Consider the following 72089-nt stretch of genomic DNA (forward strand, 5'->3'; position numbering starts at 1 on the left):
TTGCTGTCTTGAACAACTTCCAAAACACTTTCTATATCAGTAGGTCTCTTTTCCAAGTTCATTACCCCAGAAGAGGCAATAGGGACCCCCATAAGGATGAAATAAAGTGAACATCAGTCTCTTTTCTCCAATAAAGAGTATTAAATCATTCATTTTATGTTAACATTTTTTTATTTAAAGCCACCACCACTTCAAACTCTGTATCTAATTGTATATTATTAACCTAAAAGGTCACATCCTGTGTATTTGGATGGTCATATAATTGAACTTATCAGTGTGTTGTAAATAGGAAGCCAGGTTTGCCCTATTGGAGCAAAATATAAGCCACTCCATAGCATAGTTTTTATTGCTCTGGGATGTAACAACATATACTTTAACTGTCCTTCTTCAAGGACTGAGTTTTATGTATGAACTGAACCAAAATAACCTCACAACGTGGCTCCAGAAGCGTGTCTGTATAGCTCTACAGTCGCTGCACCGCCTCTAACACGCCTGTTCCTAGATCGTTACATGCTGTAGCTATTCAATTCAAATGGTTTATGGTTGGATTTACATATCTTCTTTTTGTAATAAATCATTTTCTGCCTGGCCTGACATTCTGGAAATATCACCTTTAGTGGAATCTTTCCGAACCTTTTCCATGGGTGCCCAGATGATATAGGCATCTGTAGTATTTCCTTTTAGCCCTTAAAGAGGACACAGGAATTCCACTTGTTCTCAAAGCAAGAATGGAAATTTTATTTCAATGTTTGGGGGTGGTGGTGTGTTTTCTTTGTTGACGAATACTGAGGACACTTGTGTTGGCAGCCGGGTTGTTATCGTACCATGCGCTCCTTTTACTTTTCCTGTTTTTTAAAGAAGGTTCTGTTTGGTCTGGTTCCACCTGTAAACATGTTTTACTCTGTTTAAGTTAAAAACACTTGTAGACCATTAATACAGCATAGTAGACATCATTCATCATCATTGTAGTGAGGATGGCGCTGGAACCAAGACAGATGGGAGGACTGCAGCAGCCTATGGACCACAAAATTATGAGAAATCCATCAATCCTGTTTTTTGGCTCAGAAACTCTTGACAGTATTCGTAACCCAGAGGTTATTTTTGGGGAAGAAGCATACCGTTTTTATTGGTATCATCATGTCCCTATAGAAGTCAATGTAGTATATGATGATGTCCACTCTCCTGTCAATGTCCATGACCTTTTTATTTTCCTGTAACTCGAATAGTAACCCCAGCAAGGGCACTATAAACTGTCTTTGAGACAGGTTTGAACAAAAAAAGGTCCTGTGTCTCATTCTCCCTCATGGGACAACATGTATGAACCCAGTTAAGTGGAAGGTGAGTGTAACGTTATTAAAATCTAGGGTTATTACAATCAATGAATTAGGATGCTGGGTCTGTACTCAGTTTTGTGTTCAGACTCAAAGTGATGATGTCACATGCTACTGCCGAGCTTGTCTTTGGTAGAATATAAACATGTGTAAAACCTCCCTCATAACAATAATATGGTCCGAGACCAAATGCTAGTAGTCCACTGTCTGATGGCAGATCTTCTCCTTCACCATAACATGTCTGGGCTCCATTATTCACAAGGAACATCAACATATCTGTGCTTGCTGCGCGAGTCCCTGTCAGCTCATACAGTAGAGATGCTTGAGCTCCTCAAAACACTTACTCAATACTTTGTCATATTCTGCAGCAAATGGGAGTGGCTACAGAATATGCTGCAATGACACACAAATAATATAACTATATAAATATTATGTTCAGGAAGGTTACCGCTTCTGTGTCCCAGGGATGAACATGCTTTAACTAACAAAAGACGTATAGATGCTGGCCGAAACTGGTAAGATAATATCTGTAGCAGTGCGAGTGCCACGGGGCCCCGACCGACAGGATGGAGAGGACACAGAGTTTTGTGCAGACCCTTTTATTTGCTCAGATCACCCAGATCACCGCCACACACGTGCAGAAGCACCTTCTCCCACAGCATCCACCAGCAGCTCCTCCGACCCCTTGCTGCTGTCCAGCTCCGCCTTATAAGGCAGGCGGGGTGGAGAGCGGCAGCCACTCAGGCGGATGGGACACAGGTGCGTGTGTCCCATCAACCTCTCCATCCTGCCACAATCATTATTAGCATAATCATTTGAAAGGCTACATGTTGAAATAAACCAGTGCTCCAACCAGAAGAAAGTCAGAGTGCAGCTTACAGCTGTTCAGTGATCCTAATTTTCAGAGGTGTGTCATCAAGCACCATCTGTGCTCGCTCCGTTCCTCTTCACACTCTACACTTCGGATTTCCACCACAACACGGACTCCTGCCATCTCCAGAAGTTCTCCGATGACTCCGCCGTCGCGGGACGTGTGTCCAGGGGGGACGATCTGGAGTACAGAGGGGTCATTGACGACTTCGTCACATTGTGCGAACGGAACCATCTGCACATCAACACCAGCAAGACAAAGGAGGTGGTGATCGACTTCGGCAGGAACCCTCTGCCTCTTGCACCGGTGAACATCCAGGGGCTGGACATTGAGACGGTGGAGGAGAACAAGTACCTGGGTGTTCACCTCAATAACAAACTGGACTGGTCTCACAACACCGACGCCCTGTACAAGAAGGGCCAGAGTCGACTCCACCTGCTGAGGAGACTGAGGTCCTTCGGCGTGTGCAGGGAGCTCTTAAGGACTTTTTATGACTCCGTCTGCTATCTTCTATGCAGTGGTCTGCTGGAGCTGCGGGAGCTCGGAGAGAGAGAGGAAGAGACTGAACTGACTGGTAAGGAGGGCTGGCTCGGTTCTTGGTTGTGCTCTGGACTCTGCCGAGGAGGTGGGTGAGAGGAGGATGCTGGTCAAGCTGAACTCCATCATGGACAACCCTCTCACCCCCTACATGACACTGTGCGAGCATCAGCAGCTCCTTCAGCCAAAGACTGCTCCACCTGCGCTGCAAGAAGGAACGCTACCGCAGGTCCTTCATCCCCACAGCCATCAGACTTTATAATAACCAACTGTAGCCACCCGAGTGCAATAACCTGTCTCTTTGAAAGTGCAATAACCTTTGCCCGCTAAATACCTCACGTATTTTTGCACATGTAAATATTATCCGTTTTTTTGTGTTTACTATTTTTTCTCTTGTATATTGCTCATTTTTCTACATTTTATATTGCTCTTTTTTTTATTATTTATTATTTAATTATTATTTATTTGGCTGCTGCACGATTTAATTTCTCCTCTGGGAGATCAATAAAGTCTTCCATTCTATTCATCTCCAGGCACCAGTAAAAGTTCAAGCTTGGGGGTGAATGGGTCTTCTAGATGAACAATGCGAGAGCATAGCTCTAAATGAGGTGAAAAGTGTCTTAAGGACAACAGAGTGGAGGTATTTGAGAAAATTTGTCCAATGAAAAAACGTGTGCAAATACTTGACTCAGCTGTACACGTCCTGACGGGAGGAATGAGCCAAAATTCCAGCAAAATATTGTGAGAAGTTTGTGGAGGGCTTCTCCAAATGATTGAGCCAAGTTCAACAGTTTAAAGGCAATTCTGCCAAATACTAATAAAGGGTATGCAAACGTCTGGCTCTCAAAACAAAACAAAAAAATCTTGATAAAAAATGATCTTCCTCATTATTCTGACTTTTTTCAATGAAAAAAAAAAACAGAATTAAGGATCCATACGAAACATAAACTACTTCCTCAACTTTGCTGGCAGACGTGGGGAAAATGAAGCCGATGTCTCTTTTTTTGTGGCAAAAAATCAGAGGAAACATCATGATGAGACATGATCTAATGTCACAAATGTCTTCCCCACTGGGAGTACTGAAAACAAGAGCCAGGTTCTGGAAAACTATTGTGTTTTCAGTTTCACTTAAAGGTTTATGTGGTTCTTTCAGCGGTTTCATTTATCACAATCATTTCTAAACATCAAGGCAAACAACATTCAATCTCTGCATCTGGTGTCTTGAAGTGGGACAAATTGCACACTTTAGTTTCCATCATATGTGATTAGGACGCAGTATTTACATTCGCCTTGCTCTGTCTATTCTCTGTGGGTCATTTTAGTACCTTGAGAAGAAATATGATTCAGTCCACTTTATTTGTTTGCAGTACAGAAGAGATTGATATTTAAAACCTTTATGTGGTATTTAGTTGATAATTTGTCAATATTTGGTAAGTTCTTGCCTCTATTGTGTACGTTCTTCACAAAGAATGTGATCTGTTTATTTTTCTGTTTACACCTCTAGGATGTTTTAGTTTTTTTCATTTTCTGCAGTTTGTAATCCCCTTCACTAACTGCTAAAATCACGCTGTTAAAAACAGACATTTGCTCATTTTGCTGCACCACAATCTTGTGTTTATCAGCTTAACAAAACAGAGGCGGTGGCCCTGTGTGTATAATATGCTCCAATTATACTGAAATAAATGGGCCTTCAGATTTATTCATTTTTTCCTTTACTGTAACTTTTACTTCCTTGCAGATAACATCAACCCAATATATTTCATTTTTTGTGTGGCGTAAACTTAATTTCAGTTGCTAATATACAATAATTTCTCATGTCAGGCTTGCAATGTGTTTCAAAAATAGCTGTTACAGGAACCCTTCAGAGCATTTTGTAATGTTGTCATTCCCTCTCTTCATAAAAACACTTTAAAGGTGTTCTGGCACTGAGGATGCCAGGCGATGACGTGCTTCACTTGTTATTGGCTACAAACCGGTCTTACTGTGTCCAGCAGCGCAGGAACACTGTTGTCTTTTGAATTTATAAATATCTACACATTTTCTAGTGTGGGCTGGTCAGGACATCAAATGGGCCAGTCCGTACAATGTTTTCTTCCTCAGTCATGTCATTGTAATGGGGAGTGTCGTTTTGTGTTGTGTTATTGTAAAATGCACATCTTTGTAAAGGATGTCTCAAAGGCAGCATGTGTTTCTCATAAGTCTCAAAGTACTCTTCCAGATTGATGTGGTCATCAAAGAAGTGTAAATAATCTTGGATAAAGACATCTATACTGTGTAACTTATACTATCGCAGACCTGCCTTTGGACTTGCACCTGTCTTAGGACAAGGCTAATGAGCTTGTGAAGTATTTGTATTTCTGTATTTCTCAAAGACTTGGGTCAGAACAACTGAACTTTCTTTGGTTCTTTCACCTCAAATGACTACCGTCACACCGGCACCCGTTTCGAATGATTACACATGATAAATTCCCCATTCAGTGGACTGATAGCATTCGAAACAGGTGACACCGGTGGGTTGTCTTTTTGTCCAGTCAGTTGTTCTCAGTCGTTGAGGGTATATTAAGAAATGAAATGAAGTTAAAATGATTAAATGTTCATTCAGCTGTCTAGAAAGACATAAAGATCAAAGTACATTTCAGAAGGGCTACATTTTTATTATTTTTTTTCCCATTGGCATTTTATATTATAGATTTTCTGAAGTAAGTCCTTGATGGTACATTTGCTGGGTTATTTTTGGACCTTTCAACCATGTCATGTCAACATCAGCTTTAGTAACATAACTTGGAGGCTGAGTAGTTTCATCGATAACAGACCGGGACAGACGCTTTACTTAAAAGCTCTCTCTCTCTCTCTCTCTCTCTCTCTCTCTCTCTCTCTCTCTCTCTCTCTCTCTCTCTCTCTCTCTCTCTCTCTCGCTTGGGAGGAAAGCCAGCCTCATCTTTTGGAAATCAATTTCCTTTAGGGACTGCTAAATTGCTATTCATATTATCTTGATGCTTAAGTGCAATGCAATCACTTGCTCTAATAAGTTCACAACCATAAAAAAAATAAATAAAAAATACAAAGTGAAAGCTGACTAAGTACGGGGAAGGACTTTTGTTTAAATGTGAATCAATAAGTTTTTTCTCAAATCATAATTACTCTTTTCTGCTTCAAAGAAAAGTCAGTGGGTTTCTTTTTATCTCTAAATGTAATCCTCTCCAATAATAACTGCTAAAACATAATGCTGCAAACCCCAACAAGTGGATATCTTAGTGGGAAAACAATAGATTTCTATTTTATTGATACATTCGGGTATGTGAAATTTGCCAGATTTATTAAACATTGCATTCCTATGTCAGTGTCGATGTATGTTACTGTTTTTTTTTATAAAAAAAAAAGTTATCTATTTGTTTCTATCGTCCAGTCTGTACTATGCCTTCTCATGAACAACCAAGAGTTTTGGTTTTTCAGTCATTTGTTGCTGAAAGTAGCTACTGGGAAATATCTAATTCTTCACCAACATCAGGATGTAAATAGAATAGCTACTACATATTTTATTGTGTAACACTGGAGGGCATTTAATGCTCCCTCGAACGCAGCTCCCTTTGTGACTCTCCCTCCGACAGCACCTGTCAGATCAGACACCTGTCTGGGCAGTGCATGCCCTCTCGTTGCATCGTGGGTTGCTGTGGATTGACTCTTCTATTTTGATCCAAAACAATGCAAGCCTTTATCTTGCTTTTACTTTGAAGGAGATCTATAATTATACTCAGATTTTTTTTTTTTCCAGTCAAACACCTGTTTCTATGCTTTGAACTTATAATTCAGTGACTTGGTCTTCCTGTCTGTGAAATCTAACACTTAACATGAAGATATAGAACAGTGTTTCCCAACCCTGGTCCTCGAGGCACCCCTATCCTGCATGTTTTAGATATTTCCCTTCATCATCACACCTGATTCTAATTAATGGTCCTAATTAGCTTGTCATCAAGGTCTTGACACTTCTGTTGATGACACAGCCACTTGTATCACGGTGTGCTGAAGCAGGGAAACATCTAAAACATGCAGGATAGGGGTGCCCCGAGGACCAGGGTTGGGAAACACTGATATAGAAGACTGTTTCTCTCTATAGTAGGTGCATAATACTGAATAGGAGAATAATCGTAAACTGGGTGTTTGACCAGTCTTTCCTTTGACAGTCCTTGTGTTCTCCTGGAAATGTCTTTTTTTATACTGAATCAGGTTGACTGTGAGTGATATCATCATCACGGCGGAGGTGTTGAGAGTCCTTGAGGTTTTATTCAGAACCAGAACAGATGTGTGCTTATTTTGGGGAAAAGACTTATGATCAGAACATTTTGGACTAATTGAAGGTTGGTGGTTTGTTTTTAGCGATTTCTCTGTCATTGAAACAGGTGTATTTTTGTCCAGTGACCCAACATTTCCCATGAGGTTTTCATCTTTCTGCATTTGCCACTAAGTGATATTTAAATTGAAATAACAGAGTTGTATTTAACTCCACTGTCCCTGGGCAATTATTTTTCTTTGAGGAATAATACTTCGATCAATGTAAATCTTTCTCCCAACAACAAAACAGTTCTGGTTATAGGTGAGTGATCACATGGGCCCACACATGTAGTTTACCTTTGAAAATGCCCCTTTGGGCAATGCTATGTGGGTAAGACAAAAGGGAAATTGAAGGTTGGGATTTCTGAACACAAAAGGTGGATAAAAAATATAGAGTTGAGCGATCTTGTATTGTCAGACATTTCATTTCAAATTAAACAGAGAGTTTCAGCTCATAGCTGCTGGATGTTTTGTTCATAGTGAGGATTCTTCACCAAAGAGAGACCATTGGACTAGAATATCTTTACCTAGAGGCTCTAAATGATGAGTTATTGTTTGGACATTTTTGTATAAATATATGGATTCAGTTATATAATTGTCATGGTAGGACTACATACAACTGAGACTGGTATGTTGGATTTAATTTCACTGGTTTCCAATGTGATCTCTGCAACAGTCTCTCTTTTGTGTAAGTTTTTTCATCTATACGATTTATTTATTTATTTTTCTTAGCATGAACTGCATTTTGCCATTTTTCATTGTTCTTTCTGATTTTCACCAGACTTTATTTGGCTTATTGGTTACATAACAAAATCTGCTGGTTTATACATTTATTGTATTTAATCTATTCAGATGCAAGTAATGTTCTTCCATCTCTGTGGTGCTGATTTTGTTTGCTTTCAAAACTCAACTACAATCTTTAAGTAGCATGCTAGTACACAAGCTTTGCTTGATGTCTCTTGAAGTTACGTCAATGACATTAATCCTGCCTCTAAAAACACAAAAGTAGTTTTGACATTTATGAAGCTGAAGCCCTCACAAATATGTAATACTTTGCAAAATGTTGGCACTCTGCTTCTTTGATCAAAGCTGGAGATGGAGAGGAGTGCCAGGACTTCTAAAGCTGATGGATGATGGATGGATAATCTTAAAACTCTCAGTTTGTTCTGACAGACTCATTTCAGTCGATTCACTCTCAGAAAATCTTAACAATGTCTCATCTATCTGCACTATGCGTCATTATTATTATTATTATTTTTTAATTTTGATCAGTTACCAAAAGCTTCTGTCAGTATTTCTGTATTTATTGATTGATGTGTTTGATTAACATTTTTGTGATATCAGATTCATCTTTACGTCTGCTTTACTCTGTGCAACGTTTGGGGGGTTAGAGTTTATCCCTCTCCCTGAGCTTATGTGGGTACATATTTCAGGTTCATTGGAAACATAAATGTCCGGTTGATTGGCAAGATGGAAGTTTTCCAGAGGAGTAAGTGAGCATATGTCTGATTATATGTTTATATTTGTCCCTGCCGTGGATAGGTGACCTGTCCAGGCTGTCATCCGGCCTCTTGCCCGGAGATAACTGGGATATACTTTAGCTTGAGTAAACAGCTCTCATCCTCGGACAGTGCAATGTTTTCCTGGGAAAACCTGCATACTGGCTATGGATATTATTTCATACATATTTTATTACTGCCACCTACCTGAACATTTTTGAACAACAATCACCATGACAACATCATTCTTCTACACTTGCTGCATCTTCCAGCAGGCTAGCAGTAGACCCATTGACATTTTTTTAAAAGGAGCTAAACTAGTACAGCAAAATGTTTGAGGTGTTTATTTGGTCTCAAAGGTCCCCAGATAGCAAATATCTGATGGTATCTGTGGGACATCGTCGCCCACAGTGCCTAATAGCTCCATTGCAAACATGCTGGTGGCAGACCCTCCGGGACATCCTCAGATGTTCTTTGACCAGCTTGATTGAGAGCACGAGCGTGACCTGCTCCATATAAAGCTTGTGGTGATACGGTGGACTGGTGTATATGACGGATTATACTGGACAGTTTCATATTGGTTGCAAAATTCCCCAAGCTCCCTGCCATTGTTTTGTTTGTTCATTATTTAAACTAATACGCTCTGAAAAGGTTATCAGCACCTTGTCTCCAGCAATCCTGGCCATGCAGCCGTTTCTGAAAAACAACTTGTACAACAAAGAATAAATGTGTTGACAATCTTTAAACTTGCAATAACTGTTCTCAACCCCTGCTGCCCTGATTCACTTGTTAGTGAATGTTGTCAACACGTTCCAACATAATCAATGATTGTGGGAAGCGCTTCAGGCCACATGATGAGTTCAGAGTGTCGCCCACTCTGCTTTCACCTTTGATTGGACTTTCCTCTGATTCCTGAGGACATGAAAGAAGTATTTTTTGCTGCCAAATGATCTGGTTGGATCATTTACAGTAGCTAGTCTCTAAGTGTGCCTGATGTGTGGTGCTGAGCAGGTGCTCAGTGGGCTTTTGGAGTTGATGGCTGTAACTGAAGATAATAGTCCTCCACCAGAGCAGTGAAATCAGAAAAAGAAACACTGTAAGTTAGACAGCAGCAAAACTAATGGGAGCTTCAGATTGGAGTGATACATTTATGTGATCACATCCACATAATCATCGCATGTAACTGCTATGTTGTGTTGAGTGACTTTTTTTTTCTAGAACAGCAGAGAGAAACATTTTGTTTTCTCAGATTGAGGTATACTTTTATCCTTCAGTCAGGAAGAAAGTGTTTTATATATATTATGTATATAATTGAAAAATTCTCAGAAAGCTCTGTTGCTTTCTCAGGATTTGAGAAGACATCCATCCATCCATCATCTTCTTTCTACACCTGCTTTATCCAATGCTGGGACATTGTGGGGGAATTGTGATTACTTCAGTTATTTACAGTAAATTCTACACATAACGTTAGCAAGGTTATAATAGCAATTTCACAAAGACTTAGCTGCGGCTGTGCTCGCGACCGGATGCTTTGCGTTTATGTGGCTAAACTTGAGCTGCTTCGGTGGTGAGCAAAGTCCTTTCCACAAAGAACACATATCACTCTACCTTTATCAATGGTGCTATTGGGGTGTTTTAGAAATGTAAATTCCCCATTCACTGAACCGACAACTATCACATGCTCCTCCATTTTCACCTCTCTACCAGTGTATGTTAAACACCCCAAACACAGTGACAGCCAATCAATGTCCACTTCATGTTCACTTTTCGCAAACAGAAAAAGTTAAATTAGAGAATAAAAAATAGATTAAGCAGATTAAGTGACTAAAAAACATGCGCTAAATATGTCTGTAATTAATTAATGACAATTAACATGCAAATTTTACACTCATGTCATAATATATATATATATATATATATATATATATATATATATATATATATATATATATATATATATATATATATATATATATATATATTCATACAGTACAAGCTGTTATTTATCAGAAGCAAACAAGAAAAGTGGATAATTTCTGGATTAGTGCATCTAATTCTAATCTGCAAGTATCTTCATTTATTAGTGTTATTAATTTCTGCCTCAACAGGTTCGTATATAGAGCATATTCCAAAAGCCAGGAAGCTACATTAACAGGCTCAAACTGAAGTCAAGAAGAATTTTAGTTTGGATATTTATATCCACAAATTAATTTAGTCTTTGTAGCAGTAAATCAGGCCTTGTCACCATGTGGAACAATGAAACCACCAGCCCTTTCTGATTGGACAATTACATTTGTAATTAAGTTGTTACTCTCCTGTCATTTTGAACTATAGTTCATAATTTGCACAACGGATTTCAGTCATATACTCTGGAAAGTTAAATGCCACATTTTGAATAATGGTTCTGATTTATATCTATGAACAGATGATAACAGAAGCTATTGTATTTTCTCAGTTTTATGTGCAAAGTCACTATGTTGAAATCTTTGAGCACAAAGACTTTTTTTGTCACACGTGCATTCACTCCAGAGGTCAAGTTATATTAAGTTATAAAGTTATTTCACAGTGTGATGAAGCTTAAAATGGTTGAATATTGGTTCAGGATGAATCTTAAATTTGATCATTTGATTACAAATCATCAAAAAATGTCACCACACATCCTATATGTGCACATATACATCCGTTGGTGCAGTTCTTTTTTCAGCTGACTTAATTCAAAATTCTTAATGTAACATCATCAAGAGCAAATAATGCGTTCACCATACATCACCATGGCGATATCGGGTCCAGTATTGGTACTATTTATCATTTAGAAACTATCTGTTGGAAACCAATACATCCATTCACTTTGTAAAACACATCTCTGCCGGTGAGCAGATTAGATTCAGCTGCCATGATAAATGTGTCAGAGTTATTGTTACCTCTCTTTCTGTTGGAACATCTGTTTGGCTCGCCTCTGAGTTAACATGCTATTCCCACTGAACCTGCCCTTTTGAACAGACCGCAGAATAAAAAGCAATGTTTGTTTTTTAATCACGCCAAAGGTTTCAAGTTGCACCTCGGACTGCATCCTGAAACGGCTGGATGTGTTAGCAATATTGTTTTTTTATGTTGTTCACTTTGTCTCCATCCCGTGATGTGGAAATGTCTGGAGTATGCTTGCACATGTGCATCAGTGCAGTACTGCAATGAATAAAGCAACAAGAGGTTAGCTAAATCAAAAGTTTCAGAAATGTTAAGTTGCTCTTAAGTTACCTTTTAGAGGGGATGTGCGGAGCAATTTCAAAAGAGAGAGTTTTTGTAAAGTTAAAGGTTATGATTGGGAGGCTGAATCAACTCCACTGCCCTATCTACAGGGTGGCTTGTTATTATATATGTATTATATTATCTTATTATTTTTCTTTAAATAGTCCCACAACTTCAAAGTACCCACTTCCAAGGAACAGTTAATCCACCCTTCTGTGAAACTGGGTGACGTAAATATGTGGAAGCTGAGCATTTCTACCCTGATCCTAGTCTGAGATGTCTCTGAATGTCCGGCAGATCTGTGCAGCTCCACGAATTACTGAATTATTTTGAGACTCAGGTAACTTCAGTGGAAATGCAAAGTTGTGGTAGAAGACGTGTTAAAATATTTTCATTGGCATCTGTCTGATAGGTGGATCACATCAACCTACAAAGAACAAATGCTTTATTACACCCAAAGTCAAACTTGTGTAGACTCGTAATAAAGTAAATTGCGGCTGTGCTTTCATGCTCTTTCATCCGCTCAATACAAGGGAGGTGACTTGTAGCAAGCCATTTGATTAATTATCTAGTTTTTATTGTTTAATCTATAACTCACAACAAATCTTAATAATTAAAAAATCTCCATGTACACAGAACAAAACACTGTGATTTATAAACCCATTTTGCTGCTGCTGGTGTTTCTTTGGTGATGTATGTTTCCGTGGGGGTGTGTGTGTGTATAACTCACTGTGTGTGTGTGCTTCTTCGCGTGAGCGAGAGTGAGAAAGCGAAAGAGACAACTACAACCCTTCCCATTCCACTCATCAGCTACTTACATGCACATTAAAAAGACACTGCAATGTGCAACTAGTCTATTTTGAGCAGAGCTGCTTTGTCCTCTGTTTTAATTATGGTCATTACAGGAAACAGTGCATACAAGCATTTGTGGTGCATTCTCGCTCTTTCAGCCAGATTTGCACAGTCTTCAGGAGGGTTATTTCCAGGCCTCGACAGACTATAAAAATCATCAGTCATATTCAGCTCCGTTGTACATGGTCTTGACAGCAAGAGCACCACAGATTTGCAGCACTACCTTATCACTGTCAGTCTGTAACTGCTTATAAAAATGAAGACTTGTCAGCATTAAAAATATGTTGAACATTTTTGCAGTTTGTACTTTCCCAAAATGAAGTATCTGTGTAGTTTCAGAGACTGAAAGCTTTAGAGCCTCTTTACAGTGGGTGGCATGTCTGTAATGTTAATACATCGCAGTTTAGATTTAGCAATGATGCTTGTGGGTTTACTGTCACTTAAATGTGTTATTCTTTATGGCTTGTTTTTTAGATAATAAATGAGTGTAGAATGCCAAAACATTATTTATATATTATCCATCCATCCATCACCTTGAGAGGCCCATACCTCCCTCTCCCGGCTACCATGTCCAGCTCCTCCAGGAGAACACCAGAACATTTTAGGCCAGCTGTTGTCTTCCTCATGACCTTCTCTGTTCCTTTCTCCTGGATGACTGAACTTCTCATTGGATCTCTAAGGGAGAGTCACCCTGCAGGGAAGCTAGTTACAGCTGTTCGTGTTTGAAATCTTATTCTTTACTTACAATGCACGACCATATGTGACGGTAGGAACAGATAGGGCTTTTCAACCAACTCAAAATCGGTGCTGGTGCTGGTGCTAGGCTGGTGGTAGAGTCAGTTTTTAAACAGGTTCCACAAAGAAGTTGCTTGTTTTTCAACTGGAGAGCACCGGAGCGCCAGGACCGTATGTCATTTTTTATGTCACATTAGGGGAAGCAGGAAATCCTTCCTGTTAAAGGGGGAGTTTTTCTTTTCTACAGCTGCCTGGTGCTTGCTTTTATCAAAGAAAAAATTTGATCCAATCTGCTGGTTTGCTAATTGAAGCAATAAATATTATTGTTATTTTATTGGCTTTGTATTAATTGTACTCATTTGGAATGATTTGATGCAGCTTTCATGCAACTAACGTAAACTAACTCTCTGAGGTTGTTAAAATGCCCCCCCCCCCCGGTTAGCATTGGTTAGCATTCTGACTGATGACTTTAATCGCTGTGAAACACATCTCACTGATGAGCAAAATACATAATTTGACTTATGTTCAGTATAGTCAACAACAGAAGAATAAAACATCGATAGAAAGTACAGTTCCCCTTACAACTCCTGTTGGTTTGTAACTTTCTGAGAGTCATTGTCTGCGGATATGATTAAAATATTATCACCTGAACTGACCTGATTCTGAATTGTAAGTCACTTTTCTGATTCATTTTATGAAACACATCAATAACAAGTCAAGTTCTGGAAAATGGCAAGTAGATATCACTGCAAAGTTGAGTTTCACTATTGTGAGGTTTCTGGTTTGAGCATGTTGGTGTTTCATAAAGCACCCTCCACACAGAGCCCTCAAGGACACAGTTGAATGCCTTATCCAGGCCCACCAATGCATGTGGACTAGTTGGGCTTACTCCCATGCCGCCCTCCAGGACACTAACAAGGGTTTACAGCTCATCCAGTGTTCCACACCTGGAATGGAAACTACATTGTTCTTCCTTAATTTTGAGGTTTGACTATCAATTGGACTCTCTTCTCTATCAGTGCTGCATAGGCCTTACCAGGGAGCAGGGGCGTAGCACCAACCTCTGGGCCCTAAACACTCTCAATGTGAGTGGGCCCCTGTCCATGCCAGTGCATGAGGCGCTGGAGCAACTAATGTGACATAAAGTTAATTCGCTCTCTCTTTTTATTAACCCTTTAAATACAGAGCTATTTTCTGAGGCTTTTGAGTTGTGTTTGGGTTATGTAAATATGAATAAGTCATAGCATTGTAGCCCGGGTGCTGCTGGTTAATTTGATGTGCCGCATCGCTTTATTGTTTCACGCTTAAGCCCGACAGACAGTGCAGTGTTGCTTTGATCACCAAACCCCCGATTGGGGGCCTCTTGGGCTCAACGGTTGTCTCAGCACAGAGTTTTACTTTCAGCTCTACTGTGTTAGTAGACAATAGCACACACTGAACCCAAAGGCCAACTTACTTTAAACTTAAGGTAAACAACTCACATTTAGCCAGCAATTTACTTGTTGCCGGTCGCTGTCAGGTGGACTAAACCATTTTGGGCTTCTAATGGCGCTTTTCCACTAGTACTTACTGTACTCAGCCCGACTCGGCTCGTCACGCCTCTACCCGTTTTGTCCCCGTTTGTTTTTCCACAGCCAGGTGAGAAGTGGGCAGGTTGGGGTGAAGCTGCTGTGACATACTCGATTGCGCAACCGCTTTGTTCATGTCGGCGCTGATCAGAAATCAGCTGGAGCCGCGAGCGGCTGAGAGTAAAACAGCCCATCTACATCCTTTTTTTAATTCTCTCGTCAGTCACCAGGTTTATGAACATCTGCACCTCAGAGTTGGATCACCAAACAGACGTTTTGCGCTTTATAATAAAATCGCCGCGAGTCGCTCTCGCGCTGACTCCCGCTTGCTGATTCAAACGTCTGCCGGCCACCGACCAATCAGTGGCGTGAAGGGTGGTGACGTCAGAAATAGTCCCGGCTCAGCCCGGTTAAAACCTCGGCAGAATGGTTACCTAAAAAGTATCGGCTTGGCGTGGCTCGGCCCGCCTTGGCCCGTGGTGGAAAAGTGCAAGACAGGGGCGTGGCGGGTAGATGCGAGCTGAGGTGGTACTAGTGGAAAAGGGCCATAAGAAGGGGCTCCCAGACTGTCCAATATGTTGGGAGGACTGTGACATTAAGTTCATTATCTCACTTAATGTTATCAATGTATTTGAAATAAATTATGATACAAATTAATTGACTCTTATATCACACGGAAATGCCCCATAGGAAATGAGTGGAAAGAAATGTTCAGCCTTTTTACTTTTTTTCCAAATGTTGTGTCATGTCTAAAGCCAATATGGCATGTATTTAGACTGCAGACCAGTTTTAAGTTTTAAGTTTTAAGTTTGTTTTCTTTTACGGGACCCTGAGAGGCAGCAGCCTTGGTGTCCACATCACAGAGGTCCTGAAATGGACAATCCACATCTCTACCTTGGAGAAGAAAGTGAGGCAGCGCTGGAACTTCCTCAGACGGCTGAGGAAGTTCGACATTTCCACATGGCTGCAACGAACCTTGTACATCACCGCCTATGGCAGCTGCGCTGTGGTGGAGAGGAAAGCTCTGCACACTGTAATCAGGTGTGTAGAACAGCATTATCCAGCCTGCTGGACAGCTATACCAGGCGGTGCACGAGCAGAGCCAGGAAAATGATCAAGGACATTCACCACCCTGGAAATGGTCTATTCAGGGGGCTGCCGTCTGGCAAGTGCCTCCACTCCTTTACGGCCAACACAAAAATGCTGAGCTGCTGGTTTTTTTTTTTTCTTACCCCAGGCCATAAGGACAAATACAATTCTTCTTTATGAGAATTTTTTTTAACTTTATGTTGTATTGTAATTGTATCTGACTGTTCCTGGTATGAATCTATTGAATTTACATGTTCACCCAAGTGTCAGAGCTCTGCAGCTTTCTCCCACAGTGTCTCCTTGATGAATAGTTGGAACAGTGTTAACATTTCCTAGTTAATTTAGTGACAAGACCCAACTATTTTGGGGTCAGATGTGCAAAGCAGTCATCCTACAAATGAAAGCCTGAGACCTGTGTCCTCTCTGGTTTTGATGTGATGAAACATTCAGTGTCCAAATCAACTTAATCCCTTTCTGTCGTCGGCTTATGAAACTGATTTCATGATTTCACTGCCACAAACAGAACATTTACCATTATCACAATCAGAACAAAACACACCAAACAATGTCTGCTATTTTCTCCACATACCTGGTGCTAATTCCTGTCTAGCCTGGTCTTGTTTCTCATAAGCCTCTCATAAAGTTTACACATTGGCTGTAAAAACTCCACTGCAACAAAGCAATATGTCTTAGTGTAAAGTACAGGGCAGACCTCACCTTTTTGAGGGAAAACTGAAATCCAGAGCCATTGCATGGATTTCTCCGGTTTCTCCGGAGGACATATTTAACACCTGGTTCTCCTGATCAGTGTTGCAGAGGTGTGCTGGTGACCCGTCCAGCTGTCTGCAGTCTGAAGGCAGGGCTACACCCTGGACAGGTCAATAGTTTATCACAGGGCCTCAAATGACATAGTGACACATTTATCAATTGCAATAAATCTACAGCATGTTCATTTCAAACATGACCGTGAAATCACAGTTTATGGGCAGGCATTTGTTGTCCTCCATCCAAGCTTGACTAGTGTACTGTGTTCTCGTATTACATCATTATGCATCTCAATAAGAGAAAAAGAGAAGGCATTAAAATGAACAAAACAATAAGATTAAAAAAGAACAAAAGAAGTACATAAAAAAACAATTATTGCCAGTTAAGCTTTGTTGAATAATACTTCCATAACAATGTTTGTTGAAGTGCAGACATTTAAAATATCAAACAATAATTAAAATGAGAAATTATTGAAAAATGAAAAAGAAAAATGAAGAATTCTTTTAAGGTTAAAAGATGGCTTACTGGTCAAAAATATTGTAATTAGAAAGACACCAACCATAAAATACACAAGTATGGTTGATTTTAATTACAGAAAATAATAGGACAATTAGAATCAGATGAGCTCTTGTGAAAACTGTTTTGTTAAGGTCCACAGTGAAACAAACAGAAGCTCTTACTGTTTCTCTTTGACAGCCTCTGTTTTTCAAGTAGCAGTGCTGTTGGGTAAAGAGGTTGAAACGCCATAACAAAATGCGGTCTAGACAGATGTAAGAACTTGTGAGCACAAGTGCATGCAGTATATTAAAGGATTTTATGCTTGCATGATTAATGAAACTGTTGTGGAGGGAATACCCAGCAATTTGTCCAATTCTATTTTTTTATAATGCCTTTTTAATACCTAAGTCATAAACCAAGAGTGAGGTGTAAATCTGGATATGACACATGACTGGGATACATAATTTAAGTCGTACCGTTGAGCTATATTTTCTTTGGCTTAGACTGTACACTTGGAAAGACGTATATCCCTTTATGTCTGTCAAGGGGGGAAAACTGGTTTTCTGCTTAAAACAGAAAACTTAGTTTAAGTATTCAATGTGTCTTAAGTGGAAGCATTTCTCTTTGACTAATTGAAATGCTACAAGCATCTGTGACAAACTCTGACACTCACCAGAGTCAGAGCCAAGTGAGCTGCACTGTTGCAGCTACAGTGTCTCCAAGGAGATTGCAGTATAATTACAAAGAGGTCCTTCCAGGTTTTTAACCTTTCTGCAGGGTGCAGCACAATGCAGTGGAGATGAGAGTTCAGTTATGCAACCTGAGAATAACTTCACCGATTGGCTACTCACGTCTCTGCCTGGGCGGTTAGACTTTACTAGAAACCCATGAAGTAGAGAGCCAGCGGTGGGAGGCATCACTATCCATCGACGGTAGAAAGTCCCAAGCTTTAAATCATTCTGTATCACTAAATATATTTTAGTGCTATTTTAAGCCCTGTTCAGAGATAGAGATATACAAAAGATGTCTGCAAACTTGTAAATAGCCTTTGCATGCTATTTTGAATATGAACAAAAAATATAACCATAAAAAGCAATTTTCTAAAAATGTTATATTTATATTATCACGATCCAAGTTGTTTTCTCACTGCTGGAAAAAAGGAAGGGAACTGCAGAAGCAAAAGGTCATCAGAACAAACAACAATAACTTACTGCAGTGTGTCAGCATTTGTAACTTTTACTGAATTGGTAATATCTATCTGTTTTTTCTGCACACAAGCACAGGTTCTTGCACGAACAAGAGCAATACATACTTCTCCCAGTAGTGTCACACCACTAAACAGGTGAGAAGCAGAGAGATGCCTCAGCAAATACACAGCAGAACCAAACCTAAGCAAAAGAAGTAGAGGGCAAACATTCCTCTGGTTCAGATGGACTCAATTATTTTCTGGACAGAAATTTGTTCATGTATAATCTTCATCTGCGTCTTAACAATGTTATCTAAAGAATTTAGAACAAAAATATATAAACTGACAGTCAGCTCAAAGTCTGCTTGCCGTTGCCATTACACGTGAGTTTAATCAGCCGCTGGACTTTACCACTCATAGCTACATAAACATGAGAAGTAAGTCAGTTCCATCAGCCTGCATCATAGCAGCCACTAAACACACTTGTTTTGTCAACTGTTTTTCAAGACTTCAATGTACAGAGGAAAGTGGTATTTATGTCCTATTAAAAACTATGCAGATCATTGTAAATAGACAGTTTCATTGTAAATTTTATTTATGATAAGCATGATACCTTAAAAAGGTTATTGAGAAAAAAAATTGTTTGTAAAACACCATCTACTATGTATGAATCGGTTATAGCTCCGGACTAAATGGGGCAGCGTATCATTACAAAGTTGATGACAAATTGATAAGAGTTGGGAAAGTGATGCCAATATTGACCCTTTATTGTATAAATTGTTCTCTTTTGTGAGGTGTGACGTAGTTTGTCTGTCCTGAAGTACAACCCTGAAGATTGTGGCTTATCCATCTTGCAGCATCTGGCAGCAACTTGGTTCCCCAACTGGTCTCCAAACCACAGAAAACATAACTCAGAAAGTGAGGTGTAGTCACCTCATCAACTCAGCAGATATACAAGTTGAACATGGTGTCAACACAGTTTCTTTTTCCTCTTCTTTCTTTTTTTTCCGCATATAGAATCTTTAAAGAAAGAAAATTAATGTCATGACCCATCCAACCCCCCATTGTCTATACCGAGTCCGGGTCACGGGGTCAGCTGGAGCTCTTCCCAGCTGTGCTAATTTCATAACAGCTGTTTGATAACTGGTATGTCACAGTTGCCCTCCCAGGTGAGTTTTTTTGTTTTATTTCCCCCCTCGCTCATTGTCCTCTCCCCAGCTCCCAACTGTGCTCACTCGTGCAGATGGTGTGTTTCCTTCCCGTCTTTGTTTAGGTTTCCCATATGAATCTAATAAACAGGGATCACTGACTGAAGATGGATGATGGACTCTGCAGACGGGACGGCTGGAAGTACAGCAACTGTGAGTGTTCAGACGAGAGCGTTCGTGCTGTGTGAAAATTCCTGAAATTCCAGGAGTAGTTTAATTAATCAAATCCAGATTCCTATGCTGACCTTGACTCCAGCACAGGAGAGATGTGAGAACAGACATCACATATAGCGGCGATAGCATTCTACTGACAGTTGAAATCGCTCGGAGGCATCACGTTCTAACGTGCACTATTAAAAAAAAAACAAAGTTTTCATTTCAGTGCCTTTTAAAAATAGGTCCTTTTTTTTTTAAAGCCCCCTTTCATAAGTCACAAGATTGTGAGGCTTTTTTAACATGTTTATTTCAAGCTTATCACTAGTTGTGGCACTATATTTATGTATTTGACTTGAGAAGAGTTATAACAAATCGACACACCCTCTGTCTTTAACAACGACTTGGCCGGGGCGGCTGTAACTCTGGTCTCAGTGAATGAGACATGGCCGGATGAATGTGGCATGACCTATTTATCTGAGCAAGAAATACACACGTAAATACAAAGCAACAGGCAAAACAAAACAATGGCAGGGCCTTTTTTTTTTAACACAGGAAGATTTTTGTACTGTGGACAAAAATAGCTATAACATGGACTGAGACTCGAAATGTAGCTCTTAAGTAACTGTTTTCACCTCTGAGGTTGGAAGTTTGTCAAAATGGTGACGGAAGAAGCTGAACTCCCACCACAATAGGCTCTATTTTTTTCCATGAATTAGTTTGGTTCACTTTGTCAAACGTTTTCTGGCCCCATCATTCTTTTATTGAGATAACAAGCAGGTGTTGTAATGCATGTTAAACGTACCTAAATATTGTGTGATCACACCCAATGGGGATTTCTTTAACGAGAAAACAGAGTGCAAATGCATGTGCAGAGAAAAGTCTCTATTTCTTATTGAAGCCGAGGCTTCAGCAGTCAGACGCAGGAGGAGTCCAGATGCCAGACAGGGCAGGATGCGAGTACACTGTCAGTCAAAGACCACAAGCTGATATCAAATCCTTCAACAGACCTTTCAAATCCCTTTAATTTCAAAATAACCCTTAGCTTAATACAAGGACTTACATTTTGTACCAAATTGAAAAATTTAAGTGAAAAAGAGAAAAAAGTGAAAAAAAAGAGTGAAAGAGTGAAAAAAATACCTTTTTTGATGAGTGAAATCGAAATATATCAACGTAAATATAAACATGCATTTATACATAATCAAGTTGAGCTGATCTACAACCCTGAACAAGAAACTGATGGGTTCACAGATAACATGTTGAAATGTGCCTCAACTGAAATGGGTGGAAAGGTGAGTGAAAAAAATACCTTTTTTGATGAGTGAAATCGCAATATATCAACGTAAATATAAACATGCATTTATACATAATCAAGTTGAGCTGATCTACAACCCTGAACAAGAAACTGATGGGTTCACAGATAACATGTTGAAATGTGCCTCAACTGAAATGGGTGAGTCGTTTACATCAACCAAATGTAGAAGTAATCTCTCAGAGGTGACTGGTAGGACCACTTCACAATAAGACTACATTTAGTCAAGGTTTAAAATAACTTTTCATAGAAACGTTGACAATGACAGTATTTAGAGGTGGGGATTTGTGGGATTCACACTCGCAGATGTGAATGAGGCTTTTTCTTGCAGATGTACTGAGGCGAAATGACAGGAAAAACACTGATAAAAGCTTTTGGAGATGAGCCAACAAGAGGCCATCACACTTGCACTGTTTTTTTTAAGTTCTTTTCTTTCTATTTACCAGCTTTGCTTTGAGTGAATGGTTGGCCTGGAAAAGCAGTGAACACATTCAAAGAAGCTTGATTTTGTAGGCTCCGCTATCCCACACTCAAGAATCTGTCATTACCATCATGGAACTGGGGCTCGGAGTAATCTTTCTCATACCGGTCCCATGCTCATGTCCTCGCATGATTTTCTCAGCATACTGTGTTAGTATCAGGGGTGGCTAGGCCATGTGAGAAATGTAAAAAGGACTTTTTTTCCCAGCGGATAGAAAGAGTTGGATCTAGATCAGGCATGGGTCAGAAGAAGCCTCTCTCTTCTGTACATCCCTAATCATCCATCCTTTTAGGATATGTTTATGTTTGCCCATTTCCCTTATGATTATGCTGAAAAAGATTGACTTGTTAATACTCTCAGTAAAATTTTCTTCTATCTTCTTCATGTTTTTACTCTGTATCAGCATTCTACCTTTTTTTTTTTTTAAATGTATCTATTTATTTATTTGTAATGTCCATAATAATCTGCAGCAAAATATGCAGCACAGATGACTACAAGTGGGAAGTCATTGACCCACAAAAGATTATGTGTGGGAACAAACTGTTACGACTGGATCTCCCATAATGATGCAGCAATGGGTAACAGTGACGGAATTCATGGCAGCATCCCAACTTGTTGAATGTGGGAGGAATAAATGAAGAAAAAATACACTGGGAAGTTTCATTGAAACTCCACTGTGTGTAATTAAAAAGACAACAATGCTAATTCTAATTATTTCCCCAAATCTCTTCCTTGTAACTGCGATGCTGGGTAGAAGAGACATTTCTGTCTGGGTCAGATCTCCACATTCTCTGTCTTTTCCTGCAGTTCTTACGAAAGGGTTGAGTTCCACTTTCACTTCCAACCTGTTTCCTCTTCTTGATCACACATCCTAATCCCATTTTACACAGTCAAACTGAAATTGTCTCCTCATCCGCCTTAATCTTCTATCTCCCGCTCCTTTCAGGGGTGTTTGGAGGCGTTTCCGCTCCCAAACTCACCATGAGCTCTAGCTTCCCCAGTGGGATATTTATAGGAGAGAGGAGTGGAACACTGAGATACACTCCCAGGAGGGATAAGGGTGGGAAGTAAGAATTGGGGAAAGGGCCAATCTCCACATTCACCGGCAGTTGTAAATCCATCAGGCATTCGTCGGACAACCCTCCCCCTCAACACACACACATAGAGGTCCGAAAACTGGAGAAATACAGCGTCAGCTGAACAACAGCACACATTTTACACCCTTTCATTATTTGTTGCACAAAAACGTAGCCGAAATACAGATAAAGTGCAAGTAAAAACTAAAGAGAGACACCCATTATTTCATATTTAATGTCTTTTCTGCAAAACGCTTCTAATCTTTTTGTTTTTCAGTCACTGAGACAAGTCACGCAACTTGTGAGATTGTGGGATCCCGTCTGAAGTCTAGCAGCTGACTGATCCGCATGTAACACCAAAGAGGTGGCCTGTACCCGCAAATGTGATGCAGGGAAGTCTGGAGCGTGTGTTATTGGTGAAGAGTGAGAAACACGTTGTTGAGTTACTGGTTGAGATTTAGCAGATTTTCACTCACACACTTTTTTGCAGAAGTGTGTTGTGAATTTCTTTACCAAATGCTTATTTAGGTCATGGGAGGATTTTTTCCACGTTTTTTACCAACACAGTCTTACAGTCTGTGGTTTCTGCCGCCTCTCTTTCTGCCAGTGTGCATGTGTGCGTGCGTGTGTGTTATGTGGGTGTTCCTGCTCATTACACTGCTGATGATGCTCCACAACTGCGATCCATCTTTCCTTTAAGCGGCCGGTCTGTCTTCATTGGCCTTTTCTCTACTTATTGCTATGTCATAGTTAAACACCGGTTGGTTAACGCTAATGTTAAGCTGCAGTCCTGTTTTATTCATGTATTTATTTCTAAACCTTCTCATCCTTCTTAATTTTGCTCTGATCCAATCTTTCTTTCCACTGTTTACCAGAAATTTCTGCCACTGCAGTCCAGCCTCTCTTTATATCCCTGCATTGTTTTATCCACTCTTTGCATAAAATTAATTAGATTGAATTCCAGTTTTTATTGACCCATTCATCAACCCCATTATTTTCCCAACACTTCCTTTTAAGCAGAATTGTGTTTACTCTTGTAATGCAGCCAGAGCATTGTCACTTCAGTTAGTGTCATGTTACAAAACTGCGTCGACTTACTTACCGTTGACTTACTTACTGACACTAAGTTAAAGTCTAGTGGTATTTTATTTAATCTAACTGATGGTTTTGACAAGTGAAAGCAAAAGCAAATAGTATTTAAAGGAGCTAGCCACCCTTCCCTCTCTAGCGCCACCCTGCGCCACGACGGCCATCGGGGGGTACTGCAGCCAACAGCGAAGCCGGCACGGGAGAACGGGGAGAACGCACATGCAGCGTCATGTGACGTCACATCCGCAGGACAGCGCGGGAAATTCGGGCCTGAATCGCAGCACATTTTGCAGCACACAGCCTGTTCAAGGCAACTGAGAGATACGCTAGAGGGCTCATTCTTTTGGGTTTGGAACACTTCATCTGACATTATTACTAGAAAACTTAAAACGTATACTAATTTTTTTCATAAATCCTGCCTCAATCCTGCCTCATGCTCCTTTAAAGTTGCCGAGTTAAAATACCACTAATTTTCCACATGTAATGTTCATGTTACGGCTCTTCAATGGGATGTATTGTATGACATTACAGAAATATCCCATGTTGCTGTAGCAGCTGCGTTGCTTCTCTCTAAACAAACATGCTGAGGTCATCGGATGGACCTTGGAGCTATTTTGCAGATCAGCGTGTATGCTCCAAAAGTAAAGGTGAATCCTTCAAGCAAATAATAAATAAATAAACAAAAGTGCAGATTGATGCATTTGTCAAGACTTGCATTGATGGATCAACTCAGGAAACTTCACATTGACAGGGAGGACGTTGATTTATGAACTATATTTGTATAACCTTCACTCTTTAAATTAAAGATCAACATCTATGTGCTTTAGTCTCAAGAAATCGAGCTGACTGCAGCAACCTGCTTTATGACTTCTAAAAATGACACACACTGACCTCAGTAGTCTCACTTCCTTTATTCAGTTTGTTTCCTGTTTTATCTGACATCAGCAAAAGTCACCCAGCCATAGATTTTTTAGGGCCTGCACTTTGGCCTTAGACCAGTTTTTGTCTGCTTTGAAGGCCATTTTTAGACCTTTATCATCCTAGCAGATTGATGGTGGCTCCAGAGTAAACAGGGCTACTTTTTAACCAAAGTTTCTTTCAAAGATTATATCAAAGTTTTAAGAATAATGTGTTTTATAATATTTGCACAAGACAGAGTTGATACATTTGATTCATGTGAGAAGGTTTTTACATCATTTTGTCATTCCTTATTTTTTGTGATGTAAATAAACCAGTAATATGAAATAGTCGTTTCCTCTATGTCATCGTCAGAATCTCACAGCATGGTGGTCTACATAGCAGTTTGTCCTTGTGCGTGGGTCCTGTAGCTGCAAAACAACGGCAAATAATCCCCTCTCCACTGTCATGCTTGACAGTGAATAATGCAAGGTTCGTTTTTGATAAACATCGGACAGGGCATCAGGGCTAAACGGGTCGACTTTACTCTCATCTGTTCATCGGGGAGGTGATTTGGTCAGATGGAGTTTTGCGAGCCTCAGTCCTGCTTCCACGATGACACTTTGTCCTGGCAACACTTCCAAATTAGCAATACTGGTTCAGTCTGGATCTGATTGTTGCCACGGACAACATCTTATAATTGTTCTCAGTCAGGCCTCAAAGGTTTGACATGTAGCTCTTTGTTTTATGTGTTTTTGTTTTTCTCTTCACTGTCAGATGTTGGGGTGCATTGACTGCGTTGTCCACTCTTACTGGGAACATGCTTTCCACTGATGAATAATCTTTCTCTGAACACCAAATCTTTTGAAATGGTTTTATAACCCTCTGCAGATTGATGTCCAGTGGCAATTGCTTCTCTTAAAGCTTGTGTCTTAAAACACACTTTGATGCTACAGAACAGCAAGCAGCACCAACTTTTATAGAGGTCTGCACACCTGCTGATGCACACCATAAGAGCACAATAAGAGCTGATGATTGGCAGCAAGGTACCATCTTAAATCCTCTGAAAATAGTAAGGGGGTACTTAGTATTGCTTGTGTGTGTAGAAGTTTTATAATGTTTGTTTCTAGTCAGGGACTGTGAATCAGAGATCTCGTTTACAGCAGCAAGTGATCTTTACAGAGGACACATCATGGTGGGAGGTGTGATCTCAGGAAAGCTGCTCAATGGAGGCTGACAGAGTTGACAAGTGGAGGTGGAGACAGGACTGACAGGGGTGAGCAGAGGCCACATTTAAGCTGACATGTTTTTCCTGGGCTATACTGGTCTCATATACACACAGTGGCACTTCCTTCCATTGGTAATGCACATAACAATGAGCTTTTCAACACAGTCACATACCTTATCATGCAAATCTACCAGGAAATCCAGGACAGCTCAAACAACTGAGGATATTTTCCCTTGAAAGATATTGTGAATTATGAGTCCTTAAATGGAGAATTTAAGTGAATTTTGGCAAAACTAACTGAAAAATTGCAGAGGTAAACTCATTATGTTTATTTAAGGACTACTTAACAATATGTACAAAACTTGATTTTGAAACCTAACTTTGTCAAATAAATGCTGTCAGGTTCTTGGAATGTCCTCTGAAATGGTTTTTCAAAGTTAGGTTTCAAAACCAAGCTGCCAAGGAACAAAATATACAAAGAGCTTATGATTTTCTGTTTGATGCTTTATCAAAAATTGAAATGCATAAAGATGCAGAGATTAAGTCCTGGGTTGATAATAACGCACACAATGTAAACAATAACTGCTTAACTCCATAACTGTTATGAAAAAAGGCATAACAATGCACATAGGTGAGATTGAGAGAAATAAATGACATTATTGACTTTATGACTCCTTCCAAGGATGGATGCATCCCAAAAGAATGGAGCGGACTACAGTTTCCATGTAAAATACCAGCATTTTACTGTTGTCTGTTTGACTTAGCTGTGACATTTTTAAGTTTCATAATCCAATGCATAATTTCCACAAACTCATCAGAATAAGACTTAAATGAAATCATCACAAGCTCCACCTCCGTCATTGTGAAAGTAAAATGCTCTTCATGAAGTTTTCTCCTTTTACATGAATTATCGTCCATAGCAAGATCATATGTGAATTATGCGTACCATTTTTCTGATGCGAAGCGGCAAATGCTTCGTTGTGCAGGACGATCAGGGTAATTCTCAGGGGCATCCTTTTATAAAAGAGCATCACATCCTGAATATAAACATTGGTGACTTGACAATCAAACCTTTGCCAGTCATAACCGACTCTGAAGAGGATATTGATGGATGCAAATGTTGGTATTTTCCACGACAATCAAAGAATTAGTGGCATCACAACATAAACGTTTTCTGCATTGAGTACTATGAGCATTTTAGGAAATTCAACGAAGTTACACTTTTATACCTTCAATAGCACTTTCGCATTTTTAGGGGAGTATTTTTCAAAGAATGTTGACAATATTTAAATATATATTTTATAATACCAGTGACTTAATAACACTTTATTTTTAAAGGTTTTGTGGCACTAGTGGCCGTTACTGGGAAAGCAAGTGGACATAAAATGGGTAGAGAGAAGAGGGAAGACAGGCAGCAAAGAACAATAGGCCAGGACTCAAACTCAAACCTGCCTGCACGAAAGTGCTAGTCTCTGTAAAGGTTGCCCACTCACCCCACTGAGCCTTATAGTTTTAAAACTGCCCTCGGTGACCGGTGTGGCGTGGTATTCTGACCCATTATGACCTTGTCAACTGTCTTTTTTCTTCAGTCATGGAATATGAGGAATCAAAAATATTGCCAAGCATTGCATTGGTGTTTCCTGGAGAGGATGGACATTAAAATTTCAGGCCTAACCTAAAACACTGAGATACTTGCCGAATATCGAGAGACTAAGTGAACACGATGTGTTGTGAAGCTTTGGTTAAGAATGGGGAAGTAAAAGCTTTAAACTCTAGACAATGAGTCATCCGACAAGCCAAATTAAAACATCTCACGGTGGAGCTCGGGCTCGATCTTCATCGATTTTTCACTAATTATTTCATTTTCTAAATCTGATTCAATGAAATTCCTGCAAGTGTTGCGGGTGGTTAGCTTATATCCTTACCTAACCACCATTACGTACTCCTTCCCTTTAAATCCCCCCCCCCCCCCCCCCCCCCCCCCCCCACACACACACACACACACACACACACACACACACACACACACACACACAGACTTCCACCCCCTCGAGAACATAAGCTGCTACTGTCAAGAACATCAATATTTCTAGTACCATGTTTAAAATAACCAGTATTGAAAATGAATGGTTAACAGCCCCACCTAATCTTTAATTAACATAAGGCAAATAAAAATGGACTGTTTTATTCATATGAACTACTTTCCCACTTATCTGTCAAACTTAACATTAAGATAAATCTCCAGACTGCATCTACAACTAGATAGTAGAGGATAAAACTTTAATGATCACTTGGAAACAGTTTGTGAAAAATTCGAAATTTGTGAATCTAAATAATGATGATAATAATAATAATTAAAAAAAAAACATTAAGAGCTCAAGTCCAAGTGGAGACGAAACAAAATATTGGTTTCCTTCCTGATTAAAAAAAAAGGAAGTTAAATGATACTTCCCAATCTGCCCTGGAGCGTGTGTGTGGGTAGAAATCACTGTATCTTCTCTTCAGTTTGTGGTTATACAAGACCCAACACAGATGTCTGGCCTTTCTTATTTTTTGCTTTTGATCCTGATCCAAAGTAAGTCAATAATTTGTGCTTATTTTTGATTTCTGCTATGTGTGCTTGCGGGATGAGAGTTGTACGAGCGTGTGTGTGGGTGTGTGTCTATATACGTGAAATCAATGGCTTCTCAACAGGTTTTGAAGTGTGATGTGCATCACCCGGTTGGATCAGAATCATTGATATCTCTGTATCTCTGTACAGTGTCTTCTGGCACCAGGAAGGTTACTGGTCTCATCGGGCACAACGTCACTTTGTCCTGCTTCTATGAGATCAAAGCTCTCGGGGTCCTTAGTTTCTGCTGGGGACGAGACGAGGTGCCCAATTCCAAATGCTCCAAAACCATCCTCTCCTCCGCGGACGGGGCAGTGTTTTCCAGGCAGTCCCCCAGGTACCAGCTGCTGGGCCCGGAGGCAGAGGGAGATGTTTCCCTGACCATCCTGGATGCTCAGAGGAGTGACGCTGGCGTGTACGGCTGCAGGGTTGAGATTCCTGGGTGGTTTAATGATCAGAAGGTCAACATACGTCTGATTATGGAGGAAGGTAATCCTAGTGAAACCCATCACAGTCAGGTTGAGACGTTTAATACAGGACTGTCTCAGAAAATTAGAATATTGTGATAAAGTTCTTTATTTTCTGTAATGCAATTAAAAAAACAAAAATGTCCTACATTCTGGATTCATTACAAATCAACTGAAATATTGCAAGCCTTTTATTATTTTAATATTGCTGATTATGCCTTACAGTTTAAGATTAAGATTCCCAGAATATTAACATTTTTTGAGATAGGATATTTGAGTTTTCTTAAGCTGTAAGCCATGATCAGCAATATTAAATATTTCAGTTGATTTGTAATGAATCCAGAATGTATGACGTTTTTGTAATTGCATTACAGAAAATCCCAATATTCAAATTTTCTGAGACAGTCCTGTATATTTCCATTTTCCCAGCTCCAGTTGAGCAGCCGGCAACAACAACCTCTACGCAGTTTCCTACTGCAAAAAACGGTGAGTGATCCCTTATGAACAAAAATGTGATAGGTAAAGAATATTTTGGAATATTTCATTTGTATTAGAAATAAAATGTAAGATTGTCTAATATTTCTGCTTCTTACAGAAATACTGGAATCCACACCTAAAAGTACAAAAATTGAAAAATTTCAGAGTGAACCAAATCAGGTATGTTTAAAGGAAATATTTATAGGATTCAATTCACAGTAACAACAGGAATCTAAGTAATTGGAAAGGAAAAACAGCCCCAACTCTTGGGGAAAAAATGTATTTCTCTTTTTCATGAGAACAAAACCCCAAACTGTTTATTTTGTGTGCAACAGGTTTATCAGGAATATTTTCATGAAGTGGGTGCTGCCAAGGCCTCAAAGGTATCAACTATGATTCATTTCCTTACTTTAGATAGATCAATTATTCATTTAAAGGCATACCCCGGCCCATTAAGCATGGACACTAAAAGCACAAACATTATAACTAATAAATAAATAAATAAATAACGTAATATAATATCAAACTATGTTTTTATACCAAAGGTTTATATCTATCTAAACCTTTTCCATTCTTTCATTAAAGGTCAGTTTTACGGTGGATGCCTTCCTTAGGATGTGGAACATCTGCAGGATGGCAGTAGTTTTCTTACTCACCATTACTGTAATCGTGGCCTTCCTTATCAGTAAGTGTGGAGTCAACTATGATCTGTGACAGATTAGATACATTTTACACTAATCTGCCTCGATAATACTGAAATAAAATATTAATGACTGTGTTTCTCCAAAACAGCTAGGAGTGTCCTATCCAGGAGGACTCTTCATGTCAACACCCACACCGTCGAGAATATTTACGAAAGCGTCTCGTTTGCTAAGTGATGCGCAGCATGATGCCAACAGAGGGGTTCACAGATGTCTATAGGGAACTTTTGATGCCTGCTCACTTCCGAATCTCTTCATTTTCTTTTTTTTTTCATGAAATATTTGAAATCGTATCAATAATGGAACAAAGATGAACTATTTTTACACTAAAGCAGCTTATAATTTCACACCGTTCTCAGATGAGACTGAGAAGTACCGACTGCCAAATGACTAATTTGCTCTGAGTTTATCTCTGTCTGCTTGTCACCAGGAGCTCAGAGCTGGTTCATACTTGGGTTCATGGGTACACAGTGCCACCTACTGGAACTATTGATCATTGACCGAACGTAATCAATGAGATACTGTATGTAACTGTATGCAACTCCACCCTTCTGAAAAGCTGAGACCAGTAAATACTAAGCTTCAAAGACACATTTTGCACAAATTTAGAGATCTTTGAATTAATCTATCATCAGCTTATTTCACTATTTAAGAAAATCAAAAATCGACATTATTCTGAGATGATTGACCTTTCCTTTCCCACTACTTTTAGGATTTGTTCATCAGCAACTGTGTAACTGTGACATAGTTTCTGTGTTCTGTGTATATTTTTCTAATGATTAATATAGCAAAGAAAGCAACTTTAAAAAAGGCTAGCGATGTCACCCCAGAGTCACTGAATGAAATGTACAAATGTAAATCTGTATGTTGAAGTTTTATAACTGATGGGAGAAAATCATTGATTTTCTATTATTATTTTTATTGTTATCATTTATTACTTTTTACTCTAAATCTGCCATTTTGTAAGTTTGTGCTCATTACATATCACTGTATATGAACGATTAAATAAATGTCCCAAAAGCTCACAATAAACTCTTGTCAATCTTGAAAACCTGGAAGAGCTTTAATTTTGTTCCGGTAAATCTTCTGCAAGCAGAAACGATGTTCTGTATTGATTTCGTTGGAGTAACCACACATTTGTGGGACTGAAGAGGAAGTTCTGCACTGGAATACTCAAACTCAGTTGGAAAATTTTGATTTGGAGCAGAAGATACTTCAATAGTGTATTATGTTTGGTTTGTTGAGGCAGGTTAGAAAATCTAACAAGTTTTCACTTCAGTTTATTTTCAAGAATCGGTTTCAGATGGAGATCAGGACTGAACGACGGGGAGAAATGAAACCTAACTTTTGAACATGTTCCAGTTAAGAGGAAAACCTCCTACAATCCACCAGAAGCAAGAGATCGGACCCTCAATGTTGACAATTGCTTTCACTTCTAGAGAATTTAAACTGAACCATTAAAGAAAAAAAATCTAACTATCTGCAGATTCTTAAGAAATATGTTTAAAGGTATCAAACTGAATTTTTCCTTTCAGTTCCCTTTTCCAATTAATGTTTATAAAGACAAACTATATTGACTTTTGGTGTCACAGTGTATAACATTGTCAAATTACGCAACCTCAGACAAAAAAAGGATGTCAAATTCTCTGAATGGGACCAAGCAAAGCGGCTGCATGTGTTTGTTATTGCTTTCCTCATGTTCATACTATTTGTACAATGCACTACACGTCCATCTGTGTATGTAATTTTCACCATGGCTGCATAATTTTGAGACTTGTTCAAAGCATCCTAATTGTGTTGTGAAATTCCTCCTCAGTTAAGTCAAAATGAAGCAAACATATCACAGATCCACCTGGATTATGATTTAATGTGGATTTAAGTCAAGTAGTTGACTTACAAAGTTTATCATTTGAAAGAAAATTAAAAATAAAAAAACATCTACTGCTGTGTATTTTTAAACGTGTGTTTTGCTTGTGATTCACCAGTAATGGTAGAGGAAGTTCTCGGCTGGGTTACTAAACATCCAGCAGACCCAAATGTTAACTCAGCAGTCTCTGATACGTATACAAAAGTCCAAGGACCTTGAGTAACTGCCATCACCACGTCTTCTGAGTTCACAGTGAAAGTTCACGCTGGGTCTTATACCGTCAAGTTTGAGCCCACATTTCAATGGCAACGCTGGGATTAAAGTTTGGATCAAATATTCCAACAGTTTGTAAAAACCAGCAGAATTTCTGATTCTGATTTCTGAGATGCAAAAGCTGGCATGTCAGTCTTGAGCATTGAGCGTTTCCAGGTATGAATGCGATACAGAGTGTGAGAGAACACAACAGAAATAAAGTCACAACTGCTGATAAACTGGATTCTCCCGTAATCATCCAAATGAAACAGTGTTCTAGTTGAAGGAACCAAAACCACAAAAAAGGAAACAGCTCTTTTCTGCATTCCTCTTCTGGTTGCAGAAGTTGTTTCTCTGACCATATCAAGGACAGCCTCATGTGACTCGGAGAGATTTCAGAGCTGAAACCGTGTGCGGTCAGTTTAGAGCTGGTTAGTAGATGAACTAATCCTCACTGATTCAGAGAGGACTTGAAAAATGATTAGTCTGAGGGGTAAACCATTTGCTTTGTGCTGCAACTTTCTCTTCTGTCTACTGACAGGTAAGGCAATCAAAGAATAAATTGCAATTTTGATTCAATAATGGATTTCCCTTAGAAGATGCAATTTTTCACGTTCCAGGATGTGTATCAGGAGAAACCATCATAACCACAGTGGGAACAGATGTGACCTTACGATGCACCTATGATGCTCGGTACTACGGCAAGCTGGCCGTGTGCTGGGGTCGGGGGTCCGTACCTAACAGGGGATGTGCCAACCAGGTGATCAAGTCTGACGGGACGTCAGTGACCAGCAGGTTGTCGGAGCGGTACTTGCTTTTGGGAAATCTTGGTGAGGGAGATGTGTCGCTCACCATCAGACAGGTTGAAGAGAGCGACTCTGGCACGTACGGGTGTCGGGTGGACATACCGGGCTGGTTCAATGACCAGAAACAAGAGCTGACTCTCACAGTGAAAGCAGGTACTTTTAACGCTGTTTGTGACACATGCCAACAAAGAGATCTGAGCCATGTTTGAAGATGTTGAAGCAGCTGACACTTGAACTGTCGAAGTAAAAGAAAATACTTTCATGTTTTTTTTCTTTTTCAGATTTTGCTTTTAATATCAGTAATTAATTGAATGAGTCGTTATTTAATCAACAATGGTTTTCATGTCTTTGTAGGGCGCCCCTTTCCTGTGACAGTAAAGGCAGGCGAAGTAAACCAAAGAACTATCACTGTTCGCTGGAACCCACCGTTTGATGGTGGGGTCCCCATCACCGACTTCATCATAGATCTAAAAAACAAACAAGGTAAGTGCAAATAAACAATAATGAACCATTTTCTGTCTTTTGAATGCACATAATAGAGTATGCACTTTGGGACTTATTTATGCACCCCTGCTGCACAGAACCCTGGGACTCCGCTGTAAGGAGTACACTGTCACATGCTCAGCTGATTAGGGCGACTTTGGTGGATTTGCATCCGGCCAAGACCTACAACGTTCGCATGTTTGCCGTCAATAGCGTGGGAATGAGTGAAAGCAGCAATGTTCTGACATTCACCACAAAAGAAGCAGGTATAGATCCTGGATGTATTTATTTATTTTCTTCTTCAAAATGTGATCAAAATTGTCTGAAACTCACTCAACTGCGATGAGAGACCCCAGCTAAAGTTTGACTTCCCTGCAGCTCCGGAAGGGCCACCCCTGGATATGCGGCTGGAGGCCCTCAGCTCCGACACTATCAGAGTCACTTGGAAGGTAAAGTCACAGCTTTGAAACTTTATTTACATCCACATGTATCAATATATATACTTTTTCATATTGAGGACTGAACCATGGAAATTAATGGCATTGATCCCCTCCCCCCACTTTATTAGCCTCCGAGGGCTGATCTCACAAACGGGATTCTGTTGAGTTATAAAGTCACCTACAGAGAGTATGACGCTGATGCCCGGAAGTTTAAAGGTTGGCAAGCAATAATCAAGAAAGCCATGCATGAAGTAGAGAGTCACATCCTGAGGAACCTTAAGCCTTCGACCGAGTACGCCGTACTTGTACAAGCCATGACTAATGCAGGGATAGGACCTGCCTCGAGTGCCCCTCTCTGCTCCACTTTGGATGAAAGTAGGTTGGGAAATACAAGTGGGCTGGAAATTATGAAAGTAATTAATTCTTTGGCCCTGGTTTTATATATCTTTTTATATTTCAAGTTCACGGAACAACAACGGCAGCAGCAACTACGGATTTTCCTTCTACGACAACATTGGTCTGGGACACAGGTCTCACATTCAAGAGTATGTGTCTTTGGGCTGATTATATTCACGTGTTTTTTTATTAATCATTTGTTGACATCTGTACAAGGATAAATAACTTAATTTATACTGGAATTACTTTTCAGCTTTGCCCCGCATTCGTACAACTTCTGCAACTGAGACGACGTTTGCAGACATATGGTGGGAACAAACCACCACAAGAACGAGTTCAGGTACTTTTGGGGTTTTATAAGCTGTTTTTAGTGTCTCGTGATTTGGTGAAAGTCTGTTAAAGGAAAAATGATTGAAGATGTGACTTTTTTGTTTGCGTCTTCACCAGGGGATCAATAGTTTTCTGCCCCAAGTTTCATGTGAAGTGATCAAACCTTTGGCTGATGAAATTTGTTCAAATTGACACGAGGAGACTGAAGGGTTTAAAAACATAATCTCATGGCTCTGTGCTTCCCAGTACCCCCAGATCCTCCTGTAGTCGAGCTGCAGGAGCTGACAGACAATATCATTTCCCTTTCATGGAGTCCTGGGTTTGAAGGTGACGGCCCCATCACTGGCTACTTTCTGGAATATAAAGCAGTCAACGGTAAGAGACACCTCCCTGGAATTTAGAAATGTTGTCTTTATTACATTGTTAATCCTTTTCACGTAGGTTAACATTGTATTTCTTTGTCTCCACAGCCTCGTGGGAATACACGAAGACTGTTGTAGACTTTGGCCCTGACCAGACAGAGGCCACGATAATAGAGATAACTCCCTCGACATACAATCTCCGTATGTTTGCCATGAGCAGTTTGGGCATCAGTAAAGCCAGCAACGTCCTCACCGTCACCATCGGAGAACCAGGTGCTCCTTTCTTAACTTTCTCTCTCTCAGTTGCTCATTACTGCAGTTTATAAGACAGAAAAAGGTTTTACATTGATCTTTTCAGTGAACTGTGGGTCATTACCGGCAGGAAAATTGTTTTCTTCTCCTTTTCTGCATCAGCAGAAGGAATTCTTCATTTCCACTCCAGATCAAAATTACACGTGGTCCTCATTTTTATCAGATCATAATCACACTTTCTCCAGAAGCAGTTTCTCAGCTCAGTTCCTTTGTAAATGTGTCGTTTCAGCTTGTTTGGCTGATCTGTTAAAAGCAACTCTTTAAAACTTCCTCCTGCTGGATTTCTGTTTTCTCACAGGCCAACAGATCAACGATACGGTTTCCCCCGTGTCAGCTGATTCGCAGACTGCCGTAAGAATCCAACCACGGCTGCTTTCAGCTCCAGTGGACTGCACATTTCCCTGTGGCTCTAGCATAGTGTGGACCATCCTTAAGCTGCATGTCTGTCCTCTGCTAGGTGACTGAAGACGACGGACACGGTGCTCACCCAGCTGCCATCATTGTGCCAGTGGTGCTGGTTGTGTTGATTGGTGCCATGGCAACCGCTTGGCAGCTTCGACGTGAGTGTTTCCTACAGTGTCGCTTCTTATTGAAACACGATGAAATGGCCTTCCTTGATTGATTCTCACAATATGTCTTCACAGGAATTAAAAGGAAGAAAGGGAGTCTGAGCATGTGAGTGTTGCATGTTTAACACATTTAAAGGAGCATGAGGCAGGATTGAGGCAGGATTTATGAAAAAAATTCGTATACGTTTTAAGTTTTCTAGTAATAATGTCAGATGAAGCGTTCCAAACCAAAAAGAATGAGCCCTCTAGCGTATCTGTCCGTTGCCTTGAAAAGGCTGTGTGCTGCAAAATGTGCTGCAATTCCGGACCGGAATTTCCTGCGCTGTCCTGTGGATGTGACGTCAAATGACGCTGCATGCACGTTCTCCCGTGCCGGCTTCGCTGTTGGCTGCAGTAACCCCGACGGCCGTCGTAGCGCTAATGAGTCTCATTTCTTATTCCTGTCTCAAGCTCCTTTAAAACATGACACAAAAAAACATTTGGCCATCTATGAACAATGATTGTTTCTTGTCTGCAGGTTGCTCAACGACAGAGGGCTCCGTTACAAAGGTTCTGAGTCGTTACAAGAGTTTTAAGACCCAAAAGGCAATACTGGGGGATTTGATCAAATCTGTGAAGGAAAGAAGCTCAAATGTACTTTCCTCTGAATTTAAGCTAACCTAAGGGAATGAAAAGAAAAACAACAAACAACTTTTCAGGCTCTGTTGCATTCAAGATGTATATGTGTTGCTAACACGTCCACAACTGTCAGCTGTTTATCACTTTACTTGTTTCACTCTTTCATGAGCACTGTTAGGGTAAGGCACCCCAGTTTTAATATTTAAATTGTTTTGAAAAAACATTTATGGTATTTGTTTATCCATGTACATTATTTTTGAAGGATAAAGCAAAATGTGTCATGTTCATTCAGCAATCATGGAATAAGGTATATCAGATTTACCAGAGCCAGTTACCTGCTTTAGGTCCTGCCATTCAGAGTCTTTTAATTAGTTTGGTCGACTTTATTAACACTTTTAACAGTTTGTTGAGTCATCAGAGGTGTAAATGCAGCTCTGAATCTGGTTTTATGTATCATACAAGTTTTCTTCTATGTTGATTTAAAGTGTATGTTGTTATTGTACAAAACAAAGGTACACACATTTGTACGTGTCTGCAAAAATCCTGTTTTATATTAGAATTAATGAATAAATAAATGACAGTGCTTGAGTTTGTCTTCATTTTCTCTGAGAACATCATTTTAACCTTTAACACTTTCATTACATTTCACTGATGTTACATACATAAAGTAAGGAAGGCTGTGATAAATGAATAAATGACTTAGTGAACATAACTTGTAAAATAATTGACTATTTCAATGAAACTCCAGTTTTTTAATCAGTTTTGATGAAAAAAAAAAGATTAATTTGCAAACTCTTGACACTTATACAATGAAAGGACCAAAACACACAATATTTACTTTAATATTTCCCTCTAGTTTTTAATAAAGCTTGTAATTACAGCTGGTTTAAGTGACCCTGAACCAACCCTTTAATTATAGCTGCTATAAGTCTAGACCGCTGGGGGACCTCCCATGATGGACTCTTTCCTCTCTCTTCTTGCATTTATAAGCCATTTTTACCACAATTAATATAATTGGTTTTTGCTCACAGGCAGATTTTCCTCAATTAATCTTTTTTCATGTGTGGGTGTCTCTTTCCTGCCATCATAGATGGCAGCCCTTCATAATCCCCATTCTTAAGGATGATTTTTTATTTTCATGGAGGGTCATTCTTCCCTGTTCGCTTGGTCTTTTTGTTTTTGCTCTGTCTCCCCCTCTTTGTTTTAGTCTGTTCTCCTCAGCTAATTGGAGACAGGACCTGGCTCACCTTTTTCTTATCTAATCAGCACCCTACAGTTCATTAAAGAGCCTGGCTTCACTCAGCGTCAGTTTGGCTACTGACTTCTAGTCATGGTCTAGTGCAGTCTACTCAAGTCTACTCAAGTCTAGTGATCCGGTTCTTGCCTACCTGTTGCCTGTCTGACCTCCAGCTCTTTTTTGTTAAAGGATTTCCTGGACCTGTACCCCCACTTGGAACCACAGAGACCATCCAGCAACTCCCTTCTTCACTCTACAATCTCCACAATCCTCTGGTGTATTCTCAGGAAGAGGCAATGATTTGAAGTAGTCTGTTTAATGAATTACTCTTCTATAAATGATTAATCTGGAGTTATGAATTAACTATATTAAATTGGTTTGTAATTAATTTGACAGCACTAAACCTGTTTAGTTTAGGTACATAAACTGGAAATAAACTACAGAAATCAACTTAAGCGATCTGAAGTGTAAAATACAATTATAACTGTGGTTTTAATGCAATTTACATCCACAGTATACACACAGAGCAGATTGTTCCACTTCAAATCTTTCCCCTGACAACCACCAGAGGACACCAACGTTCCTCCACTCAGTTCAGGGGGCTCGCTCCAACCTCTCTGGTGTGTTGCCATCGACAGAGCTGTCCTCTGGGACACACACTGCCGGCTGGATTTCCATCCATCTGTCCTGTAAATCTCTTAATTGTCCTAATTAAGGAAAGGAGGAGATGTGATACCTCTGTGGATGTTTGAGGCAGCTGCCTGTGAGGGCCTCCCACTACCAGGGAACAACAGGGGGTATAACTTATAAGCCACTTGCTTCAGTGTGTACCAGAAAGCGCAGCAGCCTTCAGTGTTTATATTAGTCGGCTGCATTTATGACTTGACCCCAAAAAAATTCTAACAAAAGGTTTTTCAGTGGATTATTGTAGTACTAGGTGTACTTAATGACATCCTAAAAGTCTACCAAAATCTGACCACCAGAAAGGTGTATTTTTCAAGATGGCGACCAAGGTGGCCAAGAAATTCCAGGTGAATAAGGTAAAATTTTTAACAAACAGATATCATCATGAAACTTCCCCAGTTAATTACTTACATGAAGACAAAAAAAAATTGCATTGGAAGTTTTTTGAAATTGTATGTGTAACTATGCAAATTAGGCGTATCTCATTGAATATGCGCCAATTCGCATAAAATAACCATTGCTCCTTATTCTTTAACAGAGGCAAGCATTTTTGGTGCCAAACCCCATGTTTTTTGATAAAAGCATCTAATTAGAATATTTAAATTATAGTGACATTATTAGCCATGCACATTTAACATTTAATAAAACGTTATGAAATCGGTTATGAACATATCTATATTAAATGTACGATTTCCAGTTTCACTTTTATTTCTAATCCTGTATTCAGGAGCTTTCTTTATACCTGTAGTCTAAAAAATCCATTGACTACTACAGTGTGGTACTGTGAAATTAGTCAAAACAGGGCCGCCATGTGAAGGCTCAGTACCGCTAACCCCTATAGTTGTTTTTTCTCTTTTTTTATGTTTTTTTTTCATTGTTTTTTTTTTGTATTTTTATCTTTTTTTTTCTCATTGTTTTTATGTTTTTAAGTTCGCTGCAGTTGTTTCTTGTTTATCTTGTATGTTTTTTTATTTGTTTATTTTTTTTCCTTTCACAGTTCGTCGTCAAACTCCTCCTCCCATAAAGGTTGATTCTGTAGATTCTCACAGTTTTCAACTTGACATGGTCCACAAGCAGGCATGCATGGTAGTCCATATGCTCTGCAACTGCACCGTTGTGTTCGGCAGGCGGTTTTGCAATTACAGTGGACCATCTGCAGGAGGCTTTCTGGGGCAGCAGTCTTATTGGTCATAACTGGCAGGAAGATATTGCCCTCCAGTTTCCACCCCCAATCCACTGGGTTCATGTCACTCTCCTTTTCCATCCACACCATGATCTGGAAATAAACTCTTTGACAATGGTATTTAGTCGAGGACTCTGTAGGAGGGAGACGTTCTGGAGTAACAAATGACTTAGCAGAAACAATTTTCTTGCTAAAAAGGTTGTAGCGCAAAGAAGCAAGTGAATCAGTACTCTTGCCGCCAAAAAACACTGCCATTGCCTTGCTCCCATGGTCCTCGATGACATTCCTTGCCTGATTTGGGAGCAGAAACACATTTGCACAGGACTGGATGGTTGATTCACGTTTCACAAGTTTCTGGAATGCTGACTGTTTCCCGACACTAAAGATGCGGGAAGTTGTATCACATCCTGTGAAAGCATGAATAAAGAGCAACTGGGAACACAACTCACTACCCAGGATTTGTTTCATCTCTCTGATGTTGTACACTTCACTAGCTTTGGACTTATCTGAATGAAAATAGAGGTCTCTATTGTTTGTCTCAGCATAGTAGAGCAGAAGAATAAGCAAGTCTGTATCCTCTCCTATTAAGGTTGTGGTCTGATGTTCTGATGCTTTGACTGAAGTTTTGACTATGTCAACACAGGTTTGCATCACCTGATGCATTGATAACACTGCAACACAGCGACGATCAGTATTGCTGTAACAGTGAGGAGGTGAGAAAATACAGTACAGTGGATTCTTTTAATTTAATAATTTTGTTTAAAGAATCATGAAAAATCGTAATCGTGGGCTAAAAATCGTGAATCGAATCGAATCATGACCCGAGTGAATCGTTACATATATACTTGCGTCTGTATATTTTTGTATATTACTAATATAAGAATTCACAATCGTTATCTTTATTGGCCATTTTCTCAAAATTAGTTTTTACCTCTAACACCGGACGCCGAAGCAGAACGGAAGCACCGCGCGCGGAGGCAGTCTCCTTGGTTAAACAGGGCGTGAGCCTCCGCAGGCACTCTGCTCCGCTCCGCCTGCAGAGTGATAAGAGTTTTCCAAAATCTCCTGTGTAAATTTGTATCTGATAGGTGAATAAGGTCAAACAATAATTTTTAACCTAGCTTTATCCAATGTTAAGATATATGTTCCTTTATGCGAATTGGCGCATATTCAATGAGATACGCCCAATTTGCATAGTTACACATACAATTTCAAAAAACTTCCAATGCAATTTTTTTTTGTCTTCATGTAAGTAATTAACTGGGGAAGTTTCATGATGATATCTGTTTGTTAAAAATTTTACCCTATTCACCTGGGATTTCTTGGCCACCTTGGTCGCCATCTTGAAAAATACACCTTTCTGGTGGTCAGATTTTGGTAGACTTTTAGGATGTCATTAAGTACACCTAGTACTACAATAACCCACTGAAAAACCTTTTGTTAGAATTTTTTTGGGGTATGATGGTTTTTTTTCATATATGCAGCCGACTATATGTAAAAACGCTGTATACATCAGCATCAGTAGACAGATTTAAAGTCCCTCTACTCCCTACTGTACCTGAATAAAGTTTCATATAAAGAGTTTACTTGGCTTACAGTGAAATGATGATAAAGAGGGAAGATTTTTTTTCTGCTTCAGTGTGTCAGACTATGCAGATGAAGTCGGATACAGCGTGCTCGTCGTCTCAGCCCCCGAGTCTTGCAATCCAAAGCAATTGTGCAAGGTAGTAGCACAGAGACCCAGAGTCTGTTCAGGAGCGTTTTTGTGTGGAAATAAAGCATCTTTGACTGTGGCATGAGAACAAAGCAAGACGACTAAAATCATTAGAACATTGCAGTCAAAGCTCAGAGATGAGGGTGATGGATGATTTCTCAGCTTGTACATACTTGGCAACTAAGTTAACACATATTGAGTTTAGTAAAAGTCGGCAAAGTCTCTTATTTTGACAGAGTTGTGCTTTACTGATTGTGCAATGTAAAAATATTCACTGTATTAAAATAAGTATTAAATATTAAAATAAGTATTAAGTAATTAGTATTAAAATAAGACAATTTCTTTCTTTCTTTCTTTTTCCAAACAAATTCATGTAGATCAAATCATGCTTCAGTTAGGTCTAAACATTCAGTCAGTTCAGTTTATTCTAGATGCCCAAAAGGATGTTGAAGACAGAGGTAGAAGAGCGTGCAGGATGGAGTGCAGAAGTAACCAGGTAAGAAGATGGACAGAAATAGTCAGGGATAGTCAGAGTCCTCTGGCAGTCCCAGTTAAGCTGCAGCAGTGAACTGCAGAGTGCTGAACTGCTGGACAGATGACCGAGGTTCAAAATGGGATAGTGCAGGACCAATTTTTTGTTCTATATTTTAATGATCCAATCCTTTTTCTTGGGTTTTATTTATTTATGTGTGTGTGTGTGTGTGTGTGTGTGTGTGTGTGTGTGTGTGTGTGTGTGTGTGTGTGTGTGTGTGTGTGTGTGAAGTGTGTGCGCAAAGTTTTACACCTAAAAATCCTTATCAATCTTCATAATGTATGTGGAAATATGTTTTCTTTCTTTCCCCATAAAAATGAATGCGCTCAGCCCACAGTTTTATCTCCCATATTGTTTGAGTTTTAGCCGCAGTTGTATGTCACAGCATGACCAGTTGGCTCAGAAAAGTGAGCGACACGTGTCGTACCTGTGTGTAGGCCTGTACAGTGAAAAGGTATTAGCTTTGTGTTTAGCAATGCTCATGGATGTTAAAATGAATGGATACTTGAAATGTTTAACAGAAGAACCTCCACTGTCTTCTCAGCTTGTATAAGTTTCCGACAGAATAACCTTATTGGGGCCATTGAAGAACTGACATTTTTTTTTGCTTGTTTCTTTCTAACTTCACAAACTGAAGCGTTACACTTCCTGAGGAATAGACTAATCGTCTACAGTGATGTAAATATTGCTTGATTGTTGGTTAGCTGTGGTAACCCATCACAAACTCAGAGCTGCCAACACATAAAGTCACAGCGCACTGTGTAGCCGTGCCCTGTAAACACAGCCCCACCACATCCCTCCTATCTGACTTTGACTTCCTCTCATCTCTGGACCTGTCGCCTCTGCACTTCGCTGCCATTTTCCCGCTTTTCTCTGCCTCCTCATTCTGGCTTTGCTTACACGAACACAAACACCAGCGCCTGTTCCTGTTCCTGTCCCGGTGCTTTCTTCCATCTCAGACTTCTCCATCCTCCTCTGTCATCCATCACTCTGCTCATGTCCTTCTGATTACACTGTGTGGCACTTATATAAACAGAAGAAAAGAGGCAAGGAAGGTTGTGGGAAGCACCGGTTGGATGACTTTGATGAGGTCCCTTTGATTGGCCACACAGCCTAAAACTAATTAACCCCCTCTGCGACTTCCACCCTACCCTCAGTGGCTCTCTGAAGGCCATGGCTGTCACCACTAACCCACACAAAGCAGCAAATCAGCCATGTCAATACAAAAAAGGTAAGGAGTTGATACACCTATAGAAACAGCTGATCTTGCTGATCTGCACTCATTTTATGACGTGTGTCATTGACCTAACAGGTTTGTCACCTTATTCACGGCACGCCTTTCTGTCCCCTTTAAACATATGTGACAAAACATCCATTAAGGTAAGAGCGCAACACGCCTTATGTAAGCTGTGCAGAGCTGTGTCAGCTGGGTCTGCTGAAAGCTTCAGTGTGAAACAGCAGGTGGGAGATTGTGGACAGAGGAGGGAGTGCATGGTATTAATAATGGCAGTACTAGCAGTGGGGACATAGTACTGTAATAAATCATCCACTGTGGTTCCTGCCACATCAAGGCACTAACATTCAGGAAACGGGGACTCTGAGCGATACACCAAAGACTGAGCTCTGCAGGAGGGGCTGATCTGCAGGCCTTGTTGCCCCAGAACGGATGCATGGGCCTGGGCTTAAGGAGCAGCCAGATGTTGGTCCTTCTGAAGAGCCTTATGATGTCGAGAAGAACAGAGCAGATGAGAGTATTGAACAGGACTGAAATAAAAGGGGCAGGGAGTTGATGTGGAACAAAAAAAAAAAAGAGAGCAAGCCAAGGTATGGCCTGTTTTACGATGAAAGAGCCACTAATTGATTCAAGTCTTCATCCGAGGCCCCTCGCAAACTACAGCAGCTAAAAGGGAACTTTTCATCTTGTTAGAGTTACAGCACGCTTGTCAGAGTGGAAATGAAAACAAGGCAAAGTACTTATCCCGAAATCTGGACCAAAAGTTTTACGAGCCAGATGAAAGTCAAAGAAATTACATCAGCTGATGATAAACTTGAGCTGAGAATGATGCTGAATTACTGATCTGAAATTACTTTTCCTGTGATGTGATCTGACAAGGCTTTTGTGTGTATGTTTTCTCATTACGGTACCCAGCCTGAGCTAGATGGAAGGCACCACATATGTCTGAAGGTCAGACATAACAGTTGCCATGGAGATATCACCAGGTAGACCAAGTGAACTCGCTACAATGCTATGCTGCACTGTAGTTGATAAGGACCTATCAGCCAATGTGTGTGTGTGTTGATACATGTTGGTGAGAATCTGCATACACAAAAACCGATGCGAGTTAGAGAGTTGATATTCATGTTATCCATATAAATCTTTTAAAATATTAAAAATATGAAAATATAATGGATAATTGTGTGAAGAGATGGAAACGACTTTACACAACCAAAACACAACAAAAAAGCTGCAAACCAAAAGAGACTTTTATAAAGAAAAAAACAAAACACAAACTATGAATGAGAAAAGAAGTGATAATCTAGCAGGAGAAAAAATGGCCAGTAACCTCTTACCTCTTAAAGCCCATCGACAATAATCTACATAAGACTGAAAATAATCCAAAAGAGGTACAAAATGACTACAAGGCATCCCTTGCATTCTTTTTCCTCCAGAACCTGTTAAAGTGTGGAAATAATTTTCTCAGGGTGCTACTGTAGACGGTACCGTGAGCAAAGTGGCAAACTTGAAACTTTTCATCGGTCTAAGTTTCCATAGAAACACAAGACTTTAGGTTGATACAGCGAGTTCATCAAAGGCTGGAAGAAAATTGCATTTGGCAGCCAGTCATTTAGGACAGAAATAACTATACTGACATGCTTGTTGCTTCTCTTTGCACACGCATAATCCCTAATGCTTCCAGATATTTCCATAAACGTTTGAACATCCAAAACCATATCTTGTACGATTCATATCACACGTCACCTCTCATTCAGGCAGCATTAAGAGTCAGAGCTTTGAACAGAGGCATGGGTCTTAATCTGTTTAAATTTGATGCCTTCTCTCCGCTAACACCAATGACTTTTGCTTTTTTAGACACCTGCCTAGAGGCGAGTTCTAGTAAGGAGAGGCGTCAAATTGGAAGAGCTCCATCGTCCTGGCAGCCGAACACAGTGGAAGTCTTGGATCTGTTCAGGGGATTGGACCAGCTGAGCTGTGCCAAGGAAGACAAGTGGCTGGTGATGCTGAATGGGAGAAAGAGTGTGGAAGGATGGAGGGAGAGAGGGTAGAGAGTGTGTGTTGGGGGGGTAATCACATCAGGGGATTAGTGGCTTTTATTAATGGGGGATAAGTCTTTGCTCTCTCTCTATCACACACACACATTCCCTTTTATGATCTATCTATCTATCTATCTATCTATCTATCTATCTATCTATCTATCTATCTATCTATCTATCTATCTATCTATCTATCTATCTATCTATCTATCTATCTATCTATCTATCTATCTATCTATCTATCTATCTATCTATCTATCTATCTATCTATCTATCTATCTATCTATCTATCTATCTATCTATCTATCTATCTATCTATCTATCTATCTATCAGAAAGTAAGGCATGTATACACGGCCTCTCCTTTCCTCTCCTCATTGTCCAACCTCTGGCCGACGGCGATGCGTTAAGATTTGGTTTGTAATATTCTTGCAACCTACTACATGAGGGGAAAAAATCATCTGCTCCAGTGTGCATTTCTGTGTGTGTGTGCGTGAGAGAGAGAGAGAGAGAGAGAGAGAGAGAGAGAGAGAGAGCATTGTGTGCTTGTGCTGGCATGCCACCACCTTGAAAGATGGCCATTCAGCGGTGAACAAACAAGACATTTGTCTAAAGTCTTGCATCACCTCAGGGAGGTCTCTATGGAAATGTGCTTTGCCAGGTTATCGCTTGCTGTTTTTTTCTGTCTCTCCGTGACTCACAGGGCTCAAAATACATGACAAGATTTGTTGAAAAAAAAGACATCTGCCATTTATGTCACATGCACTCGGACATGATTTGATAACTGACTAAACTTTTTTTTTTCACCCTGAGTAAAATGTTGCCTGTTTTGTTTCTATTGCAGCAAACATGGTTCAATATAATCCCAACAATATTGACTTGGTTGCATAGAAAATTACAGTAATATCAGGCAAGGTTCCATTAGCTGGAAGTAAAAACATTTGTCTTGGACATGTATTAGATTGGAGATGGATCTCAGAAATGGACCATGGTTCTTCTCCTGAAGGAGAAATAACTAACTGTCCACGTGATCAGCCATGTAAAATGTTCACCACACAAGAAATTCTTCACAAAATATGTTTCCATCCGTATATGTACTTGCCAACTCTTTCCAGAAAAACATAAGACGACTGGAGTTAAATGTCGCCGACACAAACACATCTCTAGTTCACAGGTCTATTACCAGAGCAAATGTTGAAGGTCTGTCAGCAAATGCTGCACAACTGCTAGGTTTCCTGCTGCTCACCACCACCACCACCCCAGCACCCACCTGTAGGCTCGACTCATTCCCCATATCTAAATGTTGGTGGTGTCTGTGTGCAGGCTTCCTTGGAAGCGTGACTAATGTATATGTGTTAGGCTGAGGCATAAAACTACCTGGTTAGTATGAGAAGAAATAGTTTGGCATTAAATATAACCTTTCAAGGTCCATATGCTCACAAGCATCTTTATGTGGTGGGATGCAAAGAACCCAATGGTGTTTTGGCTTAAAAGTTTTTAGAAATGTAAAATAACAATGTCGGCAAGCTGCACAGAAAGACATGGCTACTCCGATATTAGAGGTGTGGACAAATACACTAAACATGAGAAGGGAGATGATAGTCGCGATGGCGTTTCAGTGAGAAGATGTAGGAGCCTGGGTTAAAGAGGCACATTTGCAGGCTCTTTCATCAGTGAGATTTCGCCTCAGCCTCGCAAAGACAGCAGCATCCCACCGTGAGCTGGAGACACAGCTGCACCGCAGTTTCATCATCTGAATGGAGTTTCACAGCAGTGGCAAGGAAACCAAAGTCCCAAAGCTCTATCGTACCGCCCGAGGACCCAGGAGGGAGAGCAGCTTGTCGGAAAAACCCTCAGAGGCGAGACAAATAAGTAAATAGACAGAATCCAGAGGCAAAAGCAAGAAGATACGTGGACGGATGGAGGGAGAGAGGCAGTCAGCCATTCCTTGTGGCCAAGCAGAGAGCCAGCAATAAAAATACATGCAGTGCCTCGTGTTTTTTCTTCACTTCCCTTATGACAGACTTGAAATCGGTGAAGCAGAGCAACTAACTTGTGCATGAAACTTCTTCACAGGTGTTGAATAAAGATGTACTTACTTAAATAAATTGGTACTTTGTTGCTTTTGTCTCCAAACTAAGTAAAAAATGTAAAAAGTACAACTGCCTGCTTGTTTTTACATGGCTGTAGCTTTTTAAGTTGGTGCCTATGAACAGAAGGCGCTGAAGGCCCCGCGGGGATATACTTACACATCTACAGACACGCGCATGCCAATCTATCTGTCTGTCAGCTTTCTGCTTATAATCACATCCTATCCCCTTGTGTTTCCAGACACACAACCCCCCTGTGCATTTCTTCACTGTAGGGAGAAAAAAATGACAACCCCCCCCCAAATGCTCTCTAAGATTAAGGATTTGTGTTTTACATGTGTTATCGTTGCTCCCCTTCGTTATTCTCCTGCTTTTGTCTCAGCCTCCTCCTCTAATTAGAATCTTGTCCCTTTCATTCCCCTATTCGTCTTTCTTCCACCTGTGAGAGCGTGGAGAAGAGGAGCAGGGAAAGGGAAAAAGAGGAGAAGAAGAAGAAGAAGGAAGGAGCGGGAAGGGGAGAGATGAAAAGCGCGCCACACGGAGCGAGTGGCGGAATTCTGTGTCTGTGGGGAGGATGAAGGTGCTTGTCACGTCTCATCACGCAAACCTGCACACACATGCAAATGCACACACACACAACCTTGCTGTGTTGCGACGGAGCCACACAGTCCCACTGAGCGGGGCTTTGAAAAGAAAAAAGTGCAAAGGGAATGAAAAAGAAGAACAAGCATGAAGAAGCCACCGTGTTGGATGTTTCATTTTGACCCATATTTGTCCTGACGCTTAAATCAAACAAGCACCAAGAAGCCCAGAACATCTGTCACAATGGGGTGTTGGAAAAAATATCTAAGCAGATCCACCCAAAAGCACACACTGCTGGTGGCATGAACTGCAATTAGGAACAGCAAATAAAGAGAATAATAAAAAAAGAACACAATTCTAAAGCAAGTGAACCTTCATGCCACAGATTTTTTTTCCCCACAAATGTATCAACTTGCTCTTCTCTTGCACTTTTTTCCTTCCCTGCTCCCTGCACCACCCTCGCCCTTCCCATCTCTCTTCTTTCCCCTTCCCTCGCTTCCTTGTCTCCAGCCAACTTCGGTGCTGTCCGTCTCCCGCTTCACAGCTTGGCCTTTTTGGCTGTTTATGTTCAAGGTGAGGACAGGCTGGCGCTGCACCTCGGCGTGCGGTCGAGCCGTGTTTACATCTGTCTGGCCCTGAAGCCTGGAACCTGGAGCCATGTGCTAGTCACCCAAAGGACTGCAGCAGGAGCTCAAAAGTCCTGCTTACACTGCACGGACCGCTGGGTGAATAACCTACAGTGTTGAAGAGCCTTATATGTGGAAAAGTGATGCCCTTTCCTATATTGCTGTTAGATCCTTTAGAGTTTTATTGTCCTCAGTATCACCACGCTCCACACTTTCCCCAGACTTCCCAGTATCTTCGGAGACAACAGCATAAGGAGCTTTTGCATGTTGAGAAAAACTCTTTCCCCGATTAAATGTCTATCAGTTGGTACTTGGGATTTGTGTGTCTGAGATATGTTTAACATGCACTAATCTGCTAGAGGCAGCAAATATGGGAGAGAAATGAATAGCACTGGTTGCGGTACATGACAAACAGTATGATCTGTCTTTTGTTTTTGATAGCTGATGAATATGCATATGGCCCTGGGAGTGACTGAGTCTGGGGTGGGGTGGGGGCTCAGAAGAGCATGTTAAACAATAGAATTACATCTCTGACATGCATCCACCGAGAGGCTGGGATTAAACAGAGCAAAAGAAGAAAAAAAAAAAACAGAAAAAGGAGGGAGAAGGATAGAGATGGAGAGTGAAGCGATAAAGAACAGATCCGGTGCTTATCTATTGAAGAAATGAAGGCCTCGGGAGAAGAGGGGAGGAAGGGGATGAGAGGGGAGGTAGTGGTGGCAAAGAGAGGAAAGACAGGACAAGAGGAGGGGATGGGGGAGCGGGTCGTCAATCCGATGTATTTAATTTCTTTTGCTGTTAGTGAATCATCAAGGGGATGATCCAACAGTGGATCAAAAGAACAAGCAGAGGAATGTGAAAAAAGCAGATTAATGCAAGAGAACAAAGGAGCAGTCTCTCTAAGATGATCGCAACTTCTTTTCCATATCTTCCTCCTTTCCTTCTTCTTTTTCTACATTCTTCTGTTTATCTCTCAACTTTCGTAAACAGTATGTAAACAAGGCAGTCGAGAAGGTTTTGCGTGGAGTATTTCTGACCCTCATCACATCTCCTAAATGCTCTTGAAACATCTGATTTATGTTAGCATGCTTCTTCAGTGTCAGCCTCTTCCCGTGAGGCTGGGACCGGACGGCTTGTTTAGTCTGAGCTACTCCTGTCGGCCAACATTCAGGCTGTTTTATGAAAAGCCTACGGATCAGTGGTGGATGCTCAGAAAGCATGTCCTTTATTATTTTGAATCCTGGCGCCTGCTTAACCAGTGCAAAAGTTTAAAGTAATGGCTCAATCTGGAATATTATATGCCGGTGCATGCAAAGCACAGTTCCTCTCGAGTGGTGTCGTTCTGTGATGTGTTTTTATTTTTTTTTCTCGGGATGACAATACTGCTTGTGTGTGGAGAAATTGTGTGTGATAGGCTTGACAGGTCATGCTTGAACAGCAGCCCGAAGACAAAATGGACAACAGAGAGTGTGTACGTGTGTGCACATAAGCTGTCAACTCCCCAGCTTCAGACTTCCCCCTCTTCCTCCCCCCTGATAAACTAGAATGACCTGAAGTCTGAAAAGTCAAGTGGTGTCCAGCCAAGCTCACGGATGGTTGACAGTCAATATTGACCCTGGGCTCAGTGTCTCTCTGTGGAAATGAGGAGCACACCGCTGCCCCTGCTTTTATGTCACCTTGACTTGCACACACAGATATAGAACAAGTTGTCAGCAGAGACTTGACCCAACCATTGACCCTGGTTTGGGTATTTTCTCATCCTCCTGTTGGTTAAGAAAAGGCCTGGGGAGGGTGTGATTCTGTTCCCAGCTCTGCAAGCAAGCCATGTGTGATGGATGGGAGTGAGATATTGTCACTGATGCTTGAATATAAAGGTGCCTCGTTAAATGCTCTTTGCCAAATGACAGTTACAAAGCAAATTGCCAGGCTGATGTACTGCATTACAACATCAGCTTAAGACTGTCTGTCTGGAAAGAGGCAGAAAAAATGTAGTAAAATGATTTCATGTGCATGCATTGATGTACCACTGTGCCGGTGTAAACTTCCCTTTGTGAGTCTGTCAGCACAAACACCTAACATTGAAGGAGACAGGCTGCCTCCTGACAGTTATTTGCTAGTTTTGGTCTCTCTGTGCTCTGTCTAACTTTGTGTCTCTAGTCCTCTCTCCAAATTACCCCTGGAGGACTGAGTGAGAATAAACACAGCCACGGAGAAACGATTCACAACACTTTTCTTGTTATTGTGAGAACGTTTTTCTCCTCTATTTATTTGTAACTTGTATGATTCCCTGTTTGTCAGCCATCTGACTTCAACAGAGATCGTGTGGATATGCTTTTTATATATTTGCCACACAAAGCCCAGGGAACAACAATGAAGCATTGAGACACACAGGAGGGCCCAAATGTAGTGAAACAATCATTACTCTTTTGCTACAGCTGGCCTGCTGCTCTGTCTGTGCATTATGGAGAAAATTATACAGTTGCAAGACTGAGAGCGTTGGTCCTCAGTGGGCTTGTGAAGTGGTGACTGTAACCGTGTGAGCGTGGGAGTTTGAGATTACATGAAATCATTTCAAGTTCCATCAGTTATCCAGCTCATTGGCCGAGGTGAGACACAGGCAGCTTCAACATCAAGGTTTTAGCCAAATTGAGAGGAGAACTTTATACTCAGTGATTTATTCATAAAACCTTGACTACCCCTTCATTTCCCTCTGAATATCAGCTACTTTGGGGAAAATAGTGATTGCCTGATTAAGAGGCATCTTGCTGTTTTCAGGTAAGTGAATCGCAGACAAATACACGGGCCAGAGTCAAAATACCTCACACTTACTACAGGCAGTCAAAGTATATGATGCATTCCGCTTACTGTGTTTTTATATGCTGTACATTATGAAACTGGTAAAGTGGTCATATTAAGCTTTTCCATAGATTCTGACTTTTTGACTTATACAGTGTTATCCGAATAATCATCTTATATGTTGTTACAGTATTCCTATGTCCCAAAGCTCTCCCTCTCTCTCTTTATATATATATACTGTATATATATATATATATATATATATATATATATATATATATATATATATATATATATATATATATATATATATATATATACCGTATTTTCTGGACTATAAGCCGCTACTTTTTTCATAGGTTTTCAACCATGCGGCTTGTACAAAGGCGGCTATTCTGTGGATTTTTCTTCCACCGCTAAGGGGAGTGCTAACCGGAATTAGAATAAAAACTAAGACAAAATAAATGCAAAGAAGAATACGCTACTTCTTCTTTAGCAGATAGAAGTAGGTAGAAGCAGATTTCAAACAGATAAATAGATAAATAAATACCAGTTATTTTCTCTTGGTTCTGTCCAGTTTTAATCAGCAAAGTTGCTGCCGTGTTAAAAGACACTGTTAGGAAAGAATCTATTTAGGTACAAACATGTACATCATTTACAGTTCAAAATCCTTCTGTACATGTAGTAAATATCTAATCTAACAACATAAATATCTGCGGCTTGCATATCTTTTTTTTTTTAAATAGAGCGGAGGCGGCTTATATACAGGTGCGGCTTATAGTCCAGAAAATAAGGTATATATATATATATATATATATATATATATATATATATATATATATATATATATATATATATATATATATATATATATATATATACCTTATTTTCTGGACTATCCCAGGGCTGAGAATATTTTTTTCTAACATCGGCACTCTATGACATCATATGGTGCAGAATTATTTTGTATGTTCATATTCTGTGTCCACCAGAGCAAGAGTTCTATTTCTCAACCTCTGTGGATCTTCTAGTACTTTAAACAAAGTATTTTTGATAGCTTACAAAGATATCTAGAAATAAATATCGCTTGGAAGAAAACTTGTCTGTCCGTGACTCAGCAGATGCAATTTGTTTTCCCTGAATGTATTTGTTTTCTGCAAAACCTCATGTGGGAGTGTCTTTTATGAACAAGTCCTAATATGCCAGTGGATTTGCAGAAGCACTGCTGTAAGTTGGTACTGTTCCAGTGCATGAAGTTTGTGGCTTCTTGGGTTCAGAGCCTTTGCTCTGCCTGAAATAATTACACACTTCTCAAGTCATGCTGAAAATAAAAAAAATATGACAACTTGACTGCGATGGACTGGCGACCTGACCAGGGTGGACCCCTGCCTCTCGCCTGTAATGAGCTGGGATAATCTCCAGCAGACCCCCGTGACCCTGCAAAGGATCAGGTTAATTGAAAGTATTCTACAGTAAGCTTATCTGGAGACACATCGTATTTCTTTGACAAAAATATCAATATGGGTTTTCTCAAAGACTTGTGAGTTTCTTAAAGCCTACCTTAGTTCTCTGCCTTTCTGGATCTTCAGGATGATTATGTCATCCCTGGGAAGATGTCACTGTAATAGGTTTACCCAGTAAGTCACATGACTGAAAAACCTGACGGTATTGTGGTTAGCACTGTTTCCTCACAGGGTAAAAGGTTTCTCTTTCAAATTTGTCTGGCGCCTCTCTGTGTGAAGTTTACATGTTCATGCTCATGCTTGTGTGAGCTTTCTCCAGGTACTCCAGCAGATTCTTTCCACAGCGTGAAAACATACATCCAGGTTGATTGGTGATTACATCAACAGAAGGATTGAGTCTGAGTGTGCTGTCTGTCTTCTTTGTCTCTGTGTGGTACTGTGATGGATGGCCTGGTGTCCTGCCCAGGGTGTGGATGCCTCTCTCCTGATGAGAGCTGGGATAGACTCCAGATCCTGGAAAGGGCAACGGGATTGAAGCGGGCATGGAAAAGAAACACATTTGAGACTAGTTTTGACGGTCATATTCCACTTACTTTTTTCCATTTCTGTTTTACTTTTTCACTCTTTTCCACAATTGCCTTCTCTAGACTCAATGTTTGGTCCGGTTAAACCAATACAGTTGTGTGGTTAGACTTAAATACTGAAATAATTCAGGTAAGTTTGATGAAGACTGATAAGGTTCTTATTTTTTTCCCACATAGGTGAACTTATATATTGGATAATGACAAGGAAGTACATTCTACAGAGAACTACGTTATTGTTGTTTTTTGTGTGTTTGTGTGTTTGATTTTGAAAATGTATGTGCTGCAAAATTAACATAAATTCAAATGGACGGTGGCTTAGTGGTTAGCACTGTTGCCTCACAGCAAGAAGGTCCTCCAGGGGTCTTTCTGTGTGGAGTTTGCATGTTCTCCCCGTGCTTACGTGGGTTTCCTCCGGGTACTCCGGTTTCCTCCCACAATCCAAAAACATGCATGCTAGGTTAATTGATGATTCTAAATTGCCCGTAGGTGTGAGTGTGAGTGTGTCTGGTTGTTTGTCTGTATGTGGCCCTGCGATGGACTGGTGACCTGTCCAGGGTGCAACCCCTGCCTCTCGCCTGAAAATAGCTGGGATAGGCTCCAGCAGACCCCTGTGACCCTGAAAAGGATAAAGTGGGTATAGATAATGGATGGATGGATGGTTCAAATGAATGCAGGAGTGTCACGAGTCACCGTCCAGGCCTAATATAAGCGTTACAGTGAATTTATTTTACTCTGTAATTAAGTCAGAAAAGATCTTTTAATCTGTTACATATAAGAACGCCGTCCATGAAATGGCTATACGGTAGGTAGGTAGATAGGTAGATGGAAAGACTATAAAAATTCTCCCTCCCAACTTTTGACGTGGTGAAGCTTGGTCCGGAGCCATTTGCGTCAGTTTGAAACCTACAGGGTACCACTTGAACATCACTTTCAGATGCACAGGAAACTGTTCTACAGCTGTTTGTTGACAACGATCCCTGAAAATGACCCAACAGATACAGTATGTCAATAACTGATGGTGAGCGGAAAATGTGCTCACGGATAAACCGGCCACATGACTTTTGTAAGGACGTCAGAGGAGAGGATGGTGAGTAGTCACCTGATTCCCGCCATGGGGTTGGCTGTGATGTTTTTCACTTCCTTTTGTCAAGTTCATACATCTTCATTTCTGCTTCCTTTCCTCCACTACTGTATTACGTGTTGTACATTATAAGTCCATGTTTGGTCAAAAAAAATGTACTTGCTATTACACATTCTGCAACTGTAATGTTTCCAGCCGGGGGATGCCCAGTACACAGTGTGTCAAAACCAATACTGGGGTCCTGACAAAGTATCAGTATGTGTAAGGTTGTGAGTGAAAATGGTTGAATAGGTAGAACACCTGACGAATCTGCAGCCACACTTATGTCATACATGCATGAGCACACACACACACCATAATCACAGATCTCTTTGGTCTTCATCAAAGCCTATAATTTGCCTGTTCATGTCTTGCAACCCCACCCCTATCGCAGTTTCTCGCAGCACACCTGCACTCAATATGAGTCCTCTGAACTACCCACCATATCACGCACACACCACACATCACTCACGGTACCTGCTCATGTGTTCCTAACTGCCCCCCAGCCTCGTCACGGCTCTGTCATGTGTCCACTGACAGGCATTACACATGCGCCCGCCCCCCACCCCCACACTCCTCTCTTTCATTCAACCTGGAGTTTCATTGCAACAGGATATCCTGAACATTTTACATTTCCTTCATTTGTGTAGCAGATGTGCTTGAGTAACTCAAAGCAAAAGGAAAGGAGAAGCAAACCTAAAGCTGCTCTCAGTCAGCCAATGAAAAAACAGCCGGCTACCAGTTCGCATTCATGTGCTTCTCCTTTTCTCTTCATGTTAACTCACGTCTGTTCACTTCCACTCTGCTGCGTCCCCAAGGTGACGGCTGGCTTCTGCTACTCTGGCTCATGCCTAAAGGCTACAGGACGAATGGGCCTGCTGTCCTTAGAGGTTTGTGACCAGAGGCCACTTGTCCCTATTGATTCGAACCAAACCTCAACGGCATGTTTCTTTGATGAGCTCTGTCTGAGTCGGTTAGCGTGAGTTCCTCTCCCTCTCAATCAAAGTTGTCCAAATGCCCAGTGCAAGGACACAGGGAGAGAAACCTCTTGTGAGAACCACTGGGTGGACCTTCTGGTGAGGGTATGGACTTTTAGAGATGCTAAATGAAATTACATGCTTATGTCTATTTCACAGATTCACTCTACCCCTCAACCGTAGAATACACACACAAGTACGAAAGCAGCGCCATTACACTTAACTTTAAAAATAATTTGTTTACAGCACCCCCCTCCCCATTTAAAAAAGTCCCAATGTGCTGGAATGCACAGGGAAAAGCACTCTGAAGCCCCAGTGTGTTTGTAACTCTATAAATAAAGGTGGTGGTGGGGAGTGTGGTTGACCATAATTACACAGGCCTTGTTAAAGCTGGGGCGCGCTCTCTGTCTGTCTGCCTCCTGGTCCTCTTAGCAGACTACTCCCATGTACATACAAACACGCTCACAGGCAAAAACACACATTCACACAAATGCAGAAATGCAGATGGGATGTGGGTCAAAAGTTTTGTTTTTCTACATCTGTCTGGACTTTTAAAACTTTGTGACCTTCACAGTGTGTTACATAATATAAGCGTTTAAACAAGCAATACTTTATTCACGGATATTGAAGGAAACATCAACGATTTGCAAGTGTTGCATCCTTAGTTGTTATTCTAAAGTACACATCCATGACAAATGAGAAAACATTATTGATTTAACATTTGCAGGAGTCCAGAAACTGGAGACGTCCTCGTTGGTCCAGCTGCTCGATGAGTGCAGAGTTTTCAAAACCTTGTAATTGAATGATATTTTCACCCCAATGCAAAAGCCACTCTAAGCCAGTCCTGATTAGAGTAGCAAAACTGTTTTTAGTCCCTTTCACTCTGTGTATTTTCATCTCTGCGGTGTGCATGTTCACATGCTAAATATCCATCTGGCCGCTGTGAAATAAAGTTCACAGCATTGGAGTTGAGATGTAAACACACATTCACACAGTGTTCTCTTTCTCGCTAAGCTGCAGAGACAGACATTTACCAAACTGTGCTGTATGTCGCGTATCTTTACCAGCCAAAAGTGGTTTCATGGTGTTTGTGTGTATGTGTGTGCGCGTGTGTGAACATGCACCTGCATTTATGTGAATGTCTCTAAGTGCACACGAGCAGAACCATGTACGTACCACAGCCAAGACTTTCACTGAGGAGCCAAAATACCAGTGCAAATTCTATACTCTCCTTGCGCGCGGTACAGTTTGTTCCAAAGCACTTGCCTCGCTCTACAAATCACACCCAGACAGCCAACTATAGCTAGCTGAGTCTATTACCGTCGACAGGCCCACTGCCAAGAAGAAACGCATCCAACAGTTTTAATACCTTGTTTTCACACAAGCAGTTTCTCATCCCAGCTTATAAAAGCCAAATGACAATAACAATAAGATGTACAAGAAAACCAGCCTGTTTGATGTAAACTAAAGTCTTCTTGAAGTCATGTAGCAGCCAGCCGATGGTCCTTGCCACCGCTCCCCCAACCCTTGCTGTCCTCTTGTGGTTTGGCACGGAAGCCCTGTATTGGGCACGGACTGGATACAACAGGCGCAGTTTGATGTTGCAATGTTTTTTTGTTTTTTTTGCATGCCTTGTAAAACGTGAATAAAATCTTTTGTCTGGTATGCAGTTGTGTAAAAAGTAACCACATTCCTCGTCACATCTTTGCATGTAGTTTCAAATTCTTGGACCCTGAAGATTTGCGATTAGGGAAGGATACAACTGTTACTCTCATTTAAGCCTCTTTCCTGGCTTAACAAGACCAGAAAAGAGTTGTTAAAATGCAGTCCATGTATCTTGCTGGTCCGTTTTTCTCTGATACCACAGAGCAGAGAGGTAGTATTGTCTTTTAATGCAGCTCCAAATGATAAAAGTTGACCAGCTGTTGCTACATCTGCCAGGCTCAAGCATTCTTCCCCCCACATTTCTGAGACGTATGTGCCGCTGTGTAGCATTAAACATTAAGGAGAAAACAAATGAAAGGCTCGCTTAAAAGCTTTAACCAATTGGCTTTTACAAGTCTACTGGCTGCATTTGAATAAAAACAAAGACTAAAGTGGTCTAGACAGCAGGAAATCCAACTTTGAAAGAATACAATGGCTGAAGTTAAATACTTTCCCCTTTGGTGGTGGTGAATGCATTGCAGTGTACCACATATATACTCATTTGGTTTATTGCTTGAAGAAATTGAATTGGTGCCACAGAGATGCAATACTCAGATCTTAAGGGGGTTGATGGAGAGCGACCGTCCAACTATAAAGACAAATGAGTGAGGGACTGGGATTTTGTTTAGTTTTTGATGAACAGTGATGCATCATCACATGCATTTACTGTCTCCGAAGCTCAGGATCAACTCCAGTTAACACAAAGACACATTTCATGTGGGAAATGTGGACACGTCTGAAATTCCTCACTGGTTTGGGTTTAGAAACGACATTCATCTTGGAGAGGAAATCAGTGGCACCAGCGGCGTCTCTCCCTCTGTCTGCGCGCAGGTCTGTCTGTCTGCTTCCGCCTGCTGTCCTGTAGGTGTCACTAGAGATGTTCATGGGTCAGCCCAGACAAGGCCGAGGTATTAGATGTGTGTGTTACAAGTGTGTCCATGTGTGAGTCTGCACGTGCTTAAAAAAGGAGGAAAGAAAAAAAAAAGGAAGCTTCTTCAGCCTCTGCGAAGCACTGACAGCCTTAATCCAGTTGCCGTGGTGATATCCTCTCCCAGGTGCATCAGCCTCTCTCCTTTTCTCTCTCTCTCACACACACACACACACACACACACACACACACACACACACACACACACACACACACACACACACACACACACACACACACACACAAACACACACACACACACACACACACACACACACACACCTTCCTTCAAACAGGTACACAAAGGGACACACGCCTCCACAACCCCGCATGCCTCAGCACCCACAGCTGACTGTCTGTGTCTCTCCCTCCAGTAGCTTAGACAACCATCATTAACACGCGGCGTCCCTCTGCTCCGCAGTTAAGGCTGATTTAAGGTTCAACGCAGAGCCTACTGCCTGTACTGGAGTTGAGGGGGGATGAGGGGGGATGGCATCCCCCCTGAAATAAAAACGGTCAAAATCATCCCCCTTGTAAAACTGCCATCCCCCCTTTCCATCCCTTATGTCATTTCATCAATGAATGTGGTATTACTGCTATTTCAACATTTAGAGTCATCACCAGAAAAATAACTTATTTGACAATTTTCACCTGTTTCAAGTACATTTTCACTTGAAATAAGTAGAAACAATCTGCCAATGGGACAGGATTTATCTTCTCATTACAAGCAATAAAATCTTGTTCCACTGGCAGATTTTTCTACTTATTTTAAGTGAAAATCTACTTGAAACAGGTGAAAATGGTTGTTGTTTCCAGTGATGAGTCTTGTTTTAAGTGTAATGAGATTTTTTTACTAAACTGAGACATTTTAACTAGAAATAAGACAAATATTCTTGTTGAAATTTTGAGTTCAGAAAACTGTTTTTTATTCTTGTGTTTTGATGTATTTGATGTAAGCCCAGTGGATATTTAAAGCTTACAGAAGGCTGCATTTAACTGCTGCTATGTCATTCCTGCAGTATTTCTGCAGGTGTTTTGGTCCGTGCTATTATTTGTAATATATCATATTATTTGTAATCAGCACAAATTATCTGTCCCCATATGATAAAATCCACCACCCCCCCTGATTTTTTTTTACAACTCGAGTACTGCCTACGCCGAAGGGTCTGCGTCGATTTAACGCAGAACTATAATTCAGGCTTTAGTTCCTCCGCGTCGCTCTCCCTCCCCGCGCCGCGCACCGTGCGCCCCGCTTTTTCCCGCAGGTGTCCAACCCATCCTACACCCCCACCCACCGCGTACCCGCTAATGAGAGTGAAAATGAGAACAATGGGGAGAGGAGCGCGGGGCCCGCCAGCTCATCTGGGCTCCGTTGATCTTGTTAATTGCGTCCGTGGACGCGCTGCGCTCCCTTTGAAGTGCGTCTGAAGAGCCCGCTTCAGAGACTGGCAATTACCGCGCATCATGTAATTGCTGCAAGACAGGCAGCCATATGAGAGAATTCGTGTTACTGTATGGGTGCGTCGCCGTGTGTGAGTGCAGTGTGTGCAAGAGAGAGAAAGGTGACGGTGTTGTAAAAGTATAACCATCGTCCTGTCAAACCGCAACAAAACCAGAACAAAATTATAACTGCTTTTAGACAAATGTTTCTTTGTTGTTTTTTTTTTTTGTTTAACTATTTTATTCATTTCTACGACGGAGTATTAGGGCCAAACTAAGACAAAAAAAAATTGGAAATTACGAGAATAAAGTCATAATATAATGAGAATAAAGTCGTAAAATTACGAGAATAAAGTCGTAATGTTGCGAGAATAAAGTCGTAATAGAATAAAGTCGTAATATTATGAGAATAAAGTCGTAATATTATGAGAATAAAGTCGTAAAATTACGAGAATAAAGTCATAAAATTACGAGAATAAAGTCGTAATGTTGCGAGAATAAAGTCGTAATAGAATAAAGTCGTAATATTATGAGAATAAAGTCGTAAAATTACGAGAATAAAGTCGTAACATTACGAGAATAAAGTCGTAACATTACGAGAATAAAGTTGTAATGTTGCGAGAATAAAGTCGTAATATTATGAGAATATAATTTATGAGAACTCTAACAGGAAGAGCTTCTTCTCCCTGTGTTAAAATGAGGAATATTGAGAATCTTGTGAAGTTATATTTATATATTTATAATATATTACGACTTTATTCTCGTAATCTTATGACTTTATTCTCGTAATTTTACGACTTTATTCTCATTACATTATGACTTTATTCTCGTAATTTCCTTTTTTTGTTTTTTTGTTTGGCCCTAATACTCCGTCGTACATTTCCAAGTGTCATGGTTGTGGTTTTAAGAGGATGTCTATTGCCTGTTTACACTCTCCACTTCTTTCTTATATATGTTTTGAGGTCAGTGGAGCTTTGTTTCATTGTATGTGACGCAAAAGCCTCATTGTGGCTCTTCAAAGGACATGTAAAGTCTCTCCTTGTGGTTTTCACTCCTCGCGCTTGTTGGCTGAAACACTGTTTTTTTGTAGTTTTATTTTGTCATGTCAGCAAGTTCTTCAGACAGTCCTGTCTACATTTAGGCTCAGGATTCATGCGTTTACAAGGTTTTGTTAAAGCTCAAGACATGGAACAATAGCTGTGTTTGAAATGTCAGCAGATATACTGGGTAAATGTAAACAGCTTGATTATTATGATGGTGCTAGACAGTACCGCGTATGAGCGTGGATGAGAGGCAGTCAGATTGCTTTCTTGTTCTTTCACAATTAAATCAAGGCCAAAGAAGATGTCTCCCTCCATCATCACAGACTTTCTGCTTCCTCCACTCACACTTGTCTGGATTTTATGACACTTGTCTGTTTGTGCTATCGTCCCTCGGCCAATATCTCATCAGATCAGTGAGCCACAGTTAAAAGAAAGAGAGGGAGGTATACAAATAAAAATAAAACTGCACACAGTGATAACTGGGTCCAAGAAGGTTAGCAGCAGCAGTCACAGCCATGGCTGAACTACTCCATCCTGTATAGATCTGAACATGTCAATCCTTTTATTAGTGTACCAAATTTCAGATTTTTAAAATCGATTTTTCAGATATTGACATATGCACATTATATTGCCTCTTATTAACAAAATGTCGCAAAATCTGGATACTTGCAACAAATTTTGTAGTGATTTTCAGAATCAAGTTTTCTTAACTTTAAACTGCATCACAAGATATGCACCAAAGCAAAAAACGTTGTTTTTTCAGACTAGTTCACTTTATTCTGACTGAGTTTTTTCAAAATAGCAAGAAAATATTTATGGTGGAAATAATGTGAATTGATGGGATTGATTTGGGATCATCCAAGGTGTAAAAAAAAGGGAAAAATGGACAACCACATTAGGTTCGCCGAAATATTGCTAGGTTGCTAAGTCCCGGCAACTTTCAAGTAATTAGAAGAAAAAAACATTTCCTGTGTTGCCCATGCGGTTCTTGAGATATGTGACAAAATATGAGGTTGTGTTTTAGGAAAACACCTTTTCAAAAGAGGAAGACTGCTTTGAGCTGCCCCCCCACACCCACTCACCCACGAATAGATCAGATAATGTAACAGTAGCATACCTCTGTGCTTTGAAAAAAGAAACAGATACCATGAGGTAACCCTGTGCTCCCACTTCCAAGTCTGAATACAACTGAAAGTGGTACAGATTAAATGCACCACTTGGGGCTAGCTACATCTGTAAACAATCACATACTGCTGTGGTAGCAGTAGCAGATTTATTCTTTTGTGAAAAGTGACGGACCACAACTATGTACATTTTCAAAAACTGGGATATAAATGACATGCCTGAGAATTTGACCTCTCATGTGATAGGAATAAGAGCCCTCTTTTGTTACAAAAAACAAACATGAGGACAGTGTTGTAGGCCAGTGGCACACCTGCTATCTACAATCAGATAAATGAAACACTTAAGCCCTCATTCCTGAATAGAAAATCTGATTAATGCACAAAAAGAAAATCACAACGTAAATGTTACCACAGTACAGGGAAAAAGCAAAAAAAAAAAACCAAACACACAAAAAAACAAATAAATTAATACATGTTTACAATTTACAATTACTCTGAATCCTAATGTAGATCTGTCAATTTGTATCAGAACACGGACACAACAGTCCTGCAGCCCCGCACCTCGCATAGTGAACAAGATGCCAACAGTAATTCACATTCAGAGAGCAAAAGATGTTGATGCCACTGTGGAGGTGTCATCAGCTCTGAGGGAAGACGTAAAACAGTGGACCAGGCCAATTATTAGTAATGTGAACACCTGGCTGTCATGGCTGGTTATACAATGTCCAAAACACACTCCTTTAACTTTGACAAGAGAGGGAGAAGTTTTTCTCTACATGAAACAAGTGGACTCTGCTTTTACATTTCTGGAATTGATCATATAAGCAAATGACAATTAACAGATAATTGTGCAGAAAAATTCTCATGAGAGTGACTCCAGTGTGCTCAAAAAAGTAAGAAACTGCTGATATGGTGGAGAACGAGGTATTGATGGTATCAGCCATAAAAAAGCAACTTATAAAAACTGTGAATATGTGAGTATGATTTTTCTCACAATCGAGGCACTTTTCAAAAGTATATGTCAGAGGACTTCCTGCTGCTCCTTTACTGCTGGACGGCAACGCAATCAAAACAAGGGTCCCCCGAAATAGTTATGTTATGTTAGGAGGTTTGGGCAAATGTTCCACTCTCATCTGTGGCTTCAATGCATTGACTTGTTTCTAAAAAAAAAAAAAGGGTTAGAATTAGACAGGAAAGAATGCTATTTCAACATAAAAACCCCTGAGATATTCTCTGACGATACGCAGAACTCTAAGCACTCCATACAATACATGATGAGGATAGGTTAAATATCCTGATTATGATGCAACACGGTGCATTATTTTTCAAGTCAACGGACCACCGTAAAATATAAACACACACACCCACATGCAAACACACCTAACAAGAAGGCAAAAGAAAAAAAAATGCTTTCACTCAGGCAGCTTGCCGAAAGGCAGCCTGCCAAAAGAGTGGGAGAGAGAGAGACAGACACACAGACAGAGTGAGAGAGCAGGAAAGTCCTTACATAGCCCACAGGAAGAGCTGTGTCAGGGCAGGAAGCTCCATTTTTGGGCATGGAGGTTTCCTGGCTGGATAGAAGACTGACATTTCCTCTACTGGTTGGCTTCTGGATAGGGGATCACATGAAGGCTTGAGGGAGGCTGCAGGGGTGGTGGTGATGGGCCGCCAGCTGGGAAGGGCCAGGCTTGCTCTCTGGTTTCAGCTACAGCGTTCCCTCCATCACTGTCTGCTTTGTTCCGTGCACAGCCTGGAGCTAGTGGCTTATTGCTCTAACAGACACTTCACAGGTCAGCTTTCATTCTTTGTACTAATGACAGTATAACACTGCAGTCAGGAATGTAACATTGCATCCCCTCATGAACTCATAAGTAATAACAGTAAGCATAATAAACGCCTGGATAACATCTGCTTAGTTACAGCAACTGGGATTGCCAGATTTTATTCTTTCATTAAAAGTCTTTATGTTTTGACCAATTAAGACCTTTTCACCACACACTGGCTCTGAGAATGCTGAGTTTTTGGTTCAGACTGAGACGTCCCAATTTTCAGTGACCATTTTATCTTAACTAAGTCGGCTCTTAGAGTTAAAACAACAACAGGTCTATTATTAGTTGGAAAGTAAGCGTATGTTTTGGTGAGGGAACAAAATGATGTGACTCAAAGCAGTTTTGAGTCAGAGCAGCATATGAAGAACAGCAAAATGGCAATTAATGTCAGCACAGGGGGCAACAGTTATGTCTAAATACATTGCTATTTTAAGCCTAGGACCAGACTCAAAAGAGTCACTCCACTAAAGTGATTGTGTGTAAGACAGAAAGTATATAAAAAGGACTGTTTCCATGCATTCACTGCTACGTTGTCATAAGTCTGAACAAGAGGACTACCGATGTTAAGCAAAGTACTGTCAGTAGATAGAAAAGGAGACGAGTTCATGGCCTCTTGTTACAGCATTTTCCCTTTTTTGCAATAGATGTATTTATCCAGTTCAATGAGAGCAGACGCTGTGATCGCTCCTTTAGAATTCACCTATATGAAATTGAAATTGAAATAAATGATGCACTACATCAATAAAGCACGAGAAAGGAGTAGAATAGATGTTAACGATTCACACTGGTGTTGTAATACAAGATATTATAGTCAATCCCTGCAGGTAAAACTGACACTGAAGACTTTTTCAAGCTACAATTTAGTGCCCCAGTGTCGTAGAGAGTAGGTATCCTTTTTGCCTTTATGCTGCAGTGCTGCACGGAGTCAAGCTTTTTGTGTATTTTGTGTATCCATAAAAAATGTGTGTATCTAATTCTTGGAGATGTCCATATGTGTAGTTTTGGAGTTCAGCGGAGAGGTTGGAAGGTGCATGAACATTGTATGGGTTCACATGTCATTGCCAGTTACTGGATTTTTGGAATGTTCCTATGCTTAAGCCCTTGGACATTGGACACACACATATATGTACGCACGCATGTGCGCACATGATTTTTTAATATTACGTTTACTGTCAAAAGACAAAAGTCCACTTAGATATCTCCAGTTTTTTATTTAACATTTAACACAACTTTGTTTTATTTTGTTTAATTTCACATCGATGACAACTATCAGGGGAGGGGGGTTAACCACATCAGGTGAATTTATATAAAGAAACAATATTTTTCACAATATGATGCGAAGCCTTTAGATTGACAGTTGGCTCAGCCAATGTCTAGCCATCATCTCTTTGTAACTGTCATTTTATACTAAGCCAGTGTCGGCTAAACTGATGGTAATTTCTGATTTGGCCACTGACACAACATATTCTGTGGTAAACACCCATTGGCAGCTCGGCAGCTCCTTTGAAATGGATCGGTTGAAAGAGCAGGTTATACTGGCTAACTTTGTTAGAAATACGGTGGGCATGTTCTCGTCGGCTTACAGAACAACATGTTTACTCTTTCCATATGTGGAACAAGTATATATTCTTTATCTTTTCTTTGTATTTTACAGTCTGTGGGACAGAGAGGCTCTTCAGAAAACCAACGATATTCCTGCATTATATTTTACGGCCTGTTTACAGCTGCAGCCCGTCTTGTTTCTCCAAACCACAGGTTAGGCCAAGAGGGATATTTACCGAAATGTGTGTGCAGTAATTTCGCATTAAAAAAAAATATATATATAGTGGGGTTAAATATAAATAAGGTTAACACGTTGTTAACGTATTCATTTTGAAAGCCCTAATGTATGTATATATATATATATATATATATATATATATATATATATATATATATATATATATATATATATATATATATATATATATATATATATATATATATATATATATATATATATATATATATATGTATGTTTACAGACTCAGCTTCATCGCAGTCGCCTAGGTCTTCATACAGCTCATCTGCAGCTGCAACACAATCCAACTACTATTGTCTTTTTTCTGTCCTCAAGCATATCATCCCATTTACTGTAAAATGTCCAAGCCCTTGTTTGACTATCTGAAACATGTAAGGCAACAAAGAATGACAGCTTTCATTATCTTTTTCTTCATGTGACAGATTCAGAGTGTTGGAAAAATAATCTCCGAACCCACAGAGATCACAAAAGTAATGAAAAAAATAGCAGTAAATTCACTTATTTGAAATGGTGGCGGAACTTTTCTTTAAACATGAAACTTGCGCACTTCTACATCAGAGTCTTTATTGCAGATTTATGCTGCAAGTCCAGGCGCCCTCACATAGTCACTGCACCAGCTTTGACAAGAATGTACGGACGACCTCGTAACAGGTCCTCTGTCATATCGCTGATGTCAAGGATTGTCCAGAGATAAGTGGTGGTGATGTGTAGAACTTCTGCTTGTGTGCACGCTCTCATCTGTATGCTGGAGGTGTCGGGGGCAGAAACACGCGCTGAATTAAAATGTTGGTCCTATGTGTCAAGTCTGCAGATTAAGTTCCCTCATGACTCCAAGATCAGCTTTAAGAGGCACATTAATCCCATGTCACCATATTCACACCATATTATTCCTGTTTATCCTTTCACTAATATCCCATTTTTGATTTCTTATGCTACCCCGCTGCACTAGAACCGTTTTCTGTGTCTTGTTAATTGGTTTAATGCTTTATAATGCATTATACTTTGAGCTCTGACATTCAAAGTTGTTTCTATTTCCTTTTAACGTTTCATAAAGACATCTTCTTGCTGAGTGGGAGCTCTTGTAAGTTACTAATGATGCTGATGACCTGTCTTACTTTGCTCTTTTTGAAAATTGTTAGAAGAGGTGCCAAAACTCAAACACAGACACTTCACAGTCAATGGCTGAAACCGTGTTATGTGCTCAAGCTTCACTGCTTATCGATCAGCCATCTGTGCATTTGTCTCGACAATAATCTGGACTGGACGAGCCAACAGACACACAGGAACATGTTTCCTGGTAAATAGTGAGCAGAAATCTGTAACGTGACCAAGTAAGTCCTCTCTCTTTCTCTCTCCCTCACACACACAGACACACTAAGGAAAAGCATCAGACAAAGAGGATGGACGGTGGACAGGCAGGGCGTGAAATAAAAGACTGGACACAAATACAGTAAAGTAAATACACAGTCACAGACAAGTTGGCTATTACCTCAACATACACATTTTTCATGCTTTCATGCCTATCTGGGCGTTTACCTCGTAATGTTGAGCAGAGGGGCAGCGCAGCTCTACTGCTTCATAGCAACACTGGCCTGGACGTTGGCGATGGCGGTGGCTGCCAGGGAAAATGCGTTTGTGTGCTCAACATAGTCATGCAGTGTGAGAAAAGCTAGAGAAAAGGAAACAGAACATTGTTGAACATGTTTTACATCTGAATAATTGCTCTTGATGTGGAAAAAGAGTCAGTCAAATATCAGAGGAATGCAAAAGGGAGATGGATGAGGTGCATTTCAGAACAACACAGAAGGAAGACAACCATTTATTTAACTGCAATTTCTTCTCATTTTACTGCTTTGTAAAAATAAAGAGACCCTCATCTCATCCTCACAGCAGCTTTTAGCCCGCTGGTCTGGCTAGAATGACGGAAAAGCGATGGGGTCATTACTCACAATGAAGGACTCTATTAAGCAGCAGTGTACAGAGCTACACACACACACAAACACACACACACACACACACACACACACACACACACACACACACACACACACACACACACACACACACACACACACACACACACACACACACACACACACACACACACACACACACACACACACACACAGCATGCACTCACACCCTGAGGTGCAGGCAGTGCACAGCACAGTGTGTGTGCACATACACGTTTGAACAGGTCAAATATACGGTCCTTTTTGTACCAATTACACTTAACTGCAGGGACATTTCCGAGCTTTACAAAAAAAACACATACACGCTACACACACTCTTTGTGATCTAGCACCATTACTGCTAGATACACGCACCGGAGGATGAAAATGATGGAAGGCTGGATGAGATAACGCTGCTGAGGGGTAAATTCACTGAGGGGGAATCGAGGTATTTATAGCTAAATGACTGAAGCATCGGAAGCATACTGAGTTCATGATCTGATCATTGATGTATTCTAATGGAAACACAATATCCAAGGTTCAGTAATGTACAGCTCAAAACCAAGCTTAATGTTTGAGGGTACTATGCAGAAAACTTTACTTTTCTTTCACCCTGTCAAAGCATCTGAGCAGTGAGCCAAATATTTCCCAAGTTAAAGTTGGGTTACAGCCGTGGTCAAGGCTCATGACTTCACCTTGGCACTAATAACCTGTCAACTGCTTCACATTAGGAAATGTAAAAGCCTACATACACACTTGACAAAGCTGACGGATGCTGACAAGCTACTGCATTCTGTCACAGGTCCTAAATGAGGAGCTAATGGTGTGGATGTGACAGCGATGTGGCCGTGTTGAGGCTGCCACAGCACACACACTGCCTACTGTTCAAGCTGTTAAGGAGGCACACCGCAACGGATGGGGAGAAAAAGCAAGAACATTTATTTCTGTTTGAATGAATCGAGACGGCTTTTTGAGAGGGTTATAACCAGTTACAATGGAGAAAATAAGTTCATTAAAAAACATTGTGCCACATTTGTAGTTGAATAAAGGTGCTGCAGAACCATGTTTGTGTTTGTGTTGCATCTGTTTTCAACGTAACTCCAGGCAAGACCAGAAGTAATGTTTTAATAACAATATATCTTCACATTCTAGCATACCATGGACACCTGGACTCTTTTTCATGTGACGTTAGGATTTTAGTAGCTTCAGAATGTGATTTGCCATCGTCTTCCCAAAATAAAGAAGAAACAACCTCCTTCTGGTCAATGTTTATGACTTCACCTTGGCATTCATAAACCGATAACATTATACGTTTTTTCACATGAAAACAATAAGATCTAAATGGAAGCATATGTTGCTTCAAATCATGTACATATAACTCAGCATTTACAGAGCCTTCACAGATGCACAAGTAATCCTTGCCATGTGCCATCACGAATGTTGGCTTTTCAGGGATAACAAGTCAGATGGTCTATCATCTCTTTTGAGTGGAGGTATTTTCATCCAGCATTTCCAATTTAAAATACATTTTTTTTTTTATTTCTCTCAGAAGTCAGCAATGTTTTCTGCTTCCACTAAATTAACCTTAAATTAGCTCAGTTTTAGACGGAAAGAATAACTTCTAAAATATCTATTTACCCAGTTTTCACCAGCTTTGTTTAACATTTGCATTGTCATTTAGAGAGCCTTTAAATGGTTCTGGTGAGAACATTACTGTAACTGTTACTCAAATGAGCTCATGAATAGATTTAAGCCATTTCTATTAGTGTTAGTGTTCATGCACACGAGCTTGTTGTGTTGGTGGACAGCAGAAGCTCCCAGTAGGTATCCCACCCTCTTGCTCCCCGCTGCACACTCATGACATCAACTGGTGTGAAAGCAGCCATTAGTTCCACCTCATCACTGAGGGACAAATATAGCTGCACAAGGCTTTCATCAGACAAGGAAGTCAGCTGTAGTGAGGGGGAAGAGAAGAAAACCTGGCCAGATGATCCACATTCACTTTTCTCGCTTCATCTCGTCCCTCGATCACGATGTCACCCCACAAACGTATAACCCTTCAGACTGCTTCAAACAGACGCCTGTTGTCTAAACAGGCATAGATACGTAGATGAATAGGCATTAGTGCTGTACCGCTTTTAGTCCCAATTCTGTTATACTCGGCTCTGAACTAATACCGTTATCTTCTTTTTTTTTTTCAATTGTGAGTAGGAATTCATGTCTGTGGCAGATTATGTTATTTATTATTGACTCATTCGGTGGGCATTATCAGACAACTGGGTTAAGGATTATTTTTGGCTGTGCGTAGACTAAATACACTGGGTATGATTAAGTTAGTGCTGATGTTCTGTTGAAAAGCCGTGTTTTTGTGCATGCGTGAGCATTGCATCTCAGAACAGGTGGCTGTGCTGATGGAGCAGACACCTGGCCTGCGCCTTTTGAATGACAGGTGGTGGAGTCACTGCAGGGCACATCTGCAGAGGTGGGGGTGAGAACACGGATTTTCTGTTAGTTCTCTGTGTCTTTCTGCTTTTGTGATGCATCGGACTTGAACACTGCCCTGATCTGATCATGGTGGCTTCGCACCCGCTTCATTATCTATCAGAGCTATAGAGCTTAACACAAATACATTTTTACACACCAACACTGCTTTGTATTTCTCACCTTTGATTTTGATGAGTTTTTTGCATGTCCTTAACTGCAGTGCAAGTGATCAACGAGCAGAAGTCAGAAACTATAAGATTTGTAAGAAAAACTTCAGAAGTAGCTATCGGCAAAGATAGATTTATTTCTAATGACAGAAGAACAACACTGCCTATCCCTACTCTACTCCGCTGCTGCACAGGGATCCACATTAGTTTCCTATTTAGACACTAAAATTAACATTTTTGTTTGACTTAATTCTACTTAGGAATCAAGTTTTTGCATGGTGCTGACAGAAGCCTCTAATGTGTGCTTGCACTTCACATATCCCTCTGATGAAAACAGAAGAATCTGAGGAGCATGACTACGTTTATTTACCCAGCTTCACAAACTCTGCTCCGAGATTGCAAATGAAACTCACTGACAGAAAAGAAAACAACTCAAGCCCACTTTACTAGCCTTGACACATAAAGACTTATAAGGGCCTGTTTGCATTTCAGAGCCACCCAGGTGCTTTTTGTAAAGCTCTAGTGTACTTGATGCTGACTTGAAGGGGTGTCACATTTGGAGGTACTTAAGCATGCGCTGTTTTGTTGTCTGTTCAAAGCCGTGTTCTTCAAACAAGCAATGCTTATTAAGTAGAGGTAAAGTTGCCAGGACACCTGTAGATTATCGTGGAAGTGATATGTCAAAAATCTAATTTGTGAGCTGCAAATAATTTCAAAGATGCTTGTGACTGTTGCTGTTCTTACATCTTGTGCGTTTCAAACCCGTGCACTGCAAAGAGTCATGCAACACATTCACACATCCTAAACCAAAAATAGATAGCAGATTTGTGACATCTTGGGTACCTATTATGCATCTGTGTGTTTCTATGCAAAGTGAGCATCTATTGTCGCAGAAGATGCTCGACTAAAGGTTGACTGCTACACTTTGCCCGGGTCTATATTTAACTTTGACCTTAACCTGTGATTCTCACATTTGCATTATTTACATTTACCTTTCTTCCCTTGCAGACTGTTTGATCCCAAGATATTGTCCTTTTTTTCCTCATCATCTTCAGATAATTTGTTAATACACCAGTTTTTCTTATTAAAAACTTTACATTGGCAAAGAAAGCCTTGTCACAGCCTTATCCCAAAGCAGCACTGACATCTGTGGCTTCTGGGATGGACCATCCCAGTGGAAATGTGCATTATGATCCAATAAATCAGTATTCAAGATTTTTTTGATTTTTTTTAATAAAGGAGCATTGCATGCCCCAAATCAAAGATAAAAAGGAGCATCCAGACACTAATGCACTTAGATAATGATAATGGCTTCCTTAAGGATGCAAAGTTTGTAAGGCATTTCATAGTAAGACAATGCAAAAGCCTGACTGAGGAAGAAGGGGTACAGGTACAGGACTGGCCAGCCTGCTGTCCTGATCTCACGCCAACAGGGAACGTATGGACAATTGTGAAATGAAAAATATGTCATGAGTGTATGTGGGCTTTTATATTCCTAATCTTTAAGACGTGTTTGGAGGAAGAATGGACCAAAATAACAACTGAAACATTTCATGGCTTGAAATCATCAATATCAAAAAGCCTATTTAGTAACGTGAGAAAGAATGTGTGCATTGGAAGCATTGAATGAAAAAGTAAACCTAGAAATAATTGAATAGGTTTTTCGAAATAGAAAGTTGTTGCTAAGTGAAATACAATGTAACTTAGGTTCAGAGTAATTACTTTTTTTTCTGCCCATACTGACGTTCTTTTATGCCTTCCCAACTTTTCTGATTTGGAGTTGTAAATGTTGCAATCTACCTGAAATGTACTTGTGAGGAGGTTGGAAATCAAGCGTTGTAGATATAATCTACTTATCCCCAAAAGCACAACAGGCATTGACTTAACTCAACGCACTCAAGTTCAAAAGGTAGAACAGGAAAAAGCACCTGACGACCGTCGTTCCCTTTTGGGATGATAAAATAAAAAAGGGAGAAAAAAAACATCCCAGTGGAGAATGTGATGCTCTGAACACGAGATCAATGGAGCATATTTAAAAGACATTAGAGAGCATTCCTACTGTCAAAGTCGTGTGATATAATACAGGAGCCTAGCCTTCCAGCATACAGTGCCATGT

General features: G+C 40.4%; 2 protein-coding genes across 4 annotated transcripts; both read left to right on the top strand.

The window, feature by feature from the left end:
• Window positions 1-19387: 19387 nt before the first annotated feature.
• Window positions 19388-31655, top strand: LOC133447549 (hepatitis A virus cellular receptor 1 homolog). 3 transcript variants are annotated; one of them, XM_061726251.1, is made up of 9 exons: window positions 19388-19424; window positions 19524-19675; window positions 19750-19867; window positions 28712-29050; window positions 29458-29514; window positions 29624-29685; window positions 29841-29888; window positions 30091-30190; window positions 30298-31655. In XM_061726251.1, the coding sequence occupies exons 3-9, from the start codon at window positions 19822-19824 to the stop codon at window positions 30381-30383; spliced, it is 738 nt and encodes a 245-aa protein (XP_061582235.1). In that variant the 5' UTR covers window positions 19388-19424; window positions 19524-19675; window positions 19750-19821; the 3' UTR covers window positions 30384-31655. The 3 variants fall into 3 exon arrangements, with proteins under 3 accessions (XP_061582235.1, XP_061582234.1, XP_061582236.1); XM_061726250.1 differs by having other exon boundaries at window positions 19780-19867; XM_061726252.1 differs by lacking the exons at window positions 19388-19424; window positions 19524-19675; window positions 19750-19867 and adding an exon at window positions 28369-28525.
• A 1070-nt stretch (window positions 31656-32725) lies between these two features.
• On the top strand, window positions 32726-37221 carry LOC133447551 (cell adhesion molecule DSCAM-like). Its single transcript, XM_061726253.1, has 14 exons — window positions 32726-32866; window positions 32946-33284; window positions 33486-33614; window positions 33713-33880; window positions 33993-34063; window positions 34183-34429; window positions 34516-34599; window positions 34704-34790; window positions 35027-35155; window positions 35251-35415; window positions 35753-35805; window positions 35912-36014; window positions 36099-36129; window positions 36541-37221. The coding sequence occupies exons 1-14, from the start codon at window positions 32803-32805 to the stop codon at window positions 36596-36598; spliced, it is 1728 nt and encodes a 575-aa protein (XP_061582237.1). The 5' UTR covers window positions 32726-32802; the 3' UTR covers window positions 36599-37221.
• Window positions 37222-72089: the final 34868 nt, after the last annotated feature.

This window comes from Cololabis saira, chromosome 7, assembly GCF_033807715.1.
Source record: "Cololabis saira isolate AMF1-May2022 chromosome 7, fColSai1.1, whole genome shotgun sequence".
In the NCBI taxonomy this organism is placed as follows: Eukaryota; Metazoa; Chordata; class Actinopteri; order Beloniformes; family Belonidae; genus Cololabis; species Cololabis saira.

What these genes read in the sequence shown, in the direction of transcription:
- LOC133447551 (XM_061726253.1), top strand. Translation starts at nt 32,803, where the DNA reads ATGATTAGTCTGAGGGGTAAACCATTTGCTTTGTGCTGCAACTTTCTC. An exon ending in GGAATATAAAGCAGTCAACG is followed by an intron (nt 35,156 to 35,250) that starts GTAAGAGACACC and finishes TTGTCTCCACAG; the next exon opens with CCTCGTGGGAATACACGAAG. An exon ending in CGTCACCATCGGAGAACCAG is followed by an intron (nt 35,416 to 35,752) that starts GTGCTCCTTTCT and finishes GTTTTCTCACAG; the next exon opens with GCCAACAGATCAACGATACG.
- LOC133447549 (XM_061726251.1), top strand. Translation starts at nt 19,822, where the DNA reads ATGGATGATGGACTCTGCAGACGGGACGGCTGGAAGTACAGCAACT. An exon ending in CGGCTGGAAGTACAGCAACT is followed by an intron (nt 19,868 to 28,711) that starts GTGAGTGTTCAG and finishes ATCTCTGTACAG; the next exon opens with TGTCTTCTGGCACCAGGAAG. An exon ending in AATCGTGGCCTTCCTTATCA is followed by an intron (nt 30,191 to 30,297) that starts GTAAGTGTGGAG and finishes TCTCCAAAACAG; the next exon opens with CTAGGAGTGTCCTATCCAGG.